Source organism: Myzus persicae, unplaced genomic scaffold (assembly GCF_001856785.1).
Source record: "Myzus persicae strain clone G006 unplaced genomic scaffold, MPER_G0061.0, whole genome shotgun sequence".
Taxonomy (NCBI): domain Eukaryota; kingdom Metazoa; phylum Arthropoda; class Insecta; order Hemiptera; family Aphididae; genus Myzus; species Myzus persicae.
This window is the reverse complement of record NW_019100581.1, coordinates 950,595-1,011,542: the sequence shown is the minus strand read 5'-3', so window position 1 is coordinate 1,011,542 and position 60,948 is coordinate 950,595. Positions and strand designations below refer to the sequence as shown.

The following is a 60,948-nucleotide window of genomic DNA, read 5'->3' as shown; positions in this document are numbered from 1 at the left end:
GAGGTAGAACTGCAGCTGATGTGCACCATAACATTGTACACATGCACTGCAGCACAAACGATTATTAAACAATGAACGATGAATTTTTAAAACACAAATAAAATTTATTTTCATATCACTTAAAATGTTTATTTGTATAATATATACGTATATATAAATATTCTTTTTTTTACAATACAGGCCTCCGATACACTACTATAATACAATTTACTACGTTAAACCGAATGTGTATGTCGGCCCAACATACTCTTTCAGAGTTAAATTCTTTAGTAATACAAGATTGTACAAATACAGTGTACCTGTAAATGAATGGAAGTTTTCTCTTTTCTTTTTTGATTGGATGTTTACAATATAATATTACAAGTACATTAAATATGCGATAACATATACACATGTCATAATGTTGGTATTTAAAAAAATCATAATTTTTAAGTATTTAATTTAAAGGCACAGTAACAGAGTGGTTCAGTTGTATACGATACCAAAATGAAATGTTAAAAAAAAAAAAACATCAGTAGTATCGTTAACGTCGTCGATTATACACTAGAACCTTTAAATTAAAAAAAAAATATTATAATAACCCGTTGATAATAATTACACTAAAAAAAAAAAAAAATTAAATACTAATAATAATATAAATCACAGGTGGCCCCCACTTCATATCGTAATGAAAAACGATAGAGAGCTGATGTTAAAACTAAAACAATAGAATATATTATATTACAATATTATTTCATAATAAACGATAATACATCCAAACGCGCTGCACAATGATTGAATAGCAATATCAAATTTTTACGATGATCAGATAAATACAAATCGAAACGCTCTTTTATCCGCGAATAATATAATATAACAATAATAATTACTAAAATTGTGTAAAATTATATTATATTTTTTACATTATATCTGTTATAGGTGCGTCGTTTCGTCGAGGCGAGAATGTACTCGTCGCCACTGCCGATCACCAACCGTAGTTGTCATCGTCACAATTGTCATCAGTGACGGCGACGGTGGCGGTGTGCTACCTCCACTCGGAAGCGGAAGCGGAAGCGGCAGCGGTGGCAGCGTCGGTGTCGTAATACGAAGCGGGGGATTTGTTTCAATAAGCCGCGGTGCCATGATGGTGATGGGCCATCAGTGATGTGTGGTGGTGCGGGTGATGGTGATGGTGATGGTGATTTAGGTCGGTCAGATAGTGGTGACCGTGGTCGACGGACGACGGTTGGATGGACGGCGCCCCGGGTCCGGTGTTCATGTACCTGTAGAGGGTCAGAAAACCACTATGTTAGACAATCGATTTGATATTTATTATTATGCACATAAAAAATAGCGATTTCATGTCGACGTTAAGTTTTCCATAACTATGCTGGCTTCTTAATTTTGAAGACGTGTTTATTATTAATATTAAAACAGATTTCAATATTATATTATATACGAAAACGCGGAAAAGATATTGAATAATGAAATATAAATAATTATCGTTGTTATGACAATATGTAGATGGTTGAAATAACGAACGAGATACATTAAAACATAATATACATCTTCTCATTCCTCGTGCCACGAATTATTTTCAGACCGACGACTTTCGCAAAATATAGTATATTTTTATGGTCGATTAATACGTATATTGTTGTTGTACCTTGTACGATATTGTACACGTTTGAATGTACACAAATTCGAACTATATGTTTCATTTCTCGCTGTTATATTTTGTTGTGTATCTATTCGGAAATATATGAACAATATACAATATGTATTTATTATATTACTACAAATAGCATAATAAATTTCATTGGTTGAAAAGTGATGAAATACTTTAAACGTAGCTTAGGCTTTCTATTGTTAATTTTTTTGACATAAATATTATGTTTTTGGGGTAGACACACGTTTTTTGTTTCTGACCGAATTTTCGTAAGGTTTTCGTTGTTATGGTTACTTATCAACAAAATCATATCTATGGACTATTTATTGGTTCAGTTAATATTGTGTAATATTTTTTTTTTCAAATCCCTACTCGTTTTGATACACCTAATAGGTACATACATTGAGCACTACGAGTAGGTATATGAGATGATGATGGTCAATAGAAATAATTTCAAAAAATGTTCAACATTGGATGGAATTATTAAAAAAGACTTACACGGGACATTTATATGCTGGGATGTCATATACAAGTCCTCACACGACATCCGAAAAAAAAATCTCCACGCGATTTGTCGAATTATAATCGTATAAATCTACTATTATAATAATAATATGTGCGGCACAAAAAAGTTCTTATTTTAGACGAGCTTACCAATCGGACGTTGGCGGTGTGGGCAGTGGCAGCGCCGTTGGGTGTAGGACGGACGGTGTCTGCGATCCGTGATGGTGATCCACTGGCGACACGATGCTGGGCGTCGCAGTGGTGCAACTGTCGGTCACCCTGATCGAACCACCTGACGAGCAGTTGGAGTCTTCCGAGTCGTAGTTGCCGTCGCTGTCCATCTTGCCGTTGCCGTGCACCTATGAAAATAAATGAATGAAATGTTAATTCGTGGGCACCGATAATGTCGCAATGATTTGTAATTATTCGGCTGATTGGTCTCTGGGGAGATATTATAATTTATGTAAACCGAATGCATACCTTCATGTGCTTCCTGAGGGAACTAGGATGAGTGTACGACTTGTCGCAGCCAGATATCCTACAGTTGTACGGCTTGTCCGACGTGTGTACGTGCGAGTGCTTTTTCCTGTCCGAACTGTTGGCGAACCTACGGTCGCATCCTTCGTACTCGCATTTGAACGGCTTCTCGCCTATAAAAACACAAAAAATGTTATGTTAATATTAATATTATTTTTATTATTATTGTTATTATTATTATTATTATTGCCGTCGTTATTATTGCAACGATCAGTATATTTGTGCATCACGTGGCCCGTGAACAACAAAATCACAACATAATACAAGTGATGATTCCATAGTGTTCCTGCGGGAGGTTAGGAAACTGTCAAATGCACACAATGTGTCCTCATACAATAATTTACAGCAAAAATCGGGTAATGTACATTATTTATTTTTATCGTTTTCGTTTCGATAGAGGAATAAGCCGAGTGATGGAATTTTTCTGAACAAAGACACCCAGTAAATTACTTATTCAATACCTACATATATCGTCCATATAGAGAAGGAAAAAAAGGTCGTTTAAAAACCTTGAAGATTTTAGGTCCGAGACCCTTTTTTTTTGTTGTGCGTGGTGTGGTCAATATCGTTACTTCTGGAGTTGAGGTTCACTTGTGTTACTCGGATAGCTCATAAATCCTCTTCTAAATGGTATGGGAATATACAAAAGGCCTTTATACGTAACCCGTGTCGAATCGTCGATTTCTCCAAAAAAAAAAAAGAAAGAAATATTGTTCTGTTTTTATTGTGAGACCAAATTTTGTGTAACATTGACACTAAGATTGACGAATATGTCCTTGGTCATGATATCGTATTATCTTTTAGCGTGTAAATTGAGTTTGCATCCATTGCGATGGTATGGTAGTTATTTAGAGATAGAATTTTCCATTGAAAATGTATTTGGTGCATAGTACCTACATTTTTCTTGTTCGAAATGTATACAAAAAAAATAACAACACGTTTATTATTACGCGTTTTAAATAGTATATTGACTACAGGAGGCGAACCATAATGTTTCACATCCCACCTATTACCGTCACAATATCTATTTTGACGAACATAATTTATTCCGAAGTTTTTATTAACGTGCAATTACACGATTCAGACACGATTGGAGTCTGTGCGGTCGGTCACACGGTATGCCTATGACCTCTTTTACGATAACTCGTAGACCGATGATATTGTTATTCATTGCAAATATTTTTCATTTTCCCTCCCGCCGTCCTACCGGCTCGCACTAAGGTCAGACAGTTGAAAAGGAGTTGAAAGCTTGTTATCGACAATCTGATTATGGCAATCGACATGGTAACGTTCTAGACGGATTCACACCTCCATATGGGAACCGGACTACCGGTCGCGATGACGTGTTCAGTGTTTTGTTCTTGTACAATAATAAAATAATACGAAAGGCCCCATTATACATGTCGCTGCCGTTGTATTGTACGCAGTCGTTAAATACGTTTACTATATTATACAGGAATACCTACGTTTTGGGGGTGGGACTCGTGCGATGATCAAGTGTAGTATATGTACGCGACGGTCGTTTAACAGACTATTAAAAATGTACGAAAAAAAATGTGCAATATTTTCGGCCACGACATCATAACAATATATCAAACGATAAAACAAAAATAATGCGACCAGATTTTATTATATTATTATATAGTGGGAGACGACGTGTTTCGTTTTTACACAATTTAACCGCCTACGCACGTCGGCTAATAAAATATTATATTACTATCGAACTCAATATCAATATACGACGTGGTCAGTAGAAGCGAATAATATTCCCCCGGCGCCTAAGTCGCGGGTCAGTTTCTTATCGGTAATAAACGATTAGCGACACGTAACTGCGATGTTTTCGTTTTTAACGACTCCGGAACGCCTGCGTAAATATAGGTACCTCTTATACAAACGAGCTGGAGATGAGTGTTTTAACGATTTACATATGTTATGGCATACAATGGACTGGAATGCAATAAAAATATTTATACGTGTATGTATGCGTGTACACACACACACACACACACACACACACACGCGCGCGCGCGCACCCATATATAATAAGCATACATCGTCAAAAGATAAGTGTAATAAAAAGAATCGTCGTTTTCTTCGTCCTCCCGGTCCTCGTGCTATTCTTCTTTCATAAATTGGGTGGCATTTCCAAGGACTCTTAATTTTTAATGAGTTATTTAAAAAAAGTACGACTAAACGGGTTTATGACTTATGGGTTTGAGATGCGTATATATAATGAAAACATCGTGGAAGTATTATATTTCGTCGTAGATGATATATATATATATACCATATACGCGTCTCCGGAATATTGTGCCCACTCACGGTTGCAGGTATACAGCTGCGGATAATATGTTGTCTACCGCGCGTGGAGATTTCGATCGCAAATGGTTTGAAATGTATTTTTTTTTTTTACAAATCGGAAAACGGTCTAGCGTAGGAATAAGGAAACACGTCTCATGTTGAGGACAAAAACGAAAACAATAACAAATTCCTGCAACTGCACGAAAGGGTAGCGCGTGCAGTGTAATTGACGCCTTATACTGCGTTGTCATCATAATAGTCTATTATTATAATAGCCAATGAACAAATATCTCACTCCCACAAGTGCAGATGATTCTCAGATATAGGTTTTTTCCCTGTTAGTGTTTATGAAAGAATATTGTGTGTAACAAGTTGTGTAAAGGTCAAACGAATAATATTATACATAGCGAGGTGAAGTATTACGCAATACCAATCGATGTCGATTGTTCGTCACGAGTATATATTTTTATTAAATATTTTATGTACCCGAAGGAGTGATATATATATTATGTGTATACAAATCGAAACTTATGTGATATCGTAGATCTAAAACGTTTATTCATTTATTTTATTACCGTGTTTTTTTTTATTTTGTTAAATTCTCTATTGTCATCTTTTACACGTATCGTCCGTGTCGTATCTAACATGCATCGGACGCGATTTATTTCACTTAGAACGCATTAACTTGTAAGCCCGGTGACGTCTCGAGAACTTACTTGTCCGGTGCACTAGTAAATTCGAGGGTATGACATCGAAAGGGAACAATAGAGTTCAGAGATGACGTAGATATCTTAGATTTGTGTTCTGAAATATGAATTCGGAGTGTACGCCGACGACGGTCACCGACCTCACAAATAGTCCTATTGTTTTATCACGTCGGAATTAGCGACGAACGATCCCGATGAAACTCGACTCACTGCGGCGGTTATAACATTATTATTATTTTTATTGAATTTCCAGATTCCACCACCACCACCACCAGTCACCGCGTCATAGCCGCCTGCAACTTATAAATACGTCTTCAAATAATATCGAAAACGAATAAAATACGATCATCGGCAAAAGTCAATCCATATCTGTCAGGAATATATAATATTTATCGTGGGTGCTAGCAACGAACTCGCGTGCGTGCGTGCGTGGGTCCACCACGAGCAGCTGGACAATGGGGTCACATCTGCCGGACGGAAGCGTCGATGACCAATGACTCCGGCGAAGAGGACCATTACAAAAGATCGCTACTTAATAAAATCTCTATTGAATACCTATACCGTTTGTGTGCGTATATATATATAGGTCCCGAAAGGACTTTAAGGTGCTGAACGAATCGACAGAAAAGAAATACCCACCCGGTGTTAAATTGTAACGGGGGCCAGCACCTTCGCAACGGGACGTCCATTGTGACCCAACACGCGTGTATGTGCGCCCGATCATAAATATTGCACACGGGACACATTTTTTTTCGCTTTCTTTTCTTCTTCAATTTTCGGTTTCCTAGAATAAACTTTTTCTAAAATGCTAGCGCGCACGTAACACCACCAGTTGAGTCCTTTTTCATTTTAGAAAACATGGACATTTAGACCACACGCAACAGACTTGTCCATGCGCACTTGGATTGAGAAAATAATATTATATCATGTAACATGTCGGCCATTAAATACAATAATATTGAATAACTCCTACCGTTACAGTTGCCATTATACCCCCACATCATCATAAATTATTATTAGTATACATCCTCTAACCCATCTTGGTACACAATAATAATAATGCCTGGTATCGATGAAAATAAAAACGAAGAATTCGAACGTAAACTATCTTGACCTACATAGAAGGGTAGTGTGTAAATCCACCTCGTGCTGGCACTCGGTTCTCAATGCAACGCCCTATAGGTACTACAACTGCAAACATAATAATATAAAACATATAAGTACCTAAGTACAAAATGCGACCAGGCTGTCAGCCAATCGGAAAGCGTGTGCGCAACACCTCTATTGTTTCGGACGCATACAAATAAACGCAAATCATTTCGTCTGCACGAGCATATAATATCATCGTCTACCGTATGAGGGTATCGATAATGATAATAATAATAATAATAATCATAACAATAACAAACAAAAAACAATAATAACAATAATTACTGATTGATGACTCGGTTCTGTTTAAACAATGTTCTGCCTTAAATATTATTATTACGCCGAATTGTATCTATTGTTTGAGCGTCTCGACGTACACCCGCGGGCCATCCCGCTCGCTCGACTTCGGCGGCAACTTCATACAACAGCACGTGTGTGTTAATGAACAACGAAATAAAATAATTTTCCAACATCGCATTGTATTATAATAATATTATCGTCGTCGCAACATTACAATAATTATACCTCATAATAATTATTAATATTATAATCAATCGTATAACGTCTCGTATTATAGCAGTATTATAATGCGATGTATTCCAATAATGAGCACGCGACGAACGTTGGATATCATCATATTATTATTATGACCATCGTGTGGACGTGGTCATATTATTATGCAGGTAATGGTCACCTAAACACGCGATGATAAAAATATAACCGTAAAGTATGATAATATAATATATGCCAACGCGAGGCTGTACGACGCGACGGTTCGTGGTATGAAGTATACGCGCGTGCAATGTGAATGAAGAGAACAAATGAAATAAAATATATTACAAACACCGGATCACTTTTTTTTTCCCTCCCGTCAACCACTACTGCTAATATATAAAACGTCCGCGTGTATCACAGTGATATTATACGTACAGTAAGTCGACTTGTGCACACCGAGTACTATATATACGTATATGACATAACGCATATAATATTATGCGTGTACATACATAATAATTTATGGCCATCTCGATTCCGGTGGTCCGGCGACAAACGACACTACAAATCAAATTACGAGTCCACTTGCAGTTTTAATTATACGCGGACAATTAAAAGATTGTACAACCGCCGTAATGAATTTACAATATAAAACGGCTTATTATATATTATATATATATATATGAATTAAACAACGTCTGGTTGTTTTTTACTCGTATGAATATAATGAGTGGGTAACTCCTGAGAACCGTCCTCGGTTTATTATTATTATTATTATTATTATTATTTATTTATACATTTTTTCATATGCATCTTTTATTTTTCAATCATTCTGGCGGCAGCAGCAGCACTTATCTCAGGATATCATTATCATATTATACATTATACGCGTTGGTATATTTTTGTGATTCGAAATGCGAGGGGCGGGAGATAGAACATGACAGGCGCAAGAACGTAATATAAAGAGAAGTAATAATAATAATAATAATAAGGGTTATAAACACAGAATTTGTCAGCTTCACAAAAGGGTTGTACAATATAAAAGAAATCATAACAGCCTTGAGGAACGTTACCGGTTTACATGTATTTTCGTAAGGATTTATTATATGGTTTTGTTCTACTCGGGACATTATTTTATTGTTTCGCGCGTTCGGCCAGCACATTTTATTATTATACACCATCGTAATTATTCAGAAACGTAATATGCGAATATCGTATTATTCAACCACTCGGCTAAATAATATCCAATGCACACGCGATTTTAATGCTGTTTTTTTATATACTATAGTCTATAACTATAGTAAATTCGTTTTCATTAATATTGAATGAGACGAAATTCATTAACAAGTAGCCTATGACAATGTTTTTGAGTACGGGTAGTGGACACTGCCTCTTTTAAAACTTACTTAAAAACCTGTCTTATAATTTTCGCATACAACATTTTTTCAAGTTTTTATGTACCGATAGATTTTTCTTGGTAAATAGGTACCTACACGCCCAATTGTTTAAACGTGTCTCAGTGTCTGTGAATCAAACACTATAAAGATCGACCAATTCGACTCCAATTGGTTGAAAAGTTTTGATAGTTGTAGATAATTGAAAATATTTAAATAAAAAAATATCACAATATTATACACATTATTATATTCTCAGTATATCTGCGCGTTGGCTTAGGGGAATATGTTTTAGGGACCATTTGTCTTGCATTGTGGCGGCCAATTCTGCAGCTGCTCTCTTCGTGGAAAAATGGATATCGTCCACACACACATACACATACACACACATACATAAGAACCGATGACAATTTATCATACGGGGCGTGATAAAAACTTAGAATGCACACTCGAAAATCCCCTAAACGGTAGGGGCTTCAGCAAACAATGCTGCAAAAGTGATTCGAATATTATATATATTTAATGCGGTGTCCAAACATTTGCATAGGAAATAGATTGGACAAATAATTCGTTTCACTTAGGGCCGATGAGGGGATAATGCCGTTTTTACGGATGTCTATAGTAAGTCGTAAGAACTGTTGTATACGAATCATGTTTTATTACCTTTATAATTACATTAGCACACGCGGACGCGGTATAATATGATATCGCGCACCTGCAGTTGTACGGTACACTACGAAAGTGACTAGATAAAAAAAATATTGGTTTACATTGAACCAATTAGAACAATGCAAGTAGGTATATCATCGTACGGGTATACGTGCTATATAAACTTTGCGTATTTTTTTTTTTTGTAACCCATCTGTTTTAAAAAAAATCCTAAATCGATTTATCGACTTATCGTTGAAAAATACCCTGAATCACTTTGCGTTCATCCATTATACACACCTTTTGTCGGTATATAATCCCCCCCAAATCTTGATATGTCATTAATATTTTTTTTCCTATCTCTCAGTATCGTTATACGAAAATCCCCTTAGTATCGAAAAACCAAAACGATCAAGCATATAATACGCATTGGAAACAATAAAGGTAATATTTATATCCTAAAATTATATAGGTATATTCAATATACATATATATATATACCACTTGGGCAATCGACGTTTAACATTTTATCATATTAGTTATGCAAATTTGATCACTCATTACATCGACTGTGGCATTAGTTGATATACATGTACGTATACATAATACAATAATGTAATATATTATACATATTTGATATTTAAACCTCCCAAAAGTTAATCGGACAGACCATCCGGACAACATTGATTGATGATGTTGTTATTACTGTCATAACACGATAGGGATATCGATTTAAGCCGATGATAATATGTCATGTTAATTAAACGGTTGACGTCCCGTCTGTCTGTCTGTCGGATTATTTTTAATAACAATATGTTACACGTATGGGAGCGATATCGAGAGCTGTAAAGCGCGTGTGCTTCGAAATTCATTCGGCGACGAACGTGCGCGCTGGAAGAGACTTTAACGAACGTCCATGACGCTATACTCACCGGCCGTTTTTTAATATACCTTTTCATCGTCGTACACATATTACACACAAACGGGCGTGTGCGTGTGTGATTGACTCGTACACACGTATTATGTGTGAGCTACATTGAGCGAATATGAAAATGAAAATAATAAACGTTTTTTTTTTCTTCTATACACACAGCCACACACAAATATAATATATAACATAAAGACGTTCGGGCAGAAAAACGACAAATATTGCGGATCGATAAACATCTCGGCACTCAATAATGGATCCTCGGTATCAATAATCATAATCTGATTGTACCGTGTTTCCCCTCGTATATAATATTATATTTTTACACCGAAAATATAAATGATCATCATACACACAAACACAATAATGCTATATATATTGCAGTGAAATCTAGCTAACATTCCTGCAGGATTCATTACACCCTTGTCATACTGACAGCGAATCTGATCGAAAAATCCGGTCAATTATCCCCGTGATCGTTTTCAGTACCTTTTGACCACCGAGATCGTCAATCACCTCTTGACAACGGCAAAAGGCGAAATTGCGTTTCTCCGTATTGTTACTATTACTCGAATACCAGTTGACGATCTTCGAGTATATAATAACAATATTATATTATATTGTATAGTAGCGGTATAATACCATTATGTATACGTACCCGTAATGCGTAAAAACTTGTACAATACGGATGATATGTCGTTTGCGTTTTTGTCAAATTATGATACAAGAGAAGCGGCGATGGCGGGTAAGATCGGATCGAGTCAATAGTGTGGTCGGATATAAACGTCGACAAGAAAAAAAAATAGCTATTCCATATCTGATTGACAGAACAATGACTGTTTTGGTTTCTTACTATTATACCTATTTCGTTTTTTTTTCTCGTAATAAATAACTCGTGTTTATAATAATCGTTGATGATAAATGTGCAAGGGAAGTGCAGATTACTGTGTGTAAATTACATAGCGAAAGGACCGTAAGACTAAATATGAATCCACACTGGGTCGGATTTTTTGTTCCGAGGTGAAACTGCCGACGGTTGTAAGTTTTATATAGCCAGTAAAATTTGACCATTATACCGTTTCATTTACTCGTATAATATAACATTTTATACATAAGTGGAATGGACCAAAATTATTGATATTGTATACTAAATAATAATTATAAACTTTACTATAATATACTCTATTGCAGTGAGGCTCTAACCCATGGGCCTCACAACCCGCTGGTGTGCCGCGAGCAGCGTAATACTGGGTCATGAACCAGGAGGACATAAGTTATGCCAAAAATCACATTAAACTGTTTAACTTGTGATGAAGTTGAAATTTATACACGGAGGTGTATCGGTGTGCTTTTTTTACAAAATTGGTAGTCCGCACAAATAAAAAGTTAGGGAACCGCTGCTTTTCAATAGAATAGATATTCTATCTAAGCTTACCCACTCGATGACCGACATAAGACGGTCGCCGTCGTGCAGCCCCTCCCATACACACGGCAATGGTCGTTGAAAATGAAGAGTAACATCGGTTGCTGACTAACGGCGCGACTAACGAGATGACAGAGAGGGGCTCCACCGTCCCTGTGGATCATACATGTGGGATCGAATGTGAAGCTGAGATGAAGTAGAATATATAACAATATACTATTGCATATATGGAAATTATAATAGAAACCAATGAGCAATATTATTATTTTTATAACAACTACAGTTACCCATTACTTGTTTAAGATTATCGAATATTACTACTAAATTTCAGATTTATATAAATATATTTATGCATAGTAAACTGCAGTATACATAGGTATATGAACACGCGTATATAATAATCATATGTTCTAGGGAGGACTAGACCTGCGATATTACGCAAACAAGTATAATAATATATTATATACATTTATAACATAAAGAGAGAGAGAAAATTAACACTGTGGAACTTGTGTGTGTACACACTTTACAACCGAAATCAAAAGATCCGTGGGAAAAATGACGGTATTAGTAGCACCTATATTATAGCACCTTACATTCGACCACGACAGGTTTGATTCATTTTTTTATCATAACCACGTCGTTTATCCGAAATAAATAATATTAGTCGCTCCGCAAAACTTGTTTAAACGAGTGTTGTAGTCGCCGTATATAATTCAAATTTTACGATGTTCTATAATAACGTGTATATTAGATTATTATTATTAAACGTATCGAATAATATGTCTTGGGGGACACGTTCCGTGCAATCTGTGTCGGTAATCCGATACGCGAATTAAACGTACCTACGTTTCGCACGCCTGTATTTTCCGCGGGCGGTGCGCCGACGGTTTCCCTCTCGTTCGAATCATATCATCTTCGCCGGTTGCGGAATCGCGGTTTTTGGGTTAATTACGAGCTTTAGTGATTATTAATTTTATTGCAATTTACATAATACATATTATATCATTCGGTCGACGTCGCGATATCGGGTGCCGGTGGTTCGCGCGTAAAATCGCATGTTATGTAACTGCTACTATAATTCCTCTATTAATTCATAACACAAATAATAACAATGCGTTATACACCGCACGCGTGCTTGTACCAATGTCATAGGATTTTCTGTTGTATATAAACAATTAAAAGACCAAAGAACTACATCGGTCGGGGCCCAAGACACACACTCGGCTAAAACGAAATAATATAAATTATAATATAGCAAGTATACATAGATAAGTACCCTACGTAGTAATTAGGTATATCGTTGCAACGTTACCGACGAAGAATCCAATAATATTAAGAAGACGTACACTTACATTTGTTGTTTTCGTCTTCGCAAATTCTATGCTCAGCAGATCACGTTTAGCTCCGATTGCTTAAAAAATTAGAGTAAATCGTCCAATTATATGACTTGGTGGTAAGAACATTATATGTGTTTGAGTGGGCGTTATTTTAAAATAGTTAAATTTTTTAGCAAGTTTTGCGTATATAATATAGCGTCAATTAAAAATGTTTATACTCGCTTAAAAATCGAATTATCGTAAAAAACCCACACTCAAACATAGTTGATGTTATCACCATCGAGTTTCATCATAGAACGATTCACTCCAATTTTCAAGATAAAGGGATTAATCGTGGTCTGTTGAGCGTAAATTTGCTATGTTATGCACTTGTAGGAAGGAGACAACAAAATATGGTTTCGTGTAGCGTCCGCTTAATAAAGATGTTCATCGCGGGTCCTAGCGTCATTCGCCGGGTTTGATAATAATGTATGAATAATAATTTTATTCGACGGACGGACGGACGGACGGCAATCATCTCGGCGGAAAAACTTCCGTCCACCCTTTCGTCAGCCACCCACCAGAGACTACACACACTCATATATATATACACATGTATTATGTGTGTGTGTGTGTTTATCCAGCACGATTAGAGTTTGGTTTTTAATTATGTGTGCGTATAATATTATACATATACACACACATATATATATTGTATGCGTACGCCCTTTGAAAGGACCCCGCTCGTTCGCGGTACACAACGACAACGGCTCCGCCGTGCGTCGGATGCGAATATTGTTATTATTACATGTGACAAGAACAGATGACGTGCGTCCCGCGAAAATACTTTTTTTTCTTCGGAATAACGTTCGCGTGGCGATGACGTCACAAAGGTTGTGCGGAAAAGAAAAAAAAACGAAACAATAATAATAATAATAATAATAATAACAACGATATTCGGTAAAAAAAAATACAAATGCATAATATAATATCATATTATATTGTTTAACATTTCCAGAAACTGAATGGATATTATTGCGCGCGAGCTCGTGTAAATAAATACTATACCTATACACTATATAATAATATTATGTTCACTGTACAGGTACCTACCCATATAGACACGCGTAGGCGTTCACGACGGATGTCGTTAACGACGATATTCGCCAACACGACGTGTGCGTGTATGTGTGCATTCTAGTCTCGTAAAATAAATAAAAAAACCTGTGTGCGAGGAAGACGCGCAAACCGGGAAAAATGCGCTTCAGGTGAAAACGAGCGCGGGCACACACACATATACATACACGCACTCACATATACACACACATACACACACCCATCACACACACATGCATACACACAACACAGACGAGGGGTTATTTACGACTGGCCCATTGTGCGAATCCTCCGGCGGCGGAGTGGGCACGATAAAATTGTCAATGTCTACCGGCAGAGCTACTATATACTATAATATACTATATATAGTATGTACCTACTACTGCTATACTACTATATATACAACTATATACTACCATATATACTACTACTATACTAATATACTTCTGCTACAACACGGCCAGTATTTATAGATATACCTATATTGTATATACACAACAGTTTCAGTATAATAATATTATATTAATATTATACACATATATATACTCAGCAAGTGTATTGAAAATTTTGAAACGCCCATAAATTACCACGCTTGCTGCCCCACAGTGTAAATATCATAATCGTAAAAAAAAATTGAAAAGTCTCGTTGTAGATTCGCATATCCGCTATTATATTACATGGTAAACTGTAGGGTTCTAGGGTCCTAATCCCCTCTCCTCTCAGAACATTTCTACTTCCCACATCGAATCTTATTTACCATCATAATAAATACTTGGAGGAGATTAATAATTGTTAATCGCTTTTATAGTCGTAAAATAAATTGTAAAATAGATAATCTTGTTTCCAGTTTTTTTTTGGTTTATAAAAGAACATTAATTTTCTACGATAATCATACAATCAATTATCTCTGTGCTTATTATGACGTAGATGACTACTTTAAAATCTCTGCAATTTGTCGAAATAAATAATTTTAAAATATTTAGCAAAATATAATGTAAATAGTATGTATAAGTATAAAAGTATTTTTATTCTATTTGGAATTATTGTATGTTGATTATTAAATTGTTATTTTTTTCTGCATATTTATACAAGATTTCAGATAAAACAAATATTAAAGTTAGCGTTTGGAATAATTTTCGAACCGTTATGTTTGGCGGTTTTTATTAGTTTAGCTATGAGCACTAATATTATGGTTAAGCCTCCTCCCCCGAGTCTGATGACGGGGAATCCTGCATACACTATTAGCTGTATACCTCGTAGAATATCTATCCCGTTTTCTCTCTAAATCCCGCAAATTGAGAGAAGACTTGGACCTCTAACTTATATATACTCTTACAATGCACGCGATAAGTTCATTATAATATCAAAACCTCGTTTACTGCGCAATAATAATGAACGTTATTATTTATTAAGTATTATCAATCGGCGGCTCCTGCGTAATGTATACCCAAGTCTACCATAACGAGTGAGTGAAAGCCAAACGACTTCACATTATTAATAACCGTCAGTAATATTATTTTTGCATTCCATAGTATGTTCGTTTTGCGATAAAATCATACTACCATTAATATATAATATTTAATATTTTAATACGTTTTTAACGTCAATGACGTTCGTAGTAACTGTATAAAATCGAAATATTATTTTACTTCTTTTCAGTGTGAAATTTTTTCGTTAGTAAAATAAAAACATACTTTCTAGAAAATTTAAGAATTATGATGCACTTAACGTGATTTAACAATGAAGTATAAAAAAAGATAGAACTATAAAATATTTTGTATACGTTCTATTAGGTATTAATGTTTATAGAACCCGTAAATGAGTTAAGTCATCTTAAATATTATATTAATATAAAACGTCAAAACCAGGTCAGCTATATATATATATATATACTTAGATTTTCAGAACCTTTATTTCCGCCATTCCTTTGGTTTGTGTTCCGGACACGTAGTCCCTATAGGTATATTTATATTATATTGTCCAGAGTTTTTGTTGTACATTATAAGGTGCAAAATATTCCTGCGGTCTAGTCATTGTTCGTCACTTCTGCTCCCCTTCCAATCGCCAACCACCAACTACCCTACCAATGTAGAATACGGACACGCCTAATTGTTCATAATTATACACAACAACGGAGTATATAATATAATATTATTATTTATGTTTCAGCCTTTTCGGCCGAATGTTATTTTTCTGTTCAGTCATGGTACTTCCTTTTTGGAATGCTAATTAACTTAAAAAGCAACCCCCGTGCCTTCCCGCTGTACAACTATTGTTTTCGGCACGGCCATGCAGTTACTCCGGAAACTTTTAACCCACCGTGTTCAACACCGTTTCATATAATTGTGCCGCATAATTAACTCTTAAAATACCATAATATTTGCAATTAAATAAATCAGAGAAAATGTAATAGCTTTAGTCCGCTATAGTTACACTTCATATTATAATGGCGCCGTTAATATTTATACATGGTATTAAAGGTATTAGAATTTTAATTTAGGGGGATATTATTTAAACTTAATTATAATAAACTAATAAATCAGAAGTAAATAAAAATAAAAATCTATTCATATTAATTATTGTTATTATTTAAACGGTCGGAATTATGTTGCAGCGTGTTTGTTTTCAGAAACTCCAACGCCATTAATGTGAGGAGAATCGATTTTTTTGAGTCTATTTACACCCTTATACCTATATACTATATATTGGTTATAACTTTATAAGCAATAACTATATATAATAAGTAATAACGTGATATATATTGAGAAGGCGGATACAGAGCGAGGGCGGATAAGAACAATTTCACCTCTATACCCCGTTTATAAAATAAAATAAATTATAAAAAATTATAAATAATTAAAATATTCTTTAAATATCGTCTACTAATAGATATTATACTTCAGAAATTAAATAAATAATTAGTTGACAATTAATATTTGTTTAAAAATTGATTTTTATTTCATCTACCAGACCAATACTATTTAGTCGCTTAGACTCAAGCGGTGAACAATTCGGTCACGCGAAGCAGGGCAATCACTAGACTCCGGCCGGGTATGGGAGTTTCGGAATGAAATAATCGAAACAACTATGACGTGTCTTGAACGAATTTACTATCCAATATAAACGAATAATATTACACAAAAAATATATTGAATAGTTTACTCGCGTCTCGCACTAGTCTCGTCTCACTCATGAAATCAATACATTTATTGTAACCGTATTATGTCGTTCCACTATGCATAATATCATGGACTTATAAACCACCTAGTTTATATTAGGTCTATGATGTATATGTATATTTAAGATTTGTAAGTTCCGAATTCGAACTATTGGGAGAAAAAACACGATATTACACATGCGTAACGATTATGGACATTTAAAAAAATATAGGTGTATCTATCCTTACTCTAAGACACGCTCTTTTTCACATGAAAATAATTCATCGAATAATTCATTTATTTATATATTAGATATCAAAGTAATTACTTGTATAGTTATATACATTATACTAAATATATATAAGTGTCAGTAAATCTAGTTAGGTAGTACTATAGCGTAATCATTATGATAATATTTATTACATTAAAAATTATATAAGTATAAGACGACAGTGATGAAGCGTGATCGATGGATAGAATGTAAAGCTGATATATTATATTGCACAACATTATATTTATTATTTATACATACGTTTATGACTCTGCAGGGCATGCTCGTGTAAAACGTATTTTTTTGTATTCGTTGTCCAGTACACCATAGTAATAATAATATAATAACATAATAATTTGTGTGACTGAGTAACGATTTTAATATACAAAATACATCATAATATAGGTAGGGTTTCGAATATACGAGAGCTGTTTAAATATAGGTATTTAAATTAATGCTTTTTAATCGAAACAAATGTGATACGCTGTCATTCGTTTGATCAAAAACTGGGTGACGGGCGCATTAATACGGTATACGCACAGAACTATTTCTATTAATTTGGTAATGTTTTTCTGACACAGTTTTACTTTGAAGAGACGAGGGAAAAAATCATTGCCGTTTAATTTATTTCAAACCAAACCGGTCTCCGACGAATATGCGCCGGCTACGATATATTTTTTTCTTATATAGAAATTATAAATAATTTTTTTCATCGCTCAGCGTTTATTTAATATTATTGCTTTTTTCCTAATGAAATATTCCGGGCAATCGAAACACGTATCTCTAAAAAAAAAAAAATGAAATATCGTATTATTTATATTATGTATTTATGTGTAGTACTGAGTAGTTGTATTGTAGTTATTATTTTTATACAATATTATTATATAGATACGAGCTTTTTTCCCAACCTCCTCGCGCTCTGCACTCATACCCATGCAACATAACATATTACGGTCTCAGCCACCGCTTGTACACGATATTCCTATACTGTCGGAGGTGAATTACTGGCAGTGGACGACTTTAATAAATATGGCCGACCGAGGACGGGGAAAAAACGTTTCGAGAAGATGATGATAATAATAATAATAATAATAATAATAGCAATAAAAACGGAATAAAACGCGACACGCAACGACAATAATGTCCGGCCATTACGTTGTCACCATTGAACCGTAACAACAAGTGCAGCGCCGTGTAAAATTATATAATATGGAAAACTCTTCGTCGTGCACATATACATATATATATATATAACAATATTTATATATTATATTATACGTACCAAGCCAATGTAGCAGTTGGTATATCATTTTCGAGATCTCGTTTTGGCTCCTGTTACACCGTGAAATATGTTAATGCGCTGCCGGTTGACACACGCATAATTAATATCCACTACGTACACTCCGGACAACGACGACGGTGACGGGAGAGAGAAGAAAATGATATTATTTTCCAAACGAATACTACTATTATTAATAATAACAATATTGTTATTATATTATAATGTTTTATGGACACCACGTCGCCGAGGCGGTTCGTTGAGGAATTTCATGACTGGAAACCAGCCCCGCTGGCCGCTACTGAAGTGACGACGTTCCATCGCTCAGTTGGTGACATTTTATCGCGCAAACAACAGTTATGTTTATTATCGGCACTGTTATCTTTATGACCCTAGACTGAGATAATGTTATTACGTAACGTAGTATAAAATGTCTTGCTCTAGTTTTCAAAAAGTACAATATTATAAAATTAGATTAGATGCATTTTAGGTGCGTTATTAATTCGTAAGGTTCGACAGTGGGCGAGAAATTGAACGAAATTGAAAATGAGTATAATATTATGTACCCGAAAGTCCTTTATCGAAAGTGTGTATTAAAATTATTAACGTCTGACAACTGGTTCACAGGTCAGCTCGTATACGCCAAGTTGACATTTCTCGGACTGCGGTGAATGAAAATAGTTTCACACGTTCCTCTTGTTGGTTGCGGTAAGCGTAGGCATGCGTTGTAGTATATTATCCAGTGTTTATGATTTATACTATTATTATACCTACCGAAATATCCCGGTATCCCGCAGACGGTCCACATTTTCAGTTTTATTTATAATGATAACAATATTTATTCAATAATGTACATTATGAACCTCACGACCCATCGACAAGATAATATTCTTATCCTGCGATTACAATTAAGTATTTCCTATAGTATAATCGGTCCCAATAATAGTGCCAACGACCCTGTGATTAAAACGAGACGTCGTTCGAGACGTAGGAGGAAATCAGCATCGAGGTGACGTGTTCCGTGGTATTACAGTATAATATAAGTATAGACAGTCGAAAATATTGTAACGAACTCAATACCGATATTATAATATTATAATATGTCTACGAAAACAAAGGGCAATAAAAACTAGTAACGTTTATATTTTATATACAAGTCCGCCGAGTCGTCTGCGCTCGCGTGTATGTGTGTGTGTGTGTGCGCGCATACCGTAAAGTCATGATCGGCCGTGTACATATACAGTTTTATTTTCGTTTTTATTTTTTTCCTCCGATAATTAATTACGTATAGCCATCCCCCCACACCCCACCCGCATCAAAATTCTATCGCTCGTTCTTATATTATATACGCACATTATATATATATATATATTTATTATGTAAGTATTATTATTATATGCGCGAGCGGTGTCCGCGTATAAATCATCGTCGTGAACAGTGCCGGGCCCGATATAGTGGTGAACTGCTGCAGCAGCCCGTGTATCTGCCCATATAATATACACGAAACACGCACGCGGTATACACATAATATTATATTATTTATTGCGTTCGCGGTCATTTCTCACATATATATCTCACACGTGTACCCCTCTCCCCTCTCCCCTACCTTGTCTTGTACACCGTCGCCTATACGACTGCATGTATATACCATGAGCACACTATACGATACGGCCGTTTCCGTAATAAGATTTCAAATTTTGGAAAAAAAAAAATGAAAAAGAAATAGTAAATACGTTCTTTAGTTTTAACGAATAATTTGGACCACTAGAAAGCACGGAAAAAAGGTCTCTCGGCTTGGAAATCGAGGTGCATGACATAACCCGCGAAGTCATTAACGTCCAATCTCTCGTTACGATAATGGCATTGTGTTGCATTATACCGCGCATCACCTAGCGGAGCGAAGCCGTTTAACAAAAAAAATAAAAGGCTATTGAGCCGCGTCAACTCGAATTTCGCGTTTGTTTTGTACACAGTACACGACAATATTTTGCTCGAAAAAAGAATGTGGACTGAATGGAGGGTTTTTCAATGAAATCCTGCAGCAGGAATTCGCGACCCGATCCGCGGGAAAGGATGTGACGAGACGTCTCGGCGGTGTCCCCGTCAAGTGTTTTCAAACACAGTTACAGTGTACAATAATAACACGGTAGTATTATACCTACAATTTTATATAATATAGTAGTTGCCCGTATCCATATATATTTTTTTTTTCGTTTTTGGAAATACGACCGCTGCCGCATAGTAATAACATTCGTAAATAATAAGACTAGAAATACCGTCACCGAAGTTACGCCGGACGAACAATATAATAATAATATACGAACTCGCGTCCCCATAGTCGCTGCCGCTCCGGTCTCTCGGGGCGTTTTTGCGGGTAAAACGTTGGGCGTAGGTAATGTATATATATATTTAGATGTTTCAATAGCCGCGTGTAACATAAGCTGTATAATCTACATTGTGCGCGCGCGAGTGTATAGGTTTACTGCATATATATACTATGCGTGTGTGTGTATTGATAGAGGGGCTTGAAAAAAAAAAACGTGTAAAGAATGAGAAAAAAAATAAGAAAGATTTCGGGCGAAAAAAAACTCTGCCGAGTATTTTTATTTTCGTGAATTACTCCTCCGGTTTGATTTATTTACCTGCAGGCATTGTGTTACCCTGCAGCAGTGCACTGCAGTTTATACGCGTGTATATGTATATAAATGTATGCGCGTTATTGTACTCTGCGCCGCCGACTTCCGTCGTTCACAACAGAAACGTTTTCTTCTGTTGCTATTTATTATTTTTTTTTTCCACCGCACGAGGGTGGAATCGAGCAAGCCTCCCCACTAGTCATAATATTTCCGTGTGCTGAGATCCGAATCATACGCTAATTTTGCGGTGGAAGCAGAGAAGTCTTCACGAGTGTACCGACCGCGCATTAATTCGCCGCGACGTACAATATTATTACGTAACTTATATAGTTATAATATTATATATTGCTTAGGTCGGGCACACGTGCGCAAAAATCTGTTCAGTGTTCACCCACGTATTTGGAGGTTCTTTTTCTTAGCTGTGCTCGTCGTACTTATTATTTGTACGAAATACAATAGGAAAATCGCAAAAATCATAGCGAACGTTGTTCATTGTGGGGCGTCCAATAACGCGGCCATTTAAGTTGTAACTATACGAGTTAAATATATTAGTATGTAGTACAGGGAGTCGGGACGGAAGATTTACGACTACACCTCCGGGTCGTTGTTTATTTAATAACGCGTAGAACGTTTTATTATCGGACGGTAATCAAGACAGTTAGTTATCAGATCTTATCTGTCTGTCAAATTGTAAGTAAATTTAAATAAGTAGGTACTTTTTTTATATTTACACACGAAATACCTGACTAATAAGTGTATCTATAATAATTTAGAACCACCTGAAGTTTATTTATCTATGCAGCGTTTAGCATTATTGGCAAGGTCTACAGAATAAATAATTTATACAAACATTTATTAAGTGAAAAAAATTGAATAAAACATATTATGTAACGCAACGATCATACACCCATCTGTCTAATAAGCATAATCTGGCAATAACAATTATCTACTATATAACATATTGGTACATAGGTAAACATTTATACTGTGATTAAAAATACCTATTTTTAATTTGATTATACGTTGACAAACAGGATTTCAAATGTATATTTAAAAAAAAAAACAGAAGAAAAATATCATCTATAATGTTTAGAAAATAAATATAATCGTTCTCCGCGTAATAAAACTTATAATATTATTTAAATTGATGATTAAATATTTGAGGGCGCATAAAATAAGAACAATGTCTGCTTTTTTATTTGTCGTTTTATATAGTTTTTCTATGGAATTAGATTTACCTACCTAAATGTTTGTTATAAATTTATAATCAAAACGCATCTGTTTCAAATAAAAGTGTTTTACACTATACATGGGTAATAAAATATTTTTCCCCCCTTGGTAGTATAATAATTGTATATTTATTTAGAAAATTAAATAATTTAGTTTTAATACACAAATAATGCCTACTAGAGGAACCCCTTTTTGTTTAGAAATGAAATCAGATAATATCGTGAAAATTACCAAGAATAACTTAACTATGGCCATAAAAACGATTTTATGATGTTATAAATATAAATTTCCAACATTAACCATTATATGTACATTTTGTACTTGAAATCGGCAACCCTTGTAACCCTAGTCGATTAATATATTATATTATATTAAGTTATAATGTAACGTTTGTGTGTTGTGTAAACACAATAACATGTATGAAGACATCGGAACAGATTGTTTAGAGATTGATCGATTTCGTTTCCCTCGAAAATCCTATAAACGAGCCAATAATAACCGTGTAGACCGTGTTTTCGAATTACGATTTAAATATAATATAGTGTTCTGCCCCTGTATCCACGAGTTGATCGATAACAAGGGGACCGCAATGAACCACCCGCGAACTATCCGGTACGCGCATAAGCCAAACAACAAACATCTGCTGCGACACGTCCAAAAACAGTCAACGGGTCCGAGACGAGACACACGAATGTTTGTTTATCTGTGGCTCGTGCCACCTTCAAGAACGGCAGCTAACATAACATGTACTCTCTATGTTTCGAATTACAAATGGAAAAATAAGAACAAGTCATTTTCGATGAGTAAACTCTAAAATATTTCGATTCGACCCGTTTTGAGAATAGTTTACTGTCGTTGTGGAAAACAATGCGGAATTTTTTATAAACGCGTGTATTGCTCATACTATATCGCGTATTAATTACTAATTTTTATATGTACATTGTGCAGCTATATATTAATAATATCATATCGATTTACAAACAAATTATATTAAAATATTAACAATACCCGGGAATGGGTATGCATATATATTATACACCTTATAATGGCATATTTTGTAAACTCATTTTCTCATGTATAAGTATACTAATAACAGGAACATAATGCACGCCGTGCACCATATACCCACAGTGTTATGTATCGGTAATAACAATACTTACAACACTCATGAATAATACTATGGATATAAAATAAAAAAAAAATACTACAATTAATAAATAATATGTATATATTATATAGAACAACTCAACAACATATCCGTTGTGTATAGGAAAAGTAGTATGAAAGAAAAAAATCTTATTAACACGTTTACGAATTTATTAGTTTGATATCTAACACGGTTTAAAACAAACGCCCATCGCCTCGGGTGCATTCGTCAGCGCACGGAAAAACAGAGAAGTGAAAAAAAAATTAAAAAATGAAGAAGCCTTATCGGGAGCACGTAATAAACAAGTGAAGGGTGCTATATAAAAATACCCTCAGGCCGTTTTACAGCCATCGCATAACCCCTCTGTGCACACACATATATATATTATACCTATAATAGACAATAGTGAGTATATACTTATATATTATTATACGCGTACGCCTTCTTATTCACGTTTCGTTGTTTTCTCACAAATTAGCCTAATTGCCCGGTGATGTATCGTTTGTTCTAAGCCGCGACTGTATACCTTATTGGCCCCTAAGGGTGGACCGGTGGTGCGTTATAGTGTGTATATAGTCGTTTCGGCGCGCGCGCACAAATTATATTATTTTATACCTATTACCTACAACACACTGCTGCTGCAGACCTCTAAACGAGAAACGCCTACGGGCGGAGCTGCTGGATGAAGCGGTTTAAAAATCAATTATCGCGTGCTTGTAATAATATATTTAATGTTGTACTAAATCACGATAAACAGGTACGATTCAATTTTGAAACACAGTCGAAAGATGGAAATCTCTTCCTGCGAACGTTCACACGAAATCCGAAAACGTATGCCGTCGAAATCCGCGGCGCGAACAATACACTCTCACGCCTCCGCTGTCTTCCGACGACGATTCGTCGTAAAACGCTGCAGCGTCCGCTCAATATTAGTGAAATCGCGTTCTATACAGATGTCGAAGACCATATTAAAATATAAAGAAACGAGAGAAGAGTATGCTTTAGTCTTTCCAACATTGAACGCGTACGCATACCCATACAAATAAATATATAGAGCATAATAACGATTATGATGATGATTATAATAGTAACAATAATAATATAATATAATATTTACTACATATTTTTGATGTCCACATAATATATACATATATTATATTGTTTGATTCTCGGAAAGCGGCCGCGAAAGGGTTTCGAATGAACGAACCGCGTCTGAAACGTACACACCGCGGCGGCCCGATTGTCATCAACTCTTTCTCTAGCGGCGACTGAACGTCTGCAGAGACGAATAACCGTCCCGGTATACCGCGGTTGACCCGGGTACGGGGCGCGGCGGACGGACGAACCTTTCTTCATATTGTTAGTATTATGTATTATTATTTTTTTAAACGCACCCGGCTCCGATCCACGCTGTCCGCGCCCAAATGCCACAAAGAAGCCGCAGCCGCACAACAATATAATGATAATAATAATAGTGGTAGTAGTGGTGCTGTTGCTGCTGTATATATATTCTGTAATGCGCGAATAATATAAATATTCACCGGAATGGAAAGAAATACACTGCGGAATCGGTCACTTGGCACTTCATTGTGACCGTATAGGTATTACCCGAGTGCGTGCCCCTGAACGCTCTCTTGACTGGCCGCGAGTGTGTATTTTTCGTCGACAAAAGACGGATTTACCACTACTACTAACACGCTCGAGTACGTACACACACACACACACACACACACACATGTATTCGCATTGGTGTCGGGTGAAACACTCAGGAGCTCTGTAAATATTTACAGGAAACCCCTCGACTCGATTTTTCTCCCTTCGAGGTGGTACGTCACACGGCTAATGACGGTGAATTGGTCCGGAAAGAGGTGTGTGTATGAGTGTTTGTGTGTGGGTGGAAGGGGTTGTCGAAGGGGGTGGTTGTTGCATTATATACCTTTGCAGTCGCCGCCTTTCGGTATGCTGTAGAATTTAGATCCGTTTACAACTTTATAATAATATAATATTATTTATTGTACCCGTCGCCAACGTCGGAGTGGGTGCGAAGTTCTGCTCGGTGAGACTCGAGTGTTTTCGTTTTAGTTTTTTATGTTCCTCCCCCTTTTGCTCTTTTCATTTTATTTATTGTGCTTTTCCGTAATTTCGAGTGCTTTTGAAAAAAAGACAAATAAACCTACAACGCGGTGGTTTTATTTTAATGCGCTGTCATTAATAAAATATTAAAATATTACATCACAACGGTATAGCGTAATGGGCTTACTAGTGTCAACCTGGACTTCCTTACTAATTTTATTTTATCTACTGTAGATAATATATTGCACTGTAATTGTCGTTTTTCACGTGGAAAGATCGTCATTTGAATTTGAATTTACTACAATAATTATATAATATTTATTATTTTCAACATTTTTGTAGAAAATTGTACTGTGATAATAAATCTAAATATCACTTAAATGAGTTAAATGTATTTACATAACTTGGACGTTACATACTTGATGTGTTATAAAAACGGTTTTGTTTTTGTGAAACGCACAACGATTTTCGAAGAGGTATTATATTATGCTCAATAATAATAGCGTATGTCGAGACGTTATTTTAGGCGAAGGATTCGGTAATATATATTATATATCGCAGGTTATAATTAAATTAATACTCGAATTTCAAGTTAAGCGTTTACAGGGGGCTTGTCAATTGAAATACAGCACGGCGGCACTATTAATTTAAACGAACAATACAACACTCTTTGTATTCATTTGAAGTTTTCTGAACAGTACTTGTCGACGTCAATACGTGAAATATAAAAGAGAAAGAGGTACATTCACGTTTAAAGTAATATAAAGCAAGTGTTGTAAGCGAACACGTGAGTGTAATGGTCTTTTAATAATGTTGACGAAGGAGGAACACATACGTCATAAATGTACATTTCGCACACGTGACGGAGTTTCCCGAGTCTGGACCGGAGGCCTCGGAGGTACTTAAAAAACAAATTTATAAATATTATTACACTTAAACATACATTATAACAACTTGGCTGGATTGTTCTAACGTTTATTGTGAGTATAATGTTAAGTATCTACTAAATAGTATATTAGTATCTTATTAATAATCTAAATTATCTTACATTGGAGATGTTAAAAATTACGTAAAACAAACGAAATTCAAAAAACTATTCCAATTTTCCCACTTATTTGTAGTAGATAAACATGTTCGTAATAATCGTATAAGCTAATCAATAGGTTTTCTATAAGTAATACAACTCGCATTAAGGTACAATAAGGTACAACTTTAAACTCTAATAACAACTAATCAATAAAATAATAACAATTTAAAATATTTAAAATTATATATTATACTGTTATTTAGTTAACGCGTAGAGGAGGATTCGGTCACTCGTACGCTTACAGAAACCCCTGGACGCCTATCCTGCGTGCACGACGTATTCTCTTTCGAACGCTTATACGATACAGTACTTATATATATATATATAATTTTCACAACGACAATGCAGTTTAGTTTTTGTGATTCTCACGACCGTAAAATCACGGTCCATTATTATTATCATCGTCATCGCTATGCCTATACATAATATTATTGTCGTTACACTGGGAGCCTTGTAGTATATTATAATATATGAGTTCTGCAGCAGAACATATTATATAGAATACAGACATAGGCGATAACAGTGGTGTTATGACGTACGCATGTGTATATGTGTATCTACTTCAGGGTATAAGCCCGATTTAATATTGAAAACTGGGATTTAAAGGCTTTTATACGGGATCAGTGAAGCTGACAAAACGCCAAGGGTGAAAAGAAAATCCTTGTTACACGGTGTACCGCGTATACAGTAGTACGCCCCCTAATTATCACACAGACCACGTTGTTATATTATATTATCATCATCTCTCCGCTCCGGGGATTTACCAACGATCGAAAACATACATTATTTATCGTAATTATTACATGTCATTATAGCGTTTTCCGAAAAATCAGAGCGACCAATCGGGGGAGTGATATAGGGTAGTGATATACTAAATACAGATCGCTGTACAATCATCTCCGGATGATATATTATTAAAGATTTTATTTTACATCCTAAGAGCTTTCGAATATAACATAATATTATATTATACCTATATTGGGGCAATATTATCATAAAGTTCGGTCACTGTATTGCATATATATATTTATATATATATGATACATATGGGTTGCAGCACTGAACTACTACGGTACATTTTGTACAACATAATATTATATAAAGAAAAAATTGAAAATATACACTGTTTCTATATATATGTGTACATGAGCATCCTGTATCTTTTTAATATTATTTCTATACGAGAGGAGACCTGATTAAGTTTTAAACTGTCATCATTCGCGTATATCTGCACGAGTGTGTGTATATGTGAGTACTCGCTTGGGGATGTTATATATGGCTGCAGATACAGTGTATATACCTATATAGTATTCGGATTATCGGAGGGTCCTTTGTCCTATGCGTTTTTTTTCTCTCTCCATATACAATTTTTTCTCTCATCGCGATTATTATTACACGGTCGTCCGTATATATACGTATATATAGTGTATACTGTATACTGTATATATATATATATATATATATGCGGAAACGGCGACGAGTGTGTCGTCGGGTGCGCGCGGTAGGGGAAGACACAAAAACACACACATATATATCCGTACGAAGAGGGGAACTCGCGAGCAGATCGATAAAGGGGTGGCCGCGGGGAAACAGTTACAGTGTGCAGTACAGCCAATGGATGATCTCTGCGCTAACATGGCTGCTATAATATACCATCTGTCACGGGGAATATATTAGATCAGACAAATTATCGTTGTCTGAATGAAAATACTATTTTTTTAAACACGAGTACCTCCCACTGGTAAACGCCGCTGCCGCTTAAGGGTGGCACCGCGGCCATAATAACAATATATAACATTGACCCACATTATATCGTATATATTATTGTACTCTCATATCCATAGGAAATATGATAATTATATATACAACTTTATATCTGTACCTACATAGAGAGACGTTCGTTTATTACGATACGTAGGCACATAAATTAATATTTTATTACACGATTGTTCGATTGTTATTTTGATCGAACTAAACATAATATGATATCGTTTTTTATTATTTGGCAGGTATATTATGCTTCTTTATATACGAATATACGATGATATAATAGTACGAACCGATTACGCAAGCATATATAATATAATATTGGCTGCAGTGCACGACCGAGCTCGAGGGCGGTTAAATCGATCGGAACTAAAGGTTAGGAAGTAAATTCTGTCCAAAATGTAATTCGCGGTCTATTGATTTCACTCGGTCGCGAATATTGGTAAATCTAACTGCGCTAAACTGCGGTTAATATTATTATGACCACGCGTTTTCGTTTCCGATAATCACTGAAAATTGACTCGATGCGCAGCAATTTGCATGTTTTTGGCATGTGAACTACACAGAATAAATTATAGCAACTAGGTACCTATTATACTGCAACTACAGCGGTAGCTGCTGAAACAACCGAAGGCGCTTTAAATGCATATTATTATTGTTTTTATTGAGCGCGTATAATATAATGTATAGAGACGGAATGTCGTTCATATTCCGATTTGTCAAAAAATAAAATAAAAATATACACGTACAGAAACCTAGTATCGTTTCGAAACACAATACCTATATATGTATATGATACGCGCGCGATGGTGGCTCGTTAAATCTTTTAGATTTCATTTAGATTAGACTTTAAACGTTTCCCGTGACAAATACGCTTGTGTGCGGTCGCACGCGTCCAGCCGGATAATGTACCTACGCGCGTGTATACATCGTTGTTTTTTTTTAACCACTACACACGCAAGTACATATATATATAATAAAATGATATAGGTAACGTCTACCTAAATAATACTATATACATACGAAATATTATATACGTATATAATATAATATATCCATCGACCATCGGGTCCGTATAGTTCGTCCGGCCCAGCCGTCCAGTTTCAGGAGATCAGAAGTCATCAACTGTGGAATGCGGTTTTCGGGGTGGTGGCGGCGGCAGCCGTGGTATATCTCGTTTTTTAATCTACACAACTATACGCACTCGCGGGATTGTCTCGTATGCAAATGACGTCGCGGCGACGACCACGATACCCGCGGTATACATATAATATTTAATATGTATATTATGAACGGTATATGATCTCGACGCACGGGCGTCTCCGCGCGGTATAATAGGGTATATAATATATATATATATATATACATATATATTGTGTTATCCCAGGTCGATACCGGGTATGCGGTATATAATTTACATCGTGTACGGCGACGCGGGCGCGTGCTATATAACAAACCGAGCCTGTCAGATCGTCATGCTGCTGCTGCTGCTTCACCGCGCCCGGGCGAGCGGTCCGCTGACGAGCTGTAATCGACGCGATCGCGACAAATTATATACAACGATTAATCCGAGGCCGTTAATCGTTGTGTATGTATATATGAGTACATGAGCACATATTATAGAGACCGACACCAGTTTAAACCCCTTCCGGGCGCCGCTACCGACGGTTATTATTATTTTTTTTCTCAGTAATTGAGACGCATCTCGCAGTGGTCGTTGACACCATGTTAATTTTACACGCGTTTTTGCGTACGTTTTATGAGCGCCTAACGTACACAACATTAATATTTTAAAGTTATTAAATACGTTTCTTAAAATAACGTAGTAAAACGCGAATCGAAATCCAATCAAATATCGTCTTATTACTAATTTTCGGGGGTTAGTTTCACAGTTCATATATTATATTTTTTAAGAATAGTAGTAAAATAAAATAATATAAATATAGGTAATTATTCTATAGATATGTATATACATTATGTTTATTCATAAATTATTTGTTTCCCCATGTCACGCTGAAAAGATGAGGAATACATATTATTTCAAATAAATCGAGCAGTCTTATCTGTATACCTTCATTTACACCTATAAGGCTATAAATAAAGGTACCTAACTTACCTACACTCCTCAATAATATAATAAATTGTAAACGATGAATAAGATTGTTGTTTTTCCTGGTTTTTTTAGCCACTGAAGACTGGGATAAAAAATGAACAATTTACTATAGTATCACAATATATTTTATGTATTAGTTAGTACACTAATACTATAGTATAAATAACAACATAATATTAACGTCGGAAGACTTACATATATTATATGAAGACGACTCGATATATTTGTATAAAACACTTTTAATTACTTATAAAATTATAATAATTGCATTAAATTTGTGTATCTCGACTTTATTACATTATAATGGGTTGAACACAGTACATTATAAAATTAACTGATCCTTGCCGGAGCGATAATTTAAAAAACATAAAATCAAAACCAGTTTCAAATTTGATACGTTTGAGAAAAGCATAATTTTAAAGAACGAGAATGCGTGCAGTGTGCACATATTATATTATTATATGCCCGTATAGTGATGGCGTATATATATATTACAATTTAAAAAATGAATACACTGCAGTACATAACTATTAAAATATTATGTTTTATTTGTTATTAATTTGTGAATAAACGTAACTTTAAAAAAAAAAATTAATAAAATCATATATTTTGCTGTAAATAATAATATTTTAATACCTATGTACTTCATTCATTATTATAAACATAGCTTGGGTTAATAAACCGCATAAATTGTAAGAATATCTCGGCCTAACATTATTTATATGTATATATATATATTTTATATAAGGTATACGATGCGACACTATTACACATTTACCTTACGTAAATGCCCACGCTTAGGTCCAGGCGGAATATATATTGTCGGTCGTCCCTATTTTCACTCGTGATAATATTATATATATATCTGGTACCTGCGTTGGACGAAACCGTCTGTATATATATATATATATATAAATAAGCCGAGGGACTTATCGTGGGGAGGAAATCGTATATATATATATTTATATATACATATATGCGTTGTATGAGGTTATCGAAATGTAATAATAATGTTCGACCGTTAATAAACGCTGAGGCGGGAGTGAGAGAGCGAGTGAGAGGTGGTGCCGAAGAGGGGAGAGAGATAGAGACCAAAAGTGAACGCATATACTCTATATATATTATATCAATGCTTGTGTGTGCGTCGAAAGGACACAAACGAAAGCGTCGGTGGGCATTTTGCGCCATGGGGTAGTATAAGTACGATATTCGGTAGTATAGTATGGTGGGTGCGAGACGTGTATATTATTATTATATTATTATGAATGCGCGATGGTATAACCTATATATAATATATATATATATAAGCGTACCGAGGGTCCTGCAGGCTTCAGGGGCGTAATTCGCGGTTGTTACACTCTGGTATACGTCGGTTTATACCGTGCATACCCACTATACACTGTATATTATATACCTATGTATATAATATTATTTAGGACAAACCCTCGGCGTGCAGCCGCCGCCTCGCCGCCGCCGTTTCCGTCTCATTAGTAATTCTTAATGCCCGCTCCGCCGCCGGCCTTTTGCCGCTGCACGCCCTGGACTTGGCCGTATACATTCACCCCGCCGCTATAAACGATATTATTATGTGTATAAAATATACACATTGTCACATGCGCGCGCATTAAATATTATAATAATAATATATATTGTCATTGTCTGTTCAACCCGTTCGCGAAACACGTACATTCATGGATGGGGCGCTATATATATGCACCGCGCGTATAGTACATAATATCTGGTCTCCGTCTATGTATATATTTTTAATACGTTCAAAAATTATCGGCCATGTTTTTTTCAAGGACTTCCCCGGCGGATTATTAAAAAAAAAGTTTGCATCCCATATTATAACATCATCACGATTGGGTTTCAGCTGTGGTGGGGCGGACGGAACGCACGCTTTGGGGGTGAAGATAAAACCGAAAATATAACAATATATATTTTGCTGCGCACACTTGGCCTCGACTATTTTTTTCCCATTCGTTTTTACACCTAATCGCAACCGCAACGGTTAACAATAAAACGTACAGCGCCGACCACAACATTGTATACATATTACATATATTATAATATTTAAATATGAGTATACCTATAGTGTAGTACCTGAGTATCTAAGGTCGAGTAATGTGTGCTATATAGTCTATATAGAATGGCTTATGTCAAAACCGCAGTACGCAAACCATACATGATAATAGTATGTATCATTACTATGTATACGTAGGTATATAACCGTATATGTTTTTTAACTGCAGCGCCACGAACAGTCGAAATAACATCATCGTTAGCGCCGAGTTTATGTATAAAATGTTTATACACTGCACTGTTGTACAGTTGTCCAAATTCTTAAATGTGGAATTTTATTAACCCTGCAGTGTACTTTTTAACGCAATAAAGTCAAATGTCCTTTCGACGTTCTTCAAACACGCGCAACGCACGATATATAGTAAGTATCTGGTACTGGAATTTATAATATTATTAGGTCTGAACTTTGTCATCATATCCTTAAAAGGGCCGCAATGAATGCAACGAGATGACGTTCTGTTTTTTGCGCACACCACGATGCCGTTACTTATATACATTATACACGTATTAAACGGAGGAAACGGTCGTTTATATAGGTATACTATAAAACATTGAAATATTTACCGAAGGAGAGAAAATTTAATGTATAACATACTCAAACGTTTACAAGTACGGTGAATAGGAGGTATGTTATATTATATTATATAATATCGTATATATTAAAAAATAATAACGATATTAACTATATCTTTACAACCACAAAAATGTCAAATAAAAATATTTTTAACGCGCCACAAAAATAATCGTATTTAAGTATATAGGTACATGTGCGTAAATCTCGCATACACTCCATCTACATAATATATTTATACACACCGATGCACATATATCATAGGTACGACTGTATCGGACGTTTAAAATTTAAAAACATTTTCAACGTTTAACAAGCAAATGCCTACGTGCATATTATTATTTGTATTTGATCGTGTAGGTATATTATATTATATATTATACACCCCGCGATATATATAGAACTCGAATTTCGATAAGATCTTATACGGTATATTATTCGAAAAAAAATTCGTTCAATGCATACATATCTAATATATTTACTGGCTATACTCGTTTTAAGCACGTGTGTATATTATAACGTTTTGATTTTATTTTTTTTATTTTTTTTTTATCCGAACACCACCGTGACGCGTTATGTGATGTTTTTATTGCACTTTTTCGAGTTTATACAACTTTGTAGATTCGTTATCGAACACCGGGGATTTTTATTAATTAGTAAAGTCTGCATTCTGCACACTACATAATAATATATGAAGACTGCTAAAAAGCACGTTGGTCCACGTGTGGACGTCTTGATCGGCGAACGTCATCATTTAGTTAGATTATTACTATCACCATCATCATCATCATACGTGTGCACGGGTATATATAATATAGTATAATGATTGAGTGTATTACTATGTATAAATATATATATACATAGTGTTGCGGTTGTATGTGTTAAAACGGGCTGGAAACTTTCTGAGGCACATAAAAACACGAAATTTATGGCCACGCAGTACGGGTTATTATAATATCGGGCCATTATAATATTTTTCTACCAATCTCGGAGTAGGAGAACGGTTTTCGAAATTTATGCTTGGCGAGAACCAGTTTTTTTCCATCTCTTTTTTTCCGTACCATTCATAATGCGCGAACGTGTAATTTATTTTGTTTATAGAACAACCTAAAAAAAAAAACCCGTTCCAGATGTCCTCGTTCGATAAAATATTAAAATAATGACATCCCTCCCCGACACCCCCTCGCCAGCTGTCTACATTTCCTATCTGTGCACACGTAATAACAACAATTAAGCACGCCTATGTAAATATATATAAATGTATGAATAATACTACGAAGATGCGAACCCTGCTGAAATATTTATTGCCACCCGAAATCAAAATCATAATATTGTAATCTCATCCAGTCATCCGTAGACCTCTGGATTTAAATTCAATTATATAATTTTAATGCGTTTGAGATGGGATTTACAGGTCAGCTACTAAGCTTATATTATACTTCACTATAGGTAATAATGGTAATATGATACGTACAATGTTGCAAATATTAATATAAAATGCTCCCGTGTTTATTTTATACTTTAAAGTATATTTCATGGAAATATTGTTGTTGTTGCGAGATTAGTATTCTTATTTTATTTTTGTTTTTGACAATTTACAAATTACGGTCTTTTAGGAGGTCTTTTATTTTAAAATATAAATATTTAGTGATACTACAATTATTATTAATAATTATAATTTGTATTACTAAATTGTATAATTTTGGAGAACGTGATCAAATCGTTAGAACTCCCTTTTTAACCACCATAAAATTATTTATTTTGGATACTTTCATTAAAAACATTATGTTCAGCACACCATAAAGTTATTATGATTGAAAATCGAAATAAACATTTTAGCGCTGATATATTATTTATGGATATAGAATAATATAAAGAATAACCTTTTTAAAGTTAAAATATCACATACACATTTTTTATTCTTGAAAACACAAAACATAATCATATAATAAACATATACGAGGTTTAGTATTGTCAATGGTATTTTTAATTATACCTACATGTATTCCCTAATGCAATAGATTAATAAAATGATTTTTGGCATAATACCAATAGGCGTTGTAAATAATATTTTATGCTGAGAAAATATATGTATACAAGTACGACTTCTATAGAACCAAGTCTGATTCAGTGTTTTCTAAAATAAATATGTACCTATTAGCAAAATTAAAATTTTTCAACATAAGGCATGCGAAACGTTTATTAATTATTTTTTAGTGTTAATTTACGAGGGCGCATAGATATTTGTAACTGTCGACAAGATGGAAAACGTTGGTAAATAATTTTGTTTAAAATGTTAGAGCCTAACATAAAACATGATGAAATCGAAGAAGTTTTTATTAAATAATGAAAGATACGTATGGGTTATACACTTATACCTTATACTTATACATAATACGACTAAAAATACAATTAACGTTTACTATAAAACAGAACATTTATTTCTTGGTTATTACCTACGACTTATCTATAAGAACTGTGGTTACCTAATATTATGTGAATAATATATTTTTGACATCAGTGAATTATGTTTTAATTTATAATACATTTTTTAACTTACTAGAGAGATAATAATATATTAATTTCAATAAATCCATGTAAATACCTCATTTATGCTTATACTTTTTATATTATATTCAATTATGATAATATATTACCTACATACTCAAGAAATATAAAATGATAATCAAAATAATGTTCAAAGTTTTAGTGTTGATACAATAAGGAAGCACAACGTCAAGTATAAAAATACGTTTATCGAAATAGATTAACGAAAGTCCCGGGGGAAAAACTCGGCGCAACAGTGGCGTTTACGTTTTAACGCTTATTCGAGTCAGCCTGGAGCCCGGGAGGCATCACGGTCCAGACTCTACATGTAGGTTCATACGAACCTCGCTCTGAACACGACCTATGATCTTTCGGTAGCATATTATAACAACACTGGTGTACAACGACGCGTACAACTTTCATACGCGAATAGACATGAAATCGCAGCTATAAATAAATCGATTAATAATATACGTTTCCTAACCCGATCCGAAATCGTAGTATGTAAACCGTACGCGCCATTTTGAAACCATGCATATTTATAACTGGTACCCAACTAACCTACCTACCCGAGCGCATTGTAATAATAATAATATGTGCACCCATAAACTTATAAATTATAATAAACCTATTTATGTTTTAAAAATATATGTAACGATAATTAACGCAGTTCATTGAAATGAAATTTTTGACGCTGTCCATAAACGCGGTTTGATAATGTTTAATATAATTTATATGTAATGTATATATTATATATGCAGGCGGTTTCCCGAATCTGTAGCAGTGGCAATAAATTAATTTACTCCGAGGAGTCGGACAGTTGACAGGCGGTAAGGTAGTTTGTGGGACAGGGTGTGATCGACATGAATTATCGATCGGTGGACGGTATTGTCACTTGTCGAACTTACAAAAATGTCCATCCAAATAATATAAAATAACAATATATAATATGTATAATAATAATGAACGAGTACCGCCAGAAACAGATAGAGAAAATTAATAGTCGTAGCCGGATCGTCGCCGACGCCGTCCGAAAAAAGAAAAAGGGTGGTTCACAATAGAGGTGCTTGAGATGAAACCACCCTAACCAGTCGGTTATTATATTTTATTTACCCGTATATGCGCATTAGACAATAAAAAATGAACATTGGATTTCGTTTGTATTTTTTTTTTATGATTCCGAGAGGCGTTTATGAAATATTGTCGTGTTATTGCTTTGTTTCATTATGGTTTCATAACATATAAACGTCTGTTTCGGATATTTTAGAAAATGGCAATAATTTATACAAAAAGAAACATACAGAAAACTAAATTTATTATGAGTATAAGACATAAGTAGTGGGTGCCATTAATTCTACGGTTTGTACAATATTGTACGTTATGTTTTCAATATTTAAAATTGATTTAATACTTACTACAGTTGCACTTGTTTTTATTTTTCACTAGTGAGTACGATTTCAAATTAATGAAACATAAACAAGTTAAATATAAACAATATAAAAGTCAATTAGTATTTTTAAATTCATATAATACTTAGGTATATTATTTACTTATATATATTTTTATATTTTATAATCTTGCACAAGTTAGTCGCTATAGTCATTTTAAAGTAAATTATTATATAGGTAAAACACTGCACATAAAACAGTGACGAGAATCCCCACTCCCCACGGTCAAGCCTAAGTTAAATTTTAATTTTAAATTATAAAAATCATGGTTCATTTTTCTTTTTTATAGAATATAATTAAAATGGTGGTGACAGATCGTTATCGAAGAAATTAAATTGGATATGGGATATACTTTTAAATTGCTTTTCCGTTTGATGAACATTTTTCGCCCTTTTAGATCGACATCAATAATAGGTTAATATTAATTTAAAAATGTTTCAAATGTTTATATAATAATCTTATATAAATTTGTTATTAATTATTTATTTTGGCTATATGATCGTTATTGCATTTATATTATTAGATGGATTATTACAATGGATTTGGATATAAAATGCAACTGTCTAAATGTTTGAACCTCAATTCCCCCCCCCCCTTGGTAAATGATAATATCCACCACTGACATAAAACAATATTGTTATAAAATAGTTGCCTTTATTAAAACGATGTGATCATTACAAACACATTAATGATGAATTAGAAGTTTTCGACAAATTTAAATTAGTAATTCTGTACATATATTATAAACATGCAACCAGAAGCTAATACAAACTCATTTTCACCCAAAAAGTAATTGAATTTGAAAAAAAAACTCTCAACGACTCAGTTGATTTACAAATCATGTGATTGTGATACTACATTATCGTGACATAGTGTTTTAATTAGATTATACTACAAATAAATTCAATGAGTGCGTACGTGGTTCAACCACATTTTCTTTCCAGGCGCATGTGATATAAGTTAACCATACATATAATGATACTGAATACCTCAGGCAGGTATTTTTTTATCAAGGTATATGTGAACTTTAAAAAATCAAATGACTAATCAATGTTTAATGGAGTGCAGTGCAAAAAGACCATGATTTTTTCAGTGTTATATTAGGTGTATTATTCTTAGTGGTAAGTACATTAAAAAATAATAAATCTACAAAAAGTCAAATGTTGCAATAAAAAGACCATTCTCCGATGCCTAATCAAAAACCAACAATGACACGATAGCTTGTGAGTTTGTGTAATTCGAGGGCGGGTGAGAAGGTAAGAAGAAAGTAACGATCCACATATAGGTACTGACAGTGACACTATGTCCTGCGACAGTGATAAATTACGGTTTATAAGCAAACCTATTTACTGTCATATTATAATATGTACCCACGTTTTCAAGCGTGATACCAGGAGGGTAATTGGCGGTACACAAGCGTGTGAAACACCATAAAATTATTACGATATAGGTATATAGTGATTGCGTACCTGTGTGAGTGCGTTTGTGGATCTTGAGATTCTCGGACCGGGCGAACACCTTGCCACACCCCTGGAACGGGCACGGAAACGGTTTTTCGCCGGTGTGCACCCTGATGTGGTTGACCAGCTTGTACTTGGCCTTGAACGGCCGGCCCTTGCGCTCGCACCCGTGCCAAAAGCACGCATGCGTCGTGCACTCGGGCCCGCCGACATGCTCGACCGTGATGTGCGACACGATGTCCTGCATGGACCCGAACATCTTGCCACACGTGCGCATCGGCGGCCCGGGCTTGTCGATCCACAGGCACGACATGTCCTTGAGCGCGGCGGCCGCCACCGGGCCGTGTCGCATGTACCGGTAAAACGCGCCGCCCGGGTGACCGCCCCCGCCGCCGTACGGGTCTTGGCCGCCGTAGTCGTTGTGCCGGTGCACGGACGCGGACGGCTGCAGCGACGGCTGGTGCGGCGGCGGCGGGTACGCCTGTCCGTGGTGCAGCTGCAAGTCGTGGTGCACGGCCCCCGGGTACAGTCCGCTCATGTGATGGTCGCCGCCGTGCTGGTGATGGTGATGATGGTGGTGATGGCCGTGGTGGTGGTAGTCGGCCACGTCACGGCGGATGTGCAAAAAGTCCCTCGGTCCCGGGTAGCCCGGATGGTGCGCCGACGGTGGAGGTGGTGGCGGCGGCGGTGGTGCCGGCGCTGGCTGCTGCTGCCCGTAATGCATCTGATGGTAGTGGTCCTGGGAAGCGGCCATGTAGTCTTCCTCGACCTTGACGCCCATGCCGTTGACCAGAGACGCGTTTTCCATAAACGGGTTTAACATAACGCGGTCGTCATTTACGCGTCACACCCTCGGATGTTATATATATTATGATGATAAAATGACTCCGGTATGATATATATAATATTACAATGAGATGCACCGATTTTACCGGTATCGCGGTGGTATTTTGGCGAAGGTCGCGAGGTACGGACGATGATGCGGCAAAAAGTACACAACAACAAATGTATAATTTGATATACCTACAACAATATTATATAATAGTGAGTGCACGGACGGATCGCATATCGACGCGGCGACAAGAGATAAAATTATTTACGACGTCGGTCTTAGCAGCGCGGCGGCATCACTCGCGAAAAGTCGGGCGCACGTGTATAAAGGAGAAAAAGAAAAAAAAATTATCGATACGAAAAAATTTAAAACAAATAAAAAATTTTAAAAAAAATAATCGCACACTGTTCGTCGTTATTATAATATTTCACTCGAGTGCGGGCGCGCACGTCCACGGTCGGTCGGGGTATTCGCAGCGGGTTGTTGAACGCCGAGTGGCTCCACGGCGTGACTGACGCAGCGGGTAAACAGACCGGGTCGTGCGCGCCTCGCGGCCACCGGGGCTCCTCCCACCGAACGCCGGCCCGGCCAATGGGTGGACGTGCGGGGCCGGCGGTCCCAGGCGCGCGCGCGTCGCGCCGGTAGTCATCGGCGGGCCGCGGTGGCGACCGAGTTTTCACTCTCTCTCGCTCGCTCCCACTCGTTACGCGTCGCGTCCGTGGGTGCTTACTGCTTATACCTACCCGACTACCGCCGCTGGCGCATATACCGCGGTCGCGGTATAATAATAATGATATATAAATGATGATAATGCGCGCGCGCTCGACTGACGACGGCCTCCTACCGTATAATTAAATATAATATTGTGTAGAAAAACGGCACCACCTCAATCGCGCGATTATCGTCGTTTTCACGCAAATATAAAATTATAATACACGACTCGCCATGACATAATATTATTATTATTATATTACCAGCTGTACCTATATTGTGATTTGTAATGCTCCCACTATTATATATGCACACTGTGGCTATAAAAAATATATTTTACAATATTTAGATCAAGCCGCGACTATATTATAAATTGTTTTATTATAGAGCAGGCCATTGATAAATGTATATATTATGATACCTTTGAGCAGGAATAAAGGAATTTAAAATATGGAATTGGAGTCCAAGACATAGAGTATCAACAACACTGTTCTATTAAATACAAATGTCAAACGCGTTCTAACATTCTAATTATAATCATTAAGAAAACGGACAAACCCAATACAAATTTAGATATTAATCTTAAAGCTAAAGTGCGTTATAGAGATATTATAATTACCTCTAAAGTCTTAAGATAGGAACATAAGTCTACCTTTTCCATATATTTTTGTTTTTTAACAACCGGATTGAACAACCAGAACAGCTTCTTTTTCTCAGACATGATGACTGATGTATACGAAAACTACGAAAACTACGAGTATCACAATATTTAATAATGAATAATGAACTTGAGGAAGTAAAAACTATTAGAGTTGGTCTCGGTACTCGTGCACTCAGCGTACGCGGAAAAACCGAATGAAATAACGAACGCGGTCCATGACCCATGTTGACGGGCTCTACACCTGCAGCATATCCGCGACTGGTCTAAAACGTGAACATGGTAACTGATAAGTGGACCGTCATAATAAAAACTGATAAAATATTAGTATCAAACAAATTGATAAGAATTAAGAGAACTCCCGATCATAGAAATTGTTATTATACGTATATATGTATATTGTATATAATATAATAAACTATATTATAATTATTTACATACGTTGATAAGGCCAATGAGGGAGGGTATGGCTCAATGCCCCCCACCCATGCCTATACCATTAGGATTGGACTGTTTACAAGTGTGAGGCATAGGGATCATGATGTGTAGAAGAAAACCTATTATGTTATCAAAGAAATTCAAGCTTATATAAAACTATATAATATTATAGTCTTATTTTAAAACTTATAAGGTGTACATAGGTTTCATTTTCCCAACAAAAACAAAAAACACATCCCTTAAGGCTTTATACTAAAAAGTAAAAACCGTATTTAATATCTATAGACTGCTCGTATATCTTTATACATATTTTACCAAGATTTTCCAAGACTTTCCATATTATAATATAATGTTATATTATTATATATTTATGTCTTTCCTCCCTATAATATGTAAGCACTATAATTATATACGTACTACGTAAAATACAATTATTATTTCTAAATGTCGGTCGTAGCGGCGTATGGAACTGTATATTCTGCGAACCTCCAATATAGGATATCAGTATAGAAACAAGTACACAAACTTGATTTAGTGAGTCAAAAAAGAAACAGTTATACGCTGTGTTACTTCATAAATATTGCAATGATTCTTATAAAGTACCTATAAAATAATTAAAGTCTAACATTGTTTTAGAAAATGTACATAATACATGTTTACTAGGCATATTAAAAAAATCATACCTTGGTATAAAAAAACAAACTCCACACCAATTTTCTATTACAAACTACAAAAATAAAAAAAACAGTTGATATTTGGTATAAAATTATGTAGGCATATTATAATATAGAATAGAAATTACTAATTAGTAATAAATTATTTTATATATTTTTTGAAATATCGTTTCCACCTGTTGTAGCAGAGATCCAAAACAAAACGATGCCACATCAGATATATTTATAGCCTATTCCTATATAAACTTATACCTATGTAATATTCACTGCAGCATGCAGGTAGTATCTTTCATATTATAATATATACATAAATGCATAATCGGAATGTGCATCATTCACAGTGACATTACGTGGCGTCCATATAAACTATTCGCCCCAGTGACAGGGGGAGGGGGCTAACTCGATATTTTACCATCATTTTAGTATATACATAATTTAATAAACATCTAATGTTAAAAACTTCAATAGTTCCATATGTTCTATAAAATATAACATGGATAATATATATTATTAGATTCCAACACCTGCGTTAGCAATATTATATGAATATTGTGTGGTAATAATGATTTTTCTATACAAATATAATATAACTGTGTGTGTAGAATTGAAATGTATTTTGTATTCACATAATTGTCACTTGACATACCTAAAGAATGTTGTCTATATATATGTGTAGATACAGATTATTAATGATGAATAAATATTCTAAACGGGAGAATATGAGAGGAATTTGAAAATCAATTTGATAGGATAGTTATTAACACCGAGTACAATTCAACGTAAGTACCTATATTAAAATACAATAAAATGTAAGTAGAATGTAATATTTTACTTTACTGATGGCCTATATATTATACAGTAAAAACCTGGGTTGGGCAGTATCTTCGATAGAATTGTATCTTGTATCTCGTTATAATTATATGAAGTATCGAGCATCTTGTATCGCGAAACATTTTTAGACAATTTATCGAGTATTTCACAAAATAATTTTGTCAAAAAAAACTCAAGGTAATTATTATGAATTTAGTAAAGTTATCGAAAATAGTTGGATGTGGAAGATGTGGTGGTACTCCATGATAATACAGAACAAATTGGTACGTAAAATTAATTACGCGCATCCAGCAGAAATATTGTATATAATAAGTATATAATGGTAAAATAATATAAATATAATGATGGTGGATCATACCCAATGTATCATATGTATGCTGCAGCAGCTCTAAGAATTTCCATCTGTTTAAAATTTTAAACGTAAAGGAGAAATCCCGCGGGACGTAACAATAATATCAGACATAATATTCAAGACTACAACAGGTGGAACGTCGATGATGTGCGGTCTGCGGACTATACTTTACTGTACATTATTACTCATGGTTCTAAATTACACTGATGTTTAACCAGTAGAAAAAACTTTGTGGTATTGATGAAATATGTGATGAAAATAATATTGCTCTATTTGTTTTTATCTCTTCTATACTGTAAAAATTAAAAAGTAATACATGAACTTATTTAAATGTTGGAAGTCGTACGTATAAACCGTATGTCCATATAAATTTCAATACGTTACACAGTTAGGCGGGTACATCATCCTGCGAAAAAATTTACAAAAATCATGAGAATACCTGAATACCTAAACCTGAATACTCATAATAACTATATATATACCTAACATGAAATAACTGCTACAGTACACGCGTGTAAACATCATCAGTAAAATACTATTTATAATGTTATATATTATTAAGTTTTTATCAACTACAGTGCCTTGTCGTATACATTATGAGTTATGACCCTGGCAATAGTTATTGTTTTTATTTTGAAAAATAACTGTTAGATAAATCAGATGAATCATGAATGTATTATAAATTATGCAATCTAGTATCTATAAAGTTTAGAGTGTATTTTCGTATACCACTGATAACAACTCATAACAATAATGGAGCTTAACCTATATAATGTGTAACACATTTTTCATTAAAACCACCTAATAAACTTGTAAATAATAAAATACTTATACCCGTAAATATACCCGAACATCGATTGGGGTGTATCACTCCATTGATTGAGATAAATGAAAATATAATATTATTTTATTAATTAATGTTGTTTTAACATATTATTTAGCGCCATAAAACAAATGTATGTACACCAATTTATATAAAAAATATATATACTGTTTTTATTACGATTTACATAATTGCATGTATCACGATATTTTCCTAAATCTGGTTTCAACAATTCTGTAGCCTGTGTGTCTGATAATTAGGTACCTTTATAATCGTCCCATACAAGTATGACGTACCTATTATGGCTGAAGATTTAAGGTATTACATTTTTTGTTATAATAAATAATCAAAAATTAACATATTACATAATGTTAGGTATCGTGTGTTAAGAGAAAAAAAAACGTCTATATAAAACTGAGTTTATTTGTTTACTTCTACATATATATAAATATATACATATATTATGGGTACGAGGAGGTATATAAAAGAAAAACAGTTAAATAAACAAACGTAACTTTTCATAAATAATATATATTAATGTTCCGAACGGCCTGTTGTGTATATAGGTATACCTACATAATAATATCGTGTATAATATGTATATATAAATGTATAGACTTAATTCAAAATAATTTTGATAAGACTATCGGAATAGGAAAACTGGGAATAAATCAATGACGTTTATTTATTTTGTATAGTATTATTTTTATAATAATATGAATATACGTTATAAATGTTAATGAGTCTGCGTAGAATATTAATTTTTGAGTAACTTTTCGGAGAGATTTATTTATCATCTAATTTGAAATCGAATAATATATTATAAATATTATAGATACATCGTTTTATATTTATTTATTATATTATGATGACTTATGGGTATTTATTATTCTAACAAGGTAGGTATAGACTGCAGTACAAATGTATAATCATTATATGTTTAGTTATATTGGCATATATTATTATGTATAGTTTATTTGAGACCAGTAAGACGTTTATACATATATTATCGCACGTAGGTGGTATTCATCGAAAAGACGCAGCAGCAATATTTTTAATATGTTCTATTGATGGGTTTAAATATTTAATACTCATACTTTAATAGTTTAATGCAATAGCCAATGATATCATAAAAATAATTTATATTATACGTTCTATTTTTGAGCATGGCATTTTTGTGATTCGTAACAGTTTGTACTAAATAGGTATTTCGTATATTTTATGGACCTAAAGGTGGGGTAAATTAAAATATTTTATCGCTATGAGCTATCAGCTATCGATCATAGTCCACACTGTACACGTTACGAAAATTCCATAAAATTGTTATAAAAACCCTACATAAATGTATCCTACCGTAAACTAAATTTTTGGGACATCTATAGGCATGTCCTATTTGAATAAAACTTAAGCTATTAGCATCAAGTCATATCGTCGTCAGTTATATCAGATCCACGTGCAGGTGCAACAATACATCAAATTTGAGTTCAGCAGAACCAATAATACAACCCTTGTGATGTACCAATCTTGTGTTACCTTTTATATGACTTCAAGTTGAAAACATTACCAGTGTTTGTACGTTAGATTTCTTACGATATGTATTTCAATTTGCATGCATGTTATACAAAATATTACAACTTGAAAATGACCTGATTTCTAATAGAAATTTAAAAATTGTGATAGATGCTAACGTACAAACACAGACAATGTTTTTACCTTTAAGATTTATAATAGATTGATTCACACTTATTTCAAAGGTAACGTTACATTGTTACACGAGATTGATTTTGCCAGATGCAAGTCGCCTGTGCTGCACTTGGGTCAGAGAGTAGGGAAAACAAGTATTATAGTTAAACTTACTATTATAGTGATCGACATTCTCGTGAGACAGAATCAATAAATGTTGGCAGATACGTAGTTCTATGTGCCAATATGGTCGTATAGACTTTAATGCCGAAACGAGTTAAATATAAATAATTAAATTCTGCGGTAGTGGACGTGGAGCTAAAACATTCGGATTGAGCTATATTGAATGTGGTGTATTTAATGGCATCAGGGAATATTAATGTCCGTGAAAGACTATTTCGAACGATTTTCTGCTCCAAAAATGTGGGTTTCATGATGTATCAATACAAAATGTATTTTATACTTCGATCGTACACGTAAAATAAGTACAAATACATTCATGCTTACATATATGTATATATCAAATATCTGTTGCGCGTATAGATGGTACCGAACAATGTAACACCCTCGGTGTCGTATTTACGATATATGCGATAATATCATGGCAATGACTACGACAACATTTTTGTGTGCCACAGGTAGTAAAAGGTCGTGTACACTGTACATATAGGCATATAGCATATGTATATATAATATATATATATATATATGTATATATGTGTGTATGTATTATGTATAATGTGTATATATGCGATTTGCGACACGCAGCGATCCCATAAAATCGGACCATATCTGGCTGTTGCGTTAACTGTGTCGTGGCTAAAACGTGTCGATATAATAATATATCTGTATGATATTATATTATGTACACGATCAGCATGTATCCCGTCCAACTATAGGCCTTTGTGTGCGTCGTCCTTAGGATATTTGAAAATGTGCCCATACGTATTATATTGATTTCTTTTTTTTTTTTTTTTGTAATAAATTCAAGCGGGTACACATTGTACGTGGTAGGTGCTCGCATTGTATTCTACAATAATATGTAATAGGCTTATCATAATGTTGCGCAGTCGTCTCTTGCACTGTATCAACGTCGGTGGGTAAACCTCTTTACATTATTGTTAAATGTACATAAGTTACATATATACGACGAAATTGTATACGTTGGGTACCTGCGTTACACGTCCAAAACAAAAATGTGACTTGTGTGTTGCACAACCATTACATATAGGTACATAGCATTATTTCACATAATAAATGTCGTCCGGATGTAACGCTCCAGGTACTATATGATGCATAAGGTCAGCATGTCCCGTATAATCCGTTTATGTGGGATAAAGGGACAATGATAATATAATGTTTTTTCCACAATTCTAACGATCTTCTTCGTGCGCAAACAATATAGTGCAATATGAGTATACAGAACAATATTCTACGACTTTATTGTGCGACTCACGATCAGCAACGGAAAAAACCGATTTGGCAACAGAGACGTTATGAATGGCTGCATGTTGGTACGATTCGGCGCCAGTATATTATATTATATTGAAGTTGGAAAAATTTCGAAGAATTTCCATTGTGTTCGCATTGCAATAATTGTTCACATATTTATCGTACATTATCTATATTTTTTTTATTGTATAATATGTTTTTTTAATAAAAGGAATTATTGATCTAGGGTCATGACGTGTGACCGGAAGTCATGCGTGCTGGCGCCCTTTATAAAAATACTTAAACACACAAATGGTTTATTTTATTTAGTTTTGATAAAAAATGGTCAACTCGACGTTTATCCTGTTATACACGCTTATAGTTAACCACGGTCACGTATAGTGGTACCTATTGTATAAGGATTTAAAAATAACTTACTATAAACTTTTTTTTTATAAAATGTAATTTTATTTTAAGATGTTTCAGATAATATTATATTATGATCGTTTTTTGAATTTTATGTCGAAGAGAGGAAATCCATATACAATATAATATTATTATCTATATTACAATAATGCTTTGTACATTCGTTCGTTGTTATTGATTTCCGTACCCACCACCTATATCATCATTTAACTGTCATGGTTCAAAAATATAAATTCAAAAATTAAACTACATTTAAGTTCGGTACAATTCAACATTTTTTCTGCACATCCGGGTTAGGTTGATATCATTAGACCCACACGGTCAGATGTCTAGAGAAATTCTATACATAATAATCGAACTGCTTAAGCTTATTGGCGCCCATATAATAATTTATCATGAATGCAACACAATCGATTTTTTTCGTGTGACATTTTCAGAACATATAATATTATAACCCCTAGCATGAGGATAGCTATATCTGAAAAATATACCATAGAAAAAAAAGTGGATTTTTTCCATCTTGCGTCGATGAGTCCTAGGTTATACATTTTACAAAAATATTTGTTGCAAAATACCAGAAATGCTGCAGATGTGTATACTGTATATGTATAAAAAATATATACTATTTGTACCTATCTATGCCCGTGTAATATTATTCTGCGGTAATTTTTACCGTTTTAGTACCGACAGCGAATATTGACTTACGGCCATGATATATTGAATATTATTATGCAACACTGGTTAAGAGATACGACGAACCGTTTATAGCTATCGTGTTTAAAATATTAAAAATATAAAATTTCTTCAGAAAAATATTTTGAATTTACGACGTTATATTTTCTGCGAAAGTAATCATTGGATGTTTATACAGTTACGTACTATATATTATTCAGTCAAACAGTGCATTATACTTTTTATAATGTAAGCCATAAAATGTTGATATTTAACAAGACATGTTAAATTTTATTCGTATAGTTAAGATGTTTCCGATTAAGGGCGTAATATTTTTTATTCACCAACCTATTCTTGAGAAAAAAATGTTTATTGAATGTAATAAATTACTAATAATTTTAAATCTACGGTGAACGTATTTCAAGAAAACGTAAAATTTATAAATAATATTTGGGTATGGGTTAAATAAATAATAATATTATAATGTATAGAACGAATTATTTCATTTTTTTCTCTATTATTTCGATTTGATTTTAACATTTTTATAATCACGTGATGCGAGTCTATGGACATAATAATTTATTATGTAGTCAGTTTACTACTTAAATATTGTATCGTCATCTACTAGTATCTGATAATAATTGTATTTTTCACGTCTACAATATAATTTATACCTAAACATGTACTCCACCATTACACGACGACGACGGCATCAAATGTAGCGTAAACATCATACACCAGCTGATGTGTTTTTCTCAAATGTAATAATATTTCTATAATATTTATGTTGTTAAAAAACACGTGCGGTACCCGCATAACGTATACGATATTTAAATAATATATTCTACGTTAAAATAATTGTTTAGAAAAAAAAATTAAGAATTCACCTGTTCAAGTGTGTCGTTTTGATGGATATTCGTAATATAATTTTATATCTAATAAAGTAATATATGATTTTAATAACAATGAAATTAAATTGTTAGGGACCTACGCCTATTTTATATAATTAATCAGAATCTTATTTATAGGACATAATAATATTAGATCTATGTAGACTCCGTGTGCGGCTATAACAAAGTGTATAATTATTAATTTAATTTCTACCATAATGATTATACGATCACTCTAAGTTTTCTCTACTAAGTTAATGTAAATTCGTTTAATGGCACTACCCATTTCACACGATATTACACATCTCAATATCTGACATACCCAGGTGATACTGAACACCATAACATAATTTTTAATACAGGAATACTGCCGAATGCTTGGCAGTATGTCAGCGCAAACTATGATGGGACTCTTCAAATTCGGGTACCATAGGCCACATTGACGGTAGACATACACATTCATAGTGTGCATAAAATATGCAATATTATAATAAACGAATAAAATGCGGTATAATATTTTCGGAAAAAGAATAAGTTGATGTAAACTTTTTACTCGATTTCAAACCACGTGTTTTATAATAATGATGTTACTACCATTACATACGTAGCATATAAAGTATACTTACTGCGCTCACTCACACACACATACAAACACACACACACATTTATATATAGGTATATTATTATATTTATGTTTCGGATTACGTGTTTGGAAATTTCCAAACGATCGTCGGCGCCTCCCGCCGGGAGCTTTGTGATGGTTTTCGCATGTTCGCAAACACTTATATATAGGGTGGAGCGCTTATACTTTCTTTTCCCATTAACGCCCTCATAATATATAATACAATATAATACGGGTGCGATTCGTAATAATATTATATTATATGGTCCCCGGACAAGACGTCAAGACCCATGTCCGCAGCACTTAACGCTCACTTAACTTGGAACGCACATTTTACTTATACCTTTGTGGAGTGAATTGTTATTATTTATAATAAAATATAATATTATTTCAACATATTATAGTAATAAATAATATTATAATAGTTGTTTATCGTTTGATATATTAATCATTACTATGCATTTTACTACCTATTTATACTGAACATACTTTACAATATAATTGTTTCGAAAATGATAATATTATATCGATCAATAATAATTAATAACTGGCCAATCGATTTAATTGTTTATGGAGAAATAGGTATTATGGAATGCAATAATATTAAGAGGACACCACCATACACACATATCTTGTTATCTATGCGGTACAACTATAGACAAGTGCTTATCTTATTTTGCGGTCAGCAAGTTCATGTTAAGCTTCGTTAATTTTTTTATTAGTACGTGACCTATTACCTGTCATTAAATTTAGTAAGAACCTAAGTAAGAATATTATCCGTGTCTGTACCTATACATCGGTTTTTTACGATACCTATTTTAATTTTAAAACGAGCTACTCGCATTTTTTAAATACCCGAAAACTTATTACCTCAACGTTTGTTGATATGTCAATTCATTCTAATATTAAGACAAACAAAATTAAACGTGAGTTCTGAGAGTTAAATTTTTGCTTTTTTAAATAAAATGTTATAGTCAAATTTTATATTTATATTAAAAATTAAAATATACATTTTTATTATACTTTTTAACATATTATGTCCTAAATGAACAATTGTACAAAAAAATTAAATATATCATATTCTTGGTATAAATTGTATAAATTAAAAATTAATTTGATTTCTATTATTATAATTCAATGAAAATGAGAGATTTTTGTAATATTATTCTCTCCCTAAAAACTTTTTTTTTAACAAAATTTTATATTACGCCACCTGTTACAATACTGAACAATAAGCCTAAGTGATATCATAAAACAGGCGGAAGAGGCCTCCCATTGGAGGTACTTCAACTCGATTATAAATTTAAGGTCTTATTCTAAACATAACGATAATAGTACAATAATACATAAATAGTTAAAGTTACAACATTATAAGTAATAAGGATCATAGCTTAAGTTTCATACCCTAAAAACTTAAATGATAAAGATTTAACAAACTCAAATCAGGTTTTGTATTAATAATATTTATCATGTTTTTCCGGGACCCAACTTACCCATACTATACCTTTTTGTACCCGAGACTCAACTTACCGCTTTCAAAATGTATACAAATTATCGTCTACCCAATTTACCTAGTCCAACAAATTATAAATTAAATTTAGAAAAATAAAGTCATATGTATAATAACATGTTATGAATTTTAACTATTTTAACTTAAAGAACTAAGTTGTATGGTCAAATTCATCGAAGATGTCAACGTACCGACTAAATTATTTTGGTGTATTTCATATGTGTAGGCACATATTTATATGATTCATAATATGTGATAAAATCGGATCACAAATACATTCAAAAATATCTAAGTTCACCGAAAATAAACTGTCATTGATTTTGAAAAAGATATTTAGAATGTATGCACATCTGTTTAGCCAAACATTCAAATTAATCAATCTTGGAGGTATAAGTGTATCCGAAAAATGACACAGTTTTCCAATTTATTATTTAATTGATATTTACCTACCTATATTAGTCAAAATCGGTCTTTCTTTTAGCTATGGGATGCTGCTACAGCAGATTTAAATATGAAAACCAATGCATGTGATTATGAGAAGCATTTCATTCATATTTTAATATAAGTTTTAATAATACTTATCCTCATATTTTTACATTCATATATGAACTGAAACAAATAAACATAAAATAATGTGTGTAGAAAGTAATAGTAAGTATATAAATCAATTAGTTCTATTAAGAAAATTAAAATTAAATGATTCAAAACAATTAATTAGTGCAAAATATAACACTAAATTAAAAAAATAATAACATTTTTATTGATATCTATGTAAAACATTATTTTGGAAGTTTAAAAAAAGTATTTTTACTGTAGTTATGTAGGAACATTTTTACTTTCATTATTATAATTATTATAGTAATAATTATTATTATTAATGTTTGATGTTGTTTAATTATACTTTGTACATTTTTAACATTATTTTAATACTCATTTATTTATTTTATTAATACATTTTCAGATTTTCTACCTGCAGCGCATTTCAGATGAAATTTATATGTATCAACAATAATTGCTGTTTGCCCTGTTTTCTATGTGATTTCCAATTATTCCATGTTAATTTTTATTAATGTATGTATATCTTGTAATAATATAATATACAAATTATAATATAACATTATACTTTTATACTTATATATTATTATTAAATATTTAAATACATATTAAGTTTTATTTTTGATTTGGTCGACATAAATATCATGTTATCGATGATGACTGTGAAAGCGATTTCATTCATGAAAAATAATAACTACAAAAATCGTTTTTAGTGAAAATACGTGTATATGTAATACACAATTTGAAGCTTCCTGAGGTCTATAATGAAGTATCTATCATGTACGTTTTTGTACAACAGTCAACTATTGAAGAAAAATAAAACTTATAAATACCAAGTTAGAAATATGATAGAAATAATAATAATTTTTTTTAAATATGTTTAGTAACCCTAGCTTAAATTAATTATGGTTCAGTAAACCCAAATTTTCAAATTACATAAAATTGTGTTTCGGTTTAGTTAGATGACTGTGCTTGTGATTGAAAAATCGTACTACGGTGACTATTTTCAAGTCTCGAAAACTTACTGTATTGCAGTAAGTAGTTATAACTTGATTTTACTGTTATTACCATAATAAATTTGAAACTGAAAACTGTGACACATTTCAAAAAACAATACTGTTTGGAAGTTGGTTTAATATTAACATCTTAAACCAGTATTTAAATATTGTTATTGGGATTACCGTGATTTTTTTGCATAAGAAATGGACTAAGTGTTGTGATAAGAGGTTTATTTTAATTTTCATTAATTATGATATCTCAGAACGATTCTACATGAACACAAACAGTATAACGTGCAAACAGTATAATAAAATATGATGAATAGTACATATTATACTATGTATGAGCAGAAATAATAATATTTGAAACAAAATATTAAGATATATTATATTTAATAGTTATGCCCACACAAATGACTCTAAAATAATATAGAATACACTTTATAGTTCATACTATAAACTCAACTCGTATTAGCAAGGATCTTAAATATTTATATACTTGTATTTTGTATGTATATTTATAATCGATAGTATATTTTACAGTCGCTGAGTGAATATAATTATGGCGACAGGACGTGCCCCACGTTAAATAATAACACCGACGAATATGTACATAAATAATAATATATATTGTAAGTATAAAATATAAATGCGAAATAATGTTAATTGCTTGGATTGTTGAAAGAATATTAAATTATAACATAATATTATACTATATATATACGCAGCATTGCGTGCATGTGTGTATTTTATTACCCGCTCGACCCATTCTCGGTTTACAACAAACATTATAATAACTCTGTGTGTTATCATTAAAATAATAATAATTGTAAAAATTAGTATATTGATTATTATTATGGTTTAAAAATAGATACGTACTATATTGATATAATATGTTTATACACAGTACATTTTTTATTATACTCGTATTATGTCATAATAAGTTCATCTGTTATGCCTGCAGGTGCAATGGTTTGTCAAAATTGGTTTAATTCGTTTGTAAACAACTTATTTTATTACTCTCGTAGTGCCTTTATGGAAACATTTTTAAATTTTTGTTTCGACTTTTCGTCTAAAAATAATGTCATGAATTATCAATAATATAACTGTGATATATATATATAATATATTAATGTACTTTAATTTCATAGCAGTAACTGCAGTTGCAGATCAATCAAGAATATATCTACCGATACCTACTAAATAATAAGTATAATATAAGTTTTTTATAATTAAAAAATATACAATATCATGCAGGTATAAGCTAAATACTATACCTGTTTTACTATATTTAACAATATTCAGGTATGTGTTATTTTTAAATATTTTTGACTGTATTGGACATAATTATTATGGTTATGTGAATACTTATAATGTATTATATACATATTTGTAAATATGCTATATACTTATGTTTCACTTATTTGTATAGAATAAAACCTTTAACGTTAATTACTTAACAATCAACACCTATTAGTTATACTTTAATTAAAGGTAATGTGGATCCAATCAACCAAAGGGAGATTGGGCCATTATGCCAAAGCAATTTTACTCATTTCGTTTAATTTTTAGGAAATGTGCTTTATTTCGACAGTATTTGACATGATCTGAATAAATAATCAACCATATTTGAATAATTTAATAACATTAGTAAAAATGTTTTTTTTTTCATTAAATTGCTACATGAACAAACCATATTGAACTGCAACAAATTGTATTGAAAAAATCTAATTAAATTACTTTTTTTATAGAATTAGAAAAATTCTGAATTTTTAACTCTTATGGTCTTTTTTTTTTTTTATTTATTTATTTTGAAAATTTAAAATCTGTATTAACAAAAACACAATAAGTAAATGAGATAATATGTACAACAAAACAATATATATAATGACAGAATGACATGATAAGGGAGACCATCCAATGATAGAACCCTTCAGATTTAAATTAAACATAATTTATTGATTTTTTTTTTTTTTTGATCATAAAAGATCACGACACCAGCGTCTTAGATAAAAGAAAATGTGCCGCGGTATTCAAATTTCAAATTCATGTACCCATCCAGTTTTCGTGAGTTAAATTTGTTTTCCGATAGTATCATTATATACTCACATATTATTAACGACCTAAAACACATATGTAATTTATTTATTTTTGAGCATATTTAAAATTTTCCACGGCAGCATGTTTTCAGATATTTTTACGCTTAGTCCTGACATAATACATTTTGAAAAGTTTGGTATTCCAGTCATTGCATATTATAGCGTGTCTAACAAAAGATACTGTTTCAATCGTCTGTAATGGATTAACAAAACCATCATAAAATCGATGAATAAAGTCTGGTGCCGGCGTTTTGTCCGGAACTGGAAAGTGTTTTCAAAAAGCCGTGCCCAAAACCGAAAATGAAATAATTGTTGGGTGACAGTGCCGCCTGTTCATTGTGGCAAGGTCAGAAAAAAGGTCTTACCATAAGCTGGTACATAATCTCGAATATGCCCGAGAACGCCGAAAACCCCTTCTTTTCTCAAGCTTTGTTTCACTTGTGCAGCTTTGGCGGTGCGTATACCTAACCTAATCTATAGGTTGCTTATCCGGTGCTCAATGCCGAGTCTGCCATACCCGCCAAGTGAACAATTTTTAATTCAAATTTCGACGAAATTCATTCGAACCATGTAAATTTGAAAATTATTTTGCTGTTGAAAATTTAATACGATTTTCATCGAAAGTGGATCATACTGAAACCAGACAAATCACTGACCATTTTAAGATAATAGATATGCAATTTTTTTTTGCAAAAAAAGAATTCAACCTTCCATAATAAGACTAATATAGAAATATTAAAATAGTATAAAATATCCGACTCTGACACACCATCTCTAGTCTCTACCAAAATCGTTTTTCCTATTTGATTATTTTATATCATTAAATTAAAATTTAACACATCCATATTGCAGTGACCCATTCCGCCTTCTATAACCAGTATTTTGTATGAAATAATATTATTTGAGCAGGTAGATTTGTAGATTTTAGACTCATTCCAATAACCAATATCAAATAATAACAATAATATAACTAGGACAAAAAATATGCTTATTAATTTTTATACTTAATGGAGTTTATTTGACATATAGTATCATGCACCGTAGACAGTAGGCATTGTAAATGATTTTAGAAAATGGACGAAAGCCTAAAAATAGTATATAATAACAAAACAACGTTAATATTGTATAATGCTCTGACTTTTATCATTTGTAAGTCCTTAAAAGTACAAAACATCTTTTAACCAATATATATATATATAAAAATAGATGAAATATTTATAAATATTTATTATCTATTATATTACAAAATGTACTATGTTGTGTTCAGCTACCTAATTATTTGAATGATTTCAGATTTTATCGAACGCATGTGAACTATATTAGATTATTGTATTTGTGCATATAAATTAAAACTTATAAATTATAAATCATCGAAATAGGTACTTGAAAAGAATTTTATTGCTCATAAAACTAATACAGCAATTTCACGAGAAAGTTTAGACGGTGAACATGCAATACAAAAGGTATTTGATTGATTTGATTATTTCACGTTTTACTAGTTACAATGGGCTCTTTGCGACTTTTAGAAATTATTGATGCATAATAATACATTTTGTCTATTAATTTTGTGCTCATTAAATGTGTCCTCGATCCATTCTTTAACCGCGTATAATAGGTGTACACGATGTCACGACTAATAAATTATTATTATTTCCTTTGATAAAATATCATTATATTTTGCTTTTTTTTCATAAATCTTACTTCGCAGAGGTTATGTTTTATTATTAAGTACAAACGATGAAACGTCTCCTCGTCACCACCGCCATTTAATACTCCAAACACTGCTATATTATACATTCTGATCTAAGTGGCTCGTCGTGATTATCGCGGCTGGAGCACGTTACACGGTTTTCAAAATTATACCTATTTGTTGCATTATTTTTCATCTCAATAGAATATAATAGATCCCGTGGGTACAAAAAAATCAAGTATAATAGAGTTGCCTTTAATACCCCACAAACATTAGGTCACAAACATTAAATATAGTTATATATGTTCGTAAATAGTAAATTGCTTTGGATTTCGCTAAACGTTTTGGATAAAACCGATACACATCGCGATCAATAATAAAATAAATAATAATACAATAACATAGGTAAGCGAACAACAATACAATATAATTATATTGTACCTTTCATAAACCACAATAGGTCACAAACATTAAGTATAGTTATATATGTTCCTAAATGGTAAATTGCTTTGGATTTCGCTAAACGTTTTGGATAGAGCCGATACCTACACATCGCGATCAATAATAAAATAAATAATAATTCAATAACATAGGTACGCGAAGAACAGTACAATATAATATCATAAACTGGCTCCCGTCTTGCGGGTAAACATCGTAATGAAGATTTCGGTATTATCTATAAAACATTCCAGTGTTTATATGTAGGTATATCGTATATGCGATCGGAAGATCGCGGACGAATGTTGTGAGCGTTATTGTGGAAACACCTGTAAATCATGGTGTACATATTAAAATATTATATTATTATGCGAAAATGTACACGTATTGTCGTGTACTAAATGTCTGCAGGGAACTTCGTACACGCATTATTATATTGCATAACATTTATTTGCCAGAAAAACCACAATAAATAACCGAATCGAAAAGGCACACGCTGGGTTTGTGACCCAAACTTTGTAAGTCGTTTATATATGCATATATGCAGAGTGGTTTGCAAATTATGCCATTTATGCCAACGAAAACCACGCACACAATTGTTAATTATTATTCCGTTAAACGACGTTTGGATTCTTTACCAATGTAATATTTGTATAATGTACCTTTATTATGTATTAAAATATTTAGTATGAACGCATAACAATATATCGTCCAAATTTGCGAAACAAGAATATTTTGATGGTAGCAAAATTGACAAATGCGCATAGACACGTTTACAAGATGTAGATACATACGATATTTTCTGTTTAAATAACGAAAAAATATTTTGATTCATATACGTGCATCTAAGACAGATATAGACATGATATCAAGATAATTAGACATTATTATCAGGCTTATTCAATTTAGTTCTAATTCCAAATCATTCCAATAATAAGTTACTGATAAAATCAATTCCACTACTCCCAAAAAAATTAATACACTTCTCTGGCAACCGTAGTATACTGTTATGCACGAATAATGCGTGTCATTCGATTCTTTACTTTATTCTTTTCTATAAGCTTAACCGCGATAATAGTTCCGTATGCAATATGCGTCAAGTATTAGTTTTTCGCAAGTTACTGGGAATTAAATTAGTGAGTCTTATTTATTATTATACTATTAATTAGTATTATATTCGATTATACCAGATCAGGTGTATGAATATCAATAGGTTTAAGGTGGGAATCGGATTTGATCAGATAGAAAAATAATAATAAAGACCAAAAGCTCCACCCTTATACACCAATCCGTCTGCAGTCCCCTTCGTCATCGACAATAAGTCTCTGTCTATAGTGTTAGAATTATCGTTAACACAATAGAAATCACTCATACACACACACACACACACACACACACACACACACATATATATATACATAATATACGTATGGTGAGCCTCTTTGAATAATGAAATTGCACAACCATAAGACACGTCAAAGGACAATAGGCTTTGGAATTCGATTATTAATGCGGCGAAAGGCTGAAAACAGAAACAGCGTGACACCCATAGTTACTTTCTAATAATTTTTTTAATTACTGGCATCAAAGAAATTTTCTTTTATTTGTATATACAATGTGTTCTTGGATTCCCTGTATATTGATGCGTGTACCGTACTGATTTTTTAAAGGCCCAATCAGCTCTTATGTGTGTTCTTACGCTATTTCGAACCATTAGCTATACATCAATAAATGTATATTATTATATATTTGATACGTACCGAGAATTAGAGTTCAAATTACCTTTCAGTATAGTAATAAAAGAGTCAAACTAAAAAAAACCATATAGTATGATGGTGGATCCTATTTGCATTTTATGCGTGTTGCATATGGATTATATTTGAAGGCGTAAGGTATGAATATGTTTTATTTTAATACAACATTATACTGAACAAACTGCAAGTACAACTGCCTATAATATGGTATTTAGTCAACGAAATGTCAATATTTGTATTATATTATCGAAACGATGATAGTTATTATTTTTTCTACATTGTTTTTACCTTATCTTGCAGACAAAACTTAAGAGTACATAAGTATGCGGACTATATAACCATAGACAGACTCGTCTATTATCTCAATTTTATAAAAAATCAAGTAACAACTTATATTCATAAATTGGTCAAATGATATTACCCCTTTTTAATGTATTAATATAATTAACATTATACATAATATGTGTTGATCAAATAAAGTATTATAGTTAAAAGAACAGTTTATTATTTGTTTCATTTATTTAGGTAGTGAAACATTCATAAATCAAATGTATGCACTACACGCATCATAAATAGTTGGTCCAGTAAAAAATATATTCTACTTAAATACATAAATGATGGTATTGCATAACCGTAGATGACATGCATCGACCATCAGCAAAAAGAGCACGTCTTGATATTTATATTTATAAAATATAATAGCGGTATCTATTATACGGGTAAAACTATTCGTGGAAATGAATTTCATTAAATTTTAAGTCCAACCCGATTTTCGTTATTTCTATTACACATATTATTACCTATATTGTAATGAACCTAAATATCGGTATTGATTGATTGCCATACAAATTAAAGTGTTTACCAATAATATATTAAGCAGATCGTACGTCCCATTTCACGAAGGTCAACCGCAATAAAATAATATGCATTACAGCATTAATGCCTCATTTTATTCACTTAACTACCGCGCACTACCTATACATAGCTGCGCTGTTATAAACGGATGATGATGGATTGGGAGCCGGGAGGTTTTAACTCGGGTTCCTTTTTTTTTCTTTTTCTTTTTTTTTCATTCGGACGCGCACAACATACATAACCCAATATACGCATACCCGGGGTTCCGTCGACCACCTTGTAGAAGACTACACACACACACACACACACACACACACGTCACACACACGCTCACTCGTTGTAACTTGTAATCGACCCCGTCGGACGAATAAAAGCGCGTGGCACATTGAAAACCGATATTTTGATACACCAATTAGATAAAGAATAGGATGTAACTAGGGCGACGACCGTTCGATTTGCCGCGAGGACCGTAGAAGGCGAGTATATAGACGGTTTACGTCACTGGCATCAGTTCAAATAATATACAGAATAATATACAAAAGTGACCACCTCTGCGTGGAGCGAGAATATCGGAGGAGGAGAAGTGGAAAAAAAAAATCACATAATATCTTGTTTGACGAAAGAAAAACCGTTTAATTGTCCCGCATATAGGTGTTGGTACGGTGTATAATGTAGATGTAAATTCCTTTGGCGGGACTTTCTTGCATAATAATATTATAATATTATACGGCCACGCGTTTTGTACAGCGTATTTCTACACCGATTTGCCGGTGAATAAGATTGCGGATTTCGCACTGTGAATTACCATGCACTACTGACCGCAATATCCGATAAATACGATGAAATCGTAATTAATATTAGTGGCCGCTGTTGTTGGTTATCTCGTCGCATGTTTATCGTTTATACGCTATACATGATATCATTATTATAATATTCCAGACGAATCATTTTTCGTTCACACTTCGTGA

At 33.5% G+C, this 60,948-nt stretch overlaps 1 protein-coding gene across 1 annotated transcript; it reads right to left on the bottom strand.

The window, feature by feature from the left end:
• Positions 1–300: 300 nt before the first annotated feature.
• On the bottom strand, positions 301–40,391 carry LOC111034386 (zinc finger protein ZIC 4-like). Its single transcript, XM_022315586.1, has 4 exons — positions 39,048–40,391; positions 2,633–2,802; positions 2,303–2,511; positions 301–1,262 (listed from the first exon to the last, which is right to left on the bottom strand). The coding sequence occupies exons 1-4, from the start codon at positions 39,859–39,861 to the stop codon at positions 1,103–1,105; spliced, it is 1,353 nt and encodes a 450-aa protein (XP_022171278.1). The 5' UTR covers positions 39,862–40,391; the 3' UTR covers positions 301–1,102.
• Positions 40,392–60,948: the final 20,557 nt, after the last annotated feature.

What these genes read in the sequence shown, in the direction of transcription:
- LOC111034386 (XM_022315586.1), bottom strand. Translation starts at nt 39,861, where the DNA reads ATGTTAAACCCGTTTATGGAAAACGCGTCTCTGGTCAACGGCATGGGC. An exon ending in CCACAAACGCACTCACACAG is followed by an intron (nt 2,803 to 39,047) that starts GTACGCAATCAC and finishes GTGTTTTTATAG; the next exon opens with GCGAGAAGCCGTTCAAATGC. An exon ending in ACACCGCCAACGTCCGATTG is followed by an intron (nt 1,263 to 2,302) that starts GTAAGCTCGTCT and finishes GACCCTCTACAG; the next exon opens with GTACATGAACACCGGACCCG.